This window comes from Heptranchias perlo, chromosome 13 (assembly GCF_035084215.1).
Source record: "Heptranchias perlo isolate sHepPer1 chromosome 13, sHepPer1.hap1, whole genome shotgun sequence".
Lineage (NCBI taxonomy): Eukaryota > Metazoa > Chordata > Chondrichthyes > Hexanchiformes > Hexanchidae > Heptranchias > Heptranchias perlo.
The window spans coordinates 3,893,506-3,965,594 of record NC_090337.1 but is presented as its reverse complement, the minus strand read 5'-3'; the positions used below and the strand labels follow the sequence as shown (position 1 = coordinate 3,965,594).

At 42.7% G+C, this 72,089-nt stretch overlaps 3 protein-coding genes across 3 annotated transcripts; 1 reads left to right on the top strand and 2 right to left on the bottom strand.

Annotated features, from left to right (window-relative positions):
* Positions 1-1,720: 1,720 nt before the first annotated feature.
* On the top strand, positions 1,721-14,026 carry LOC137331726 (extracellular calcium-sensing receptor-like). The gene is made up of 6 exons (XM_067995713.1): positions 1,721-1,863; positions 4,474-4,759; positions 8,967-9,773; positions 9,912-10,139; positions 12,552-12,675; positions 13,110-14,026. The coding sequence occupies exons 2-6, from the start codon at positions 4,508-4,510 to the stop codon at positions 14,024-14,026; spliced, it is 2,328 nt and encodes a 775-aa protein (XP_067851814.1). The 5' UTR covers positions 1,721-1,863; positions 4,474-4,507.
* An 18,681-nt stretch (positions 14,027-32,707) lies between these two features.
* On the bottom strand, positions 32,708-52,120 carry LOC137331725 (extracellular calcium-sensing receptor-like). The gene is made up of 6 exons (XM_067995712.1): positions 51,984-52,120; positions 48,179-48,470; positions 43,653-44,489; positions 43,015-43,242; positions 39,728-39,851; positions 32,708-33,624 (listed from the first exon to the last, which is right to left on the bottom strand). The coding sequence occupies exons 2-6, from the start codon at positions 48,434-48,436 to the stop codon at positions 32,708-32,710; spliced, it is 2,364 nt and encodes a 787-aa protein (XP_067851813.1). The 5' UTR covers positions 48,437-48,470; positions 51,984-52,120.
* A 4,023-nt stretch (positions 52,121-56,143) lies between these two features.
* Positions 56,144-68,452, bottom strand: LOC137330963 (extracellular calcium-sensing receptor-like). The gene is made up of 5 exons (XM_067994541.1): positions 68,159-68,452; positions 64,295-65,131; positions 63,502-63,729; positions 63,016-63,139; positions 56,144-57,051 (listed from the first exon to the last, which is right to left on the bottom strand). The coding sequence occupies exons 1-5, from the start codon at positions 68,414-68,416 to the stop codon at positions 56,144-56,146; spliced, it is 2,355 nt and encodes a 784-aa protein (XP_067850642.1). The 5' UTR covers positions 68,417-68,452.
* Between the last annotated feature and the right edge of the window lie 3,637 nt (positions 68,453-72,089).

Sequence of the window (72,089 nt, the reverse complement as noted above, 5' to 3'; positions counted from 1 at the left end):
AAGGCCATAACCGACTGGTTCAGCTGAATGGCCTGTTTCTGTTTTGTAATTTTTATGTAATTATTTGTAATTGGTATCTTAATGCTCCTTACATTTAAAGTTTAAATACACGGCTATTGTTTCATTCCATGGTGATATTCAGTTAAATTCATTTAGCAGAAGCTGAGTTATTTTACTCTTATTTTTAGAGTATTATATATTGACAAAATATTTTGATCATTTTGCCCAATAGTTGTAACAATCGTATGCTCCAAGAATCTGAACGGTTCATTATTTTATGTTAATCTGATAAGCTATTAAATTACAACTTTATATGTGTTTGTTTTGGGGATGTAAGCGTCACGGGCCAACTGTATTTATTACTCATTCCTAGTTGCCCTGAGGCCATTAACAGCCAAACACATAATATGTGACTGGAGTCACATTTAGACCAACGAGGTATGTCTGGTAGATTCCCTTCCCTGACGGACATTAGTGAACCAGTTGGGTTTTCACGACAAAATGGTCATTTTCTGGCACTGGCCTACAATTTCAATCTTTCCATGGTAGGATTATGAACTCGGAACCTATGAGTTTCTAGTCCTGTACCTTAAACTTTAGGGTACGGTTAGGTGTGCTAATTAGTTCTACCTCCAACAAAGAGATGTTTACAATAATTTGTGTAGGGTAACTGCGATTTCCTCACACTATTTAATGTAACATAATTGTAGTAGGTCAGTACATTAAGTAAGCAACAGTGTTGAGCTCCTGAGCAGTGGTCTGAGTGTCGTACCTACATCTGAAAACCGTAAGTGCTTGTTGATTAAATTAACAGTGATACAATTACAGATAATAGAATCATCTCTGTCTACAATCAAATATGTTACCTACATTACAAGACTGATTTAATTTCAACTCAATGGGGGTGAAATTTAATTTTGGCGGGAGTGCAAAACGGGCAGTAGCAGATCAGCAAACCATTAAACGTTCTTATCCATTTCCCTTCAGTGGAAATGTCTATCCGCTCCCGCACGTTTTGCCCCCCGCAGAAGTTTAATTTCACCTCCAATTACTTCTTTAAAACAAACCTCTCTCATAACTCCATTATATCCAACCGGATCATAATTACAAGTGAAAATCTAAAAGGACTTGTTCACGATTTCGCCGGGAGTAACAACGAATCTTCACAGTATTTAGATAGCTACCTTCGGAATTGGTCCCCCTTAGGGTATCTAAGCAATGAGGCATTTTTGCTGCCTCAACTCGTCCCTGTATCCAGATCTCTCCTGTTATTGCACCTCATTGTAATAATCTTTCATCTCTACGAATCACTTGACAAATTATTACAAACATCTCTCTCTTGTACATAAAGAACTCGTCCTAGAATCTATTTTATATTAACTTTTCCCTAATTAACATTTCTGTCCACTGATTCGACTTTTGGTCCTTGAGTACTGATATCTAATTAATTAATCTCCTCAGACTGATGTTCTCAGACCCGAGGAGAATTGTGTTCAATCACAACACCATCCGTTTGTAGTCAATTGAGAGTACGGTAGCGGCTTAATTAATTTCCTGAGAAAGTATTGGCCCTCCGCAACACGCCTGGTTTGTATATATGTTACAAAGGATCACCAGCGGATGGTCGAATAGACGTAGTTTCTAATTGTTCAAAATGCATTGCCGTTTCAGTCTTTTTTTCTTTTTGTGTATCTGCGTTCCAGGGAACGTTGACACAGTTTGCAAAGTTGAAGGGAAGTTTAATTTGCCCGGACTGATAAACGATAATTTAATAATAATTGGAGGACTGTTTCCCATTCATTTCAGGGTGGTGGAGCCAGATTTAACATTTAAAACCCAACCGGAATCGCCGCGCTGTGATGGGTATGTTATAATTTACCGCATACTATGGGAGGCGAGGATTCAGGGAGTTATCATATCAAAGCTAAGACTGCATTATTGAGTCGGCACACAAGTATCTGAACTAAATCTCAAGGGGAAATTTTATATTACCGTATTTGATAAATAAAATTGAAATCTAATCAATTTGATAATTGATCAAAATGATTCTCATTTGTCTGAATGCGGGGGGGGGGGGATAAAAATAAGTTCCAGGAATGTTGCTTTTTAACTAAAACCCCAGATGATGGACCAGGACACATACCGAAAGTGTTTGGAAAATATGAAAGGATCATGAATGGCTAGAAGATGGATCTGGGGGTTAGGTGAAGATAAAATTGGGGTTTAAAAGTCGGCAGATTATATACGGGGATAAGGAGATCAAACGTTCTGAGCGAGGAGGTGAATGAGCCTTTAGGACGCTGGAGATGGATGTTAGGAGGAACAAGGGAGGAAAGTTAAGTGGAGCACTGGGCCAAGTAGTATTAATGCGATCGATGTTAGCAGTAATATAAAGGACGCTTCTGTTTATATAATGGATGAAAAATCGTTCCGATGACGATAAATGCTGAAAACTAAAAGTCAAGTAATTCTACCACCGGAGAAATTTCTTCTCGTATCCTGTCCTACAGCTGCAGGGGGACACGAGATTAAATCGAGCAACGAGCCAAGAACTGCAGGTGCTCCAACATTGAAGCAAAACAGAACAAGCTGGATACATTCAGCGTTACAGGCGGCATTTGTGGAGAGAACAAGTGATCTAAGGTTTCGGTGCAGACTCTTCATCCGAGCTGCATTAAACTAAACTGTTTACTGTACGTGGATTACTTTGGAGGCTGTGCCAGCATTTCAACTTGTGCCCGTGCGTAAAACCGGCGTTGAGTATGGGGCGCTCGCTATAGAAACCGACCGATCAGGTGGTTTCTATAACGGGCGCCCGACCCACAATGCTAATTTATGCACAGGAGGCAAATTGAAAAATCTACCCCGTGTGTATTCACCGGAGTGGCCAACAATAAGCCTTATAGGGTGACATTGAACCCGAGAACAGGTTGCCTTAATTAAAGTCATAAACGGATTAGTGTCTTTTAACTGGAATGTTACTTACGTTGAAATATTAAAGGAGCAAAATATTGTCAACGTTTCTGTGTTAAAAACGGGGGAACAGGGATTATAGGAAAGAATTTAGAATGAATATTTTCAATCTGAAGAGCAGTCTGTTGGAGCCTACGGTTCTTGCAGCTTATGGCAATGCACTACCCAATTAATTGATTAATTAACAGATCACGCAGTAGGAGAAAGTGTTTAGTTGCCATGCTGTGCATATCATTGCTGATAACGCGTTGCTAATTACAGGGTTAAAGATATGAATATCAGTTAATGCATAGTCTTCTATTTATAGGTCTTAGAATATTGGCATAAATTGAACTTATGCTAAACATGGTCTTCTAACTAGATTCTGAACTAAACAGCAAAAAAATAGACTATACATTTTAAAAGATGTTCCTGTAATCGTGCATCACTATTATTACATCATGTTAGACAATTTAGGATAGATTTTCACCTTCATCGCCTGGCCGGTGTACAAGCGAAGCCGAGCGCCCATCCATTATAGCTCGATTATCCTATCCGTTAATATCAGTGCCGATTTGTTATCACTCAATTTTTGCCCAGCGATAAAAGTTAAAATTACCCTCCATCAGCCTGATACTCAATATGAAAATGACTCCCAATGCAGATGACAATTTGTTCAGGAGATTTCCGGCATTTTGAGGGAGTTCTTAGATTTTGGCACGAGCGAAAAATTGGCAGGTTGCCGATCGACCTCCTCTTATACAACCTACCAGATTTTTAATTCCATGAATTTCCCCCGCCCCTCGCCGCCTTAATTATATAGGTCATACCAATCGACAAAATTCAGGACTTATACCTAGGCACCAGCACAGCAATCAAATCGTGAAGAAAGTTGCAATAGATAATACAAGACACAAAATGGTAGATTTTCAACTCGCTGCCTGACTAAAACTGCTATCGCAGTTCACTCAACTTTCACAGAAACCGCCCGATTTTCAAAAGAAATGGACAGCCGAGCGGGAACGTCAATTTTCGGCCAGGTGGCAAGTTGAACATCCATCGCAAATGGAGTGGTAGTAAACGTTGGCCACACGTGTCTCATTCTTTTTGCATGTTCTGAATGCTCAGTCGTTAAATTCTTGTTCTATAAAAGAAGATTTGAAAGTCTAGCGTGAGAATAGGCTAATAAGCATATCATGCTTGCTCTATTATTCGATCTTGGACCCCCCCCCCCCCCCCACTCATTTCCCCACCCCAACCCACACTCTTGATCTCCTACTTTAAAGAAGACTAAATTCCTTCCCTTAATCCACAGAAAAATATCAAGCCGTGCTGGTAGTATCTCTAACTGGCTTTTCAACTAATATGGATGCAGCTTCTTTCAAAGGGTTCAATTGACTCTGAATATATGAACGTTTGTTGTAATTTGTTGTTCACAGAAGTTAGTGGACACCGGCCATATTCTATGCATGTGTTTCCTTACAAATCTCTACATGTACTCAGGTGGTTTGTGTCGGTTAGTTTCAATTTCAGAGCATTTCGTTGGGTGCAGACAATGATATTTACTATAGATGAAATAAACAGAGACCACAGTCTGCTTCCAAATGTAACACTTGGTTACCGGATCTTCGACTCCTGCGACACACACTTTCAGGCTCTTCGAGCTGCTGTTACACTTATCAATGGACAAGAGGAATCCGTGAGCGATTACGACTGTGCTCCTTCAACAATTGCCATCATTGGAGACTCTGGATCAACCCAGTCTATGGTAGTAACACGAATGCTTGGGCTTTTCAGAATTCCATTGGTACAGTATTTATAATTTATTTCCAATATACTAAGGGAATTATGTTCATCTCCCATCTAGCAAGATTATCTATTAGTGCTAGCTGCGTTTAATATTCCTTGGTTCAGTCACAATATGCATATCAAATTGCCTTTGAAAAAAGGACGTGAGGGCGCACATTTGGAGTACAGTAGTGTGGTTGCTACAGTTGGCCTCAGTATCTGTTGATTAAGGAGAGGAAAAGTCAGTAAAGTTGTTGTTCCTACTCACCATGTGGTTGAGTACGGAGATTGGATAAGAGCAGGAACAGAATCAGTTTTGATGCTCTTTGTGCCTAATTCCCTGCCCTGCTCTCTCTCTCTCCCTATCTAGCTTCACACGTGAAGAATAGCGCCTCCGGGTCAGGCCCCAGTGGATACTGAGGCCGTTGTAATTGTAGTCCAGTATTTACCAGTAACTTCAGAACAAGTGGGGGACAGTTTTGGAGGTTGGAAAAACTTTACCAAGCTCGCAGCTTTTCCGTGTCTAATTGATATTTCACCAGATTTTCAATTTATGGCCTGGGCTTAAAATTAGCATTCTGGATCGGCCGCCCATTGTAGAAACTATTCGATTTCCATGTCCATTGACTTCAATGGAAACAAAGGTCGGGCGCTTTCTATAACTGGCTGCCTTCCCGCAACGCCGTTTGTACCCGCCAGCAGTAAGTTGAAAATGACTCCCATTGATTAACTCACAGGAGGTAATTTTAGCTTTCTGCGATAGTGTAAAATGGGCAATATTGGATCCACCGCCCATTATACACCCTGCATGAATTTACTTTCCACTGAAGCCATAGATCCAGATGTAAGAGTGGCTCGGATAATATCTTTGGATTAATTGAAGAAATGTCGCACTTTTCTAATTTAACTATCAAGTGGAAAGGGAGAGTTGATGCCAAACCTTCGTTTAGTACTCCACTTTAATGAAAAAAAATCCTTTAAAAATCTATTGCTGGTGAACAGGCTGGAGCAAGAATGTCTGAACATCATGTTTGGGACGCTCATTTGATGAGTTCTGTCATTGCGATTCAACCGATGTTTCGTGAAAACGGAAACCCTTTCCACTAATCTCAAGCAGCCAGATTTTTTCTTTCAATAATCATCTTAATTCCACAAACTTCGTTTATAAACACACTTGTCAGTGTGGAGCTAAATGATGTAGATCAGGAAGTACTCAGGTTCAGTCTGTGGCCTGTGGTTGTCTACAGTCAGCTGGGGAAGCTGAAAGGTGGCTTCTAATTAGAATCAATGCGGTAGATGTTGAGTTGAAGTCAATGGAAATCAAATTCGGGAGAGATGTAAAACGAGCTGCCGACTCATTGGGCTCGATGATACCAGGCCTGCGGGTTTCCGGCGGGTTGGGTTTCGGGAGCGTGGTCAACACGCTCGGTGAAATTAGTGGGTTGCCCGCGCGATCGTAGCAGGCAACCCACTAATAGGAATCAATTACCTGCTCCTCCGGGGTCCACGCTGCTGGTCTGCGCGTCGGGCGGGCTGCGCATGCGCAGTACGATCTGTCAGCTGGAGGCTCTCTCGTTAAAGGGGCAGTCCTCCACTGACAGATGCTGCAACCAATGGAACAAATTTCAGCATGGAGCAGCCCAGGGGGAAGGCTGCTCCCAGTTTAATGATGCCTCACCCCAGGTATCATCAGATGGGGTGAGGAGGAGGGCGAAGACAGAGATCTTCCACCCAGCGGGCGGCAGGAAGCGGCCAGCCTCTGCCACCAAGAAGGCCTGGCTCGAGGTGGCAGAGGGGGTCACCTGCGCAACCAACATATCGCCCACCTGCATACAGTGCAGGAGGCGCTGCAATGACCTCAGTAGGTCAGCCACAGTGGGAACACGAAGTCTTTCCCCTACACTCCATCTGCCACAACACTGCCCCAACCCCACATCTCCTTCGGCACTGCCAACACTACTCTGTCACATCACCCCTCATACCCACTCAAACCCCATCCTCATCTTACCTCCAGCTACTCACCTCGCCAGTACTCATCCTGCCACTAACACGCGACCCAATCCTCATACAATCTCATGGCTCTATCCCATACTCACCCTCTCGTGCATCTCCCTCACGGCCAGCCTCACTCAACCTGCCACCACCTGTGCTGCAGCCACAGGGCATGCATCACATATGTGCAGTAGGCAGCGTAAGGCAAATGTTTCGTGAGCATGAAGGGGGTGCACAAGGGTGTCGGAGGGTTTGCCATCGGTGTTACCTATATTGAATTTCAGAGCAACAAACAGCACACATTATATTGGCATCACCACTGCCATGTCTCCACGAATCCTGTCTGTTGTGTCCAATAATGCCCGCTCCTGGGTATCACTATGAGTACCCACCACTGATGCCACCCATCGTGTTACTGCAGAGTAGGTGCAGGTGTATTTGCAGGGCTCTTCCGCGCAGACCACTGAGAGACATCGGCGGTGTCGCCGGCTGCACCCTGGAAGGATGCGGAGGAGAAGTTGTGGAGGGCAGTGGTGACGTTGGCAACGACAGGTAAGCACTTGGTGCTGGGGCCAGCCAGGAGCAGCTCGGCATGAAAGAGCCTGCAGATCTCCATGACTACATGTCGAGCGAATCTGCGCCTCCGTGTGCACTGCTGCTCGGAGAGGTCCGGGGAGCTTCGCCTTGGTCTGTGGACCATGTGGCGAGGGTAGTGCCCTCTGCGATGCGTCTCTCTCTGTGGTAGCCCTCCCTCCTGCTGTGCAGGTGGGCGTGCAACAACACCGTGTTGGGGGGCTCCACGTCTCTGCGGCGGACCGCGTGGACTGTGAGGCTGCTGGGGCTGGTCATGCTGTTCATCCTCCGAGGGTGTCCACGCACCACCCATCTGGCAGGTGTTGGTCTGAGGGGTTGTGCAGGGTAGTTGGGTGGTTCCTCGGACTGGGGCTGCGGTTTTGTGTCGGTCTGTCCTCTGGCTTGGCGGGGGGTGGTTGGGGGCAGGGGTTGCCCTATGTGACGCGGTGGCCTCCTGCGTGGGTGAGGGCTCTCCCCCGTGGAGTGCACCTTGGCAGCTGCCACAGGCTGCTGGCTGCAACACGCCTGGTTGGATAGAGACCGTTTCCCCCAGTGTGTGAAACAGTCTGCGATGCAGGTAAAATCCCACACTTCCTCTTTTGACAGCTGATTCAGCTCATTAACTGACCTCAACAAGCAAGGTAAGTGGAACCCCGCTGGCTTTAATTGCCTGCGGGATTCCCACCAGCGGGGGCCACGCACGCAGGCCCGCACGTCATGGGGAACCCGGAAGTGGTCGGGATGGCGGCGCGGTCCGGTCACGTGACCTCATATCGGGATTTTCGGGGCCCCCCGCTGGAAACCCGCATGAAACCCGACCCTAAAATCGAGCCCATTGTCGCCAGTTTTACAATATCGCACGTCAAGATCTACCCTAGGGATAATTTTAACTTTTGTTGCTGGACAAAAAATGGGTGATAGCAAATCGCCAGCCCGTTTTACAGTCCAACAGTGAAAAATGAAGCTCATTCAGTATCTTTTTTTTGTTACGTAATACAAGCCGTAGCCCATCCGTCACTCATTACACGGTGCACCCAACCGATTTTCCTTTCCACTGAAGGCTGCTACTGCGCGTTTAACGATCTTCCCCCTTCCCCTAGTTGAATTTTACATCCTCTGTTTATGTCAATACATCCGAAACCGTGTGCTCATCTGGAATAGTATTAACTTTTGGCGCTAGTGTAAACACGGCGATATCAGATCGGACGCCTGTTATCCATCTCTTCCCAGTTCTCGGGAGGCCGCACTGATCCCGTTCACACTATCACCAAAGTTCAAACTACCCTCATTATTATGTTAAAGTAGAGATTTCCTTAAGGCGGCGTGACATGGAAGAGAGGGTCAGTTGCTATTTCTGATAAGTTGTCAAACAGGCACAGTTGCATGGGTCTGGTTATTAGAGGGCTTAATTTTGGCGGCTGTTCATTCTTCCCAGAAAAAAGTCTGCCAAACACTTTTCATTACTATGGCGCGGCTTCAAATAGTCGTTAGAAATAGTGCAAACGAGCGGTTTCTGTACGTAGAGGTATATTTATAACAAAAGTGTTGAAAATTTTCATTTAAATTTTTCATTCTTTCTGTGTGTTGACGTTTCAACTGTGGCATAATCATAAATATCAAAAATCATAGAGAATAGTAGATTGTCACTTTGTCCCCTGCAGGTTAGCTACTTTTCTACGTGTGCCTGCCTGAGTGACAAGGCAGAATATCCGGCGTTTCTCCGAACAGTGCCAAGTGATTACTTTCAAGTCCGGGCTTTGGCGCAACTTGTGAGGCATTTTGGATGGTCCTGGGTGGGAACAATCGCGGGAGACGATGCGTACGGTCGGTATGGCATTCAGATGTTCAGTGAACAAGTTGAGGCTTTCGGAGTGTGCATCGCTTTCTCCCAAACTATTCCAAAAGTAAACACCAAGGAGAAGATTGAAGCGATCGTCAACATCATCCAAAAAAGCCGTGCCAAGGTGATTCTTGTCTTCGCTATTGAGCAAGACATGGAGACCGTGGTTCTGGAAGTAATGCGTCAGAACATTAGTGGAATTCAATGGATAGCGAGCGAGGCGTGGGTGACCTCGGGAATGCTTTCCCGCCAGGACAATTCAATTTTGATCGGTACGATGGGATTTGCACTGCGTAGGGCAGAGATACCAACTCTTCAGCGATTTCTTCAGAAAATCCACCCTTCCACAGATTCTCAAAATGCTTTTGTAATCGAGTTTTGGGAAACTTTATTTCACTGCTCATTACAAAATTCGGGAAATAACACAGACCAGTGTACGGGATCAGAGGACTTAGAAAACCGCGAAAATATGTATTCCGATGTATCGCAACTCAGAGTGTCATACAATGTGTACAAAGGAATCTATGCGATAGCTCACGCCCTTCACGAACTCTTCTCCTGTGAAAATGGGAATGGACCGTTTGTAAATAATAGTTGTGCCAACACCATGCATATTGAACCATGGCAGGTAAGAGTTCAGGATGGTCAAAATTACATTAAAAAAAACAAGGTATAGCAGCAAAACTTAAAGTAATCCTGGCGAGACTTTTTTTATTAAGAAGAGCCAACTTCTCCTCGTTAATATGTTTTCATTTCCTTCAAAAAGCTTTTTCACTACCTGAAACACGTTAAATTTACAAACAAATTTGGAGAGGAAGTGCTATTTGATCAAAATGGAGATCCCATCCCGTCCTATGATCTAATCAACTGGCAGAGAGGCGCCGATGGTTCTGTTCAGTACGTGACCGTGGGCCGGTTTGGTGGTTCTGTTGATTCAGATCAGAAGCTCCAAATAGAGGGAGGAAGAATTGTTTGGAATAACGGTAAGAATGAGGTAAGTCTTATTCTCTGAGTTCAATATGACCAGTCCGTCTGATTGTCTCATGGTTAACACAATGTTTGTACTCGTCGAGCATCGTTTTATTAATTTAACAAATGCTCAACGTGCCAATGTAATTCATACATCGACCCGTTAATACATTACAAAATGTGACTGCTTTGCTTGGCTTTATGCTATCACAATAAAAAGGAGGATTAAACGTTCCAACTCGCCCTCTACAAGTAAGCATCACAACTCCTTAAACAGGGTATATGTAAGGTAACGTATAGGTAAAAGAGAGGTGTAAGGCGAACTGACACTTTCTGGTGATCAGCTCCACCAAACCTAGATTTAATTTTGACAGAAAGACAATTCCACCTCCGTACCTCTATATTATAAAGAAGTCCTTGTCATTTTCCAATAAATAAGTAGAGGGACGGAGTGGTAGGTACTTAGATCAGAAGTTCCCTTGGTTATGCAGAAGCTGCAGTTTGAACTGGTTTCTACTGCATCACTATTTTATCATGCGATGAATGGACACACCTTCGTGGAGTACATATGTTTGATTTAGAAAGGGAGAAATAAATTGCGTTTATAATGTCTTTCACGACTTCCAGGCGTTCCAAACGCTTTACAGCCAATGAAGTAATTTTGAGGTGTACTCACTGTTGTAATGCAGGAATGTATTTGCGCTGTTCCAATAATTAATTTACATTTATCTATATTAAAGTCCACCTGACAATCAGTAGCCGATTTATTAAATTTCACCAGATCCATATGACTGGAATCCGTCTCCATTAAAGTGATCGCTTGACTACATAGCTGAATGTCTTCAACAAGTTGTATATTTAATATTCACAACAAGTGCCTTTTTCGTGTCGTGTTCATGATTACTGCGAACTGCAGGAGACCCAAAACCAACCCCTGTTGAACTCCACTAGTAAAAGTTGCCGAGGCACAGCTTTTTTTTCAAGGATCACCATTGCAGTTGTCACGCCACTTATCAATCCAGAGACAACATTTATCTTTAATCCTTGAGATGTAACCACATAGGAACATAGCAATTAATAGACAAAAAAGACCAAGGTTCATCTAGTTCTCCTTGTAACATTCAGGTAGTCGCATGATACAATGATAATGGGGGTAATTTTGATCTTGTGAGATCGTGTAAAATTGTTGATATCAAATTGCCAGCCCGTTTTACATCTCTCCCTATTTTTATTTCTATTAAAGTCAATAGAAATAAAAATCTGGAGCGATCTCAAAGGGACTGCCGATTTCCTATTACCAGTTTTACACTATGGCATCGTCAAAATTACCCCAATTGGTCGACAACAGCCCCAGACATGAGAAAACTCTCCAGTGGTGGAGAGCGTTGAGAGCCATAGATGCAAAGCTATTTGTTCCTCCTAAACATGCTAAACTTACCACATGTCAAGTCTCAAATTACTCATATAACGTATCCGAATATATCATATTCTGAAAGAAATCGATCTAATTTTCAATTGAATGAATCTGCACTGTCAGCTTCTACTGTATTCCCGGGGAGCCCGTTCCATAGATTTACGACTCGCTCAATGAAATAATGGCCTCCATTTTAATTCTGGCGGGACCCATGCATGGGTGAGGGCGGCAGGGCGAAAGACAAATTCGTATGCCACGGTCCGGTGCGATTTTAGCTCTCGGGCCTTCTTTCCATATTCCTGCCTGAACCCGATAGGAATTACTGCCGGGCCAGTGGGTGGGAGCGGAAATTCCGCAGGCAGGAGACTGCCAGCAGGGCGTCACTGGAACCCACCCCGTAATCAGTTAAGTCTCGGGAAGGGGAATCCCGATGATGATGTAAGGAAAGGATTAATCAGGCTGTCCTAAAGTCTACTAATGTTATGTTACTATTCATTTCTATTGTAGTATTGTTAACCTTTAGCCTTTGCCTGTAAAGCAGGGAAATATAAGTAAAACTAAAGTACCACTGGGCTGTTGGGACGGGGCTGACCCGTTGGCAATGATCAATTTCAAGATGAAGTGATAAGAGACTTTAACAAAACAGGTTCCATTGAATCATTTCAGTCAATGCAAATGAAACGAATTTGATACCAAGTTGAAGTCAAAGGAACGAAAATCGGGAGCGGTGTATAACGGGCGACGATCCAATATCACCAGTTTTACACTATCACGAAAAGTTAAAATCACCACCATTAGTTCTAAACTCAAGCGGCAAATTTAAAATGATCCTTTCTAAGGGTGAGAATTTCCAGTGGGGATTCCATCATTTGCTCTTAAGGGGGGGGGGGGGATCGGAAGAACTCCCAGAAGTTCCAGACGTAAGACTTTAGTTAGGTCACCTCTAATTCTCCACTTTTCCACAAAAACTCAAATTTCTGAGCCTTTTTGTATAATTTATTCGCTTTTATATTCCATTGACAGGTTCCTCAATCCACATGTAGTGCAGCCTGCCTACCAGGGACAAGGAAAGCCATTAGAGAAGGCCAGCCTGTTTGCTGCTTTGATTGCTTACCATGTGCAGACGGGGAGATTAGTAATCAAACAGGTGAGAAGGTAAACGTCATACCATCACACAAAATTATTTAATGCACTCAATATGAATTTGCTTTTTTTTTCTCTGATATTAAACTTAGTAAAGAGGTTTACATAAATAGAACATGCTCGATCTCCCGCCATAACTTCGATAGAAGATCGATGGAAAACCCTAATAAGTGACATTGCTATGGGGTTTGCACCGATTTTCCGCAGAAGTTACCACGAGAAACACTGCCGGAAATTCTACGCCAGAGTATTCACGAATAGGAACAATAAAGATCACCGAGCTTTACACGACATCCCAACATAAATCAGTGCTTTCAGGAGAGGACAGGGTTAAGTATATTGCTTGATGTGTATCCACTGAATCACTACACTTGCCAACGGTTCCATTGTTACTGAATATTTACTGAACACTTTATTTTGGCTTTTCCTCATTTACAGATTCAATAGAATGCATTCAATGTCATTTGGACTACTGGCCCAATTCGCTTAAAGATCAATGCATCATAAAAGAAGTCGAGTTCCTCTCGTTCGGGGACGCGATGGGAATCTCACTGGCAGCGATTGCATTTTTTGGGACTTCGCTCACGATTGGTGTTGCAGCAGTGTTCATATATTACAGGAACACCCCGATTGTCAAGGCTAACAATTCCGAATTAAGTTTCCTTATTCTGTTTTCCTTAGTGTGGTGCTTCCTGTGCTCCCTGACCTTTATTGGGGAACCGACAATCTGGTCCTGCATGTTCCGACACACTCTTTTTGGCATTAGCTTTGTCCTCTGTATTTCTTGCATTCTAGGGAAAACAATTGTGGTGTTAATGGCATTTAGAGCAACACTTCCAAACAGTGATAGAATGAAGTGGTTCGGGCCTGTACAACAAAGAACAGTTATATTATTGTGCACCTGTGTGCAAATTGTAATCTGTGTCCTCTGGTTAATTACATCGCCACCTTCCCCAGTAAAAAACACAAAATATCAGAATGCAAAGATTATCCTTGAATGTGATGTCGGCTCAATTAAGGCGTTTGCATTTGTTTTAGGTTATATCGGCATCTTATCATCATTGTGCCTCTTGCTGGCATTTTTTGCCCGTAAACTACCAGATAATTTCAATGAAGCTAAATTTATAACCTTCAGCATGCTCATCTTTTTTGCAGTTTGGGTAACTTTTATCCCCGCTTATGTGAGCACGCCCGGAAAATACACCGTCGCTGTGGAAATATTTGCGATTTTAGCGTCGAGCTTTGGTCTTCTATTCTGCATATTCACTCCCAAATGTTACATTATCTTACTCAAACCTGAAAAAAATACCAGAAAACATCTTATGTGCAGAATGGTGGCTGATAAAAAGCTTTAGACTATCCCCTCACCTATGCTTTATTTTGTTTCCTATTTTATATGAACTTCTTTTAACTCACTTCAGACAGAAATTCGTTTCGGGTGGTAATGCTAATCGGGCGGTATCGTATCGGCCGCCTGTTACACGCCCGCTTGATATTCCTTTCTATTTTAGTCAGTCGAACTGAATATGCGGTAGGGAGTGCAACGGGCGTCCGATTCGACACCGTCCCTTTTGCATTACCGCCCAAGACCAATTTCTAGTTTCACTGAAACAATAGATTTTTGAAAAGAGTGATAAGTGATAACAACAATTAATGTGAAACTGTTCAATGTTCATCAAGTGCTAAATACTTTGACTGTGTATTAATGCGAAATGAACAAATATGCACAATACAATTTCTCATATTAAAACTTGTTTACAGATTTTTTTTGTTGGAAAGTACGATACAATACTTACATTCTCATGCGATTGTTTGAATGGTCCGTAGAATGCCTTCATTGATAGGTCCTGTTGGGCTTTTGTTTCAAAAAGTAGTACGAAAATAATTAATCAGGTTAGAGAAACAACGAAAGATTTTCAGTTCTTTAGCAGCATAAAATCTTTCGTAAAAGTTCCCAAAAATGCTTCAAAAAGTCAATGGTCATTTTAATTTCTGCTTGGTGTTATTGATTTCTATTGCAGGCAATTGGGACTAGCTTAGTGGTATAAACTGGGCGACATGGACATGTTGGGCCGAAGGGCCTGTTTCCATGTTGTAACTTCTATGATTTTATGATTCTATGATTGAGGGAAGGACAGTGGCCAGGACTTTGGAACTCGCTACTTTTCTTGGAATTGTCCTAAGGGATCTTTAGAACTACCCGAATCACTAGATCTTGGGAACAGTTCAAATTATAAGCTGAAGGACATTTTCACTTCCTCTCCTGAAGTTCCCGATGGCACCTTTCCATGGCAACCAGCTATCCATCAGTGGCTCATGCCAGCGATCACTCCTCATGAGTAAGCCTGAGAGTGAGTTTCGCCACGCTATTTTACCATGGGAGAGATTGCAGCCAAGCGTGATCTGATTCTCAAACATATCCACAGAAACACACTTCCCAGGTTCACTGAATTTTGATCAGCAATGAAAACTATAATGGTTCAAGGAGAAAGCCCAACACAACAGCAGCACCGCCTTATCAGCATAACTAAGGATCTGCAATAAATGGGGCCATGAGAAAATCGCCAACATCCCGATAACGATTATTTTAAAACGCTGTTGGTATTTCCTGCTTCTTAACTCAAAGGTGCATAAATAAATTGTAACCTTCTTCTGCTGTCTCCCAGCTGTGACCAATTAACTCGGTCGAGATCGACACGTGATGTTTTGTGGTCTGTATCAATCAGTATCTGGCGGTGCATTAAAACAGAAACATGAGTCATCAGGCATTCATTGACGATGCCTCATGTTTCTGTTTTAATTTACATTTACTTCAGATAAGAAGGCACAACACAGTGACCTTTGTTGAATATTCAAAGTAAAGATTAAAATATTATCCAGTCCATTATTAGGGATTTTTGTCCAGTTAATTACATGATCTGATCAATAAAAACTAATTTTGACGGGATGAGAGTGGTATTAGGACAGGTAAACTGGAAAAAAAACTTTGACAGACAAAGAGATAGAACAGCAGTGGAAAATATTTAAAACGGTGATCTGCAGAGTTCAGGAGAAATGTACGACTTCAAAAAGTACGAACAAACTAGCCAATAATGAAACACCATGAATGAAGAAAGAGATAGGGGTAAAATTTAATCTAAAGAAAAAGGCATACTCTAAGTACATAGACAGTGAAAGAAAAGATGACAAAAGGGAATAGGAAGAGCTTAGGAAAGAACTAAAAATAACAATCAGGAAAGCAAAGAGGAACTACGAAATTAAATTATCAAGGACTATAAAAAGAAATAGTAAAGTTTTCTACAAACACATGAATAACAAAAGAAAATTCAAAATAGGGTTAGGCCCATTAAGAGGCACACATGATAAACTTACAGGTAATGACAGGGAAATGGCAGAGATATTAAAAACAATTACTTTGCCTCAGTACTTATCAGGGAGACTAACAAGGTGGGCATGACATTAGAAGAGTAGATCAAAAAAGACACAAAGACATTTAAGATAGAAAGGGGGGAGATAATTGATAAACTAATCAAATTTAGAGTGAATAACATCCCGGGTCCACATGGATTTCATTTACGAATATTATAAGACATTAGGGAGTAAATAGCAGAGGCACAATTACATATATATAATATATATATATGGGTACGGTAGCATAGTGGTTAAGTTACTGGGCTAGTAATCCAGAGGCCTGGACTAAAATCCAGAGTCATGAGTTCAAATCCCGCCACGGCAGCTGGCGAATTTAAATTCAATTAATTAATTAAATTCAATTAATTAAAATAAAATCTGGAATTAAAATACTAGTATCAGTAATGATAGCCATGAAACTACCGGATTGTCGTAAAAACCCATCTGGTTCACTAATGTCCTTTAGGGAAGGAAGCCTGCCGCCCTTACCCGGTCTGGCCTATATGTGACTCCAGACCCACAGCAATGTGGTTGATTCTTAATTGCCCTCTGAAATGGCCTAGCAAGCCACTCAGTTGTAAAATCTCGCTACGAAAAGTCACAATAAGAATAAAACCGGACGGACCACCCGGCATCGGACCACCAGGCACCGGACACGACAACGGCAAAAAAACACCAAGCCCAGTCGACCCTGCAAGGTCCTCCTCACTAACATCTGGGGACTTGTGCCAAAATTGGGAGAGCTGTCCCACAGACTAGTCGAGCAACAGACTGACATAGCCATACTCACAGAATCATATCTTTCAGCCAACGTCCCAGACTCTTCCATCACCATCCCTGGGTATGTCCTGTCCCACCAGCAGGACAGACCCACCAGAGGTGGCGGTACAGTGATATACAGTCAGGAGGGAGTGGCCCTGGGAGTCCTCAACATTGACTCTGGACCCCATGAAATCTCATGGCATCAGGTCAAACATGGGCAAGGAAACTTCCTGCTGATTACCACCTACCGTCCTCCCTCAGCTGATGAATCAGTCCTCCTCCATGTTGAACACCACTTGGAGGAAGCACTGAGGGCAGCAAGGGCACAAAATGTACTATGGGTGGGGGACTTCAATGTCCATCACCAAGAGTGGCTCGGTAGCACCACGACTGACCGAGCTGGCCGAGTCCTGAAGGACATAGCTGCTAGAACTGGGCATGCGGCAGGTGGTGAGCGAACCAACACGAGGGAAAAACTTACTTGACCTCGTCCTCACCAATCTACCTGTCGCAAATGCGTCTGTCCATGACAGTATTGGTAGGAGTGACCACCGCACAGTCCTCGTGGAGATGAAATCCCGTCTTCGCACTGAGGACACCATCCAACGTGTTGTGTGGCACTACCACCGTGCTAAATGGGATAGATTCAGAACAGATCAAGCAGCTCAAAACTGGGCATCCATGAGGCGCTGTGGGCCATCAGCAGCAGCAGAATTGTATTCCAGCACAATCTGTAACCTCATGGCCCGGCATATTCCTCACTCTACCATTACCAACAAGCCAGGGGATCAACCCTGGTTCAATGAGGAGTGTAGAAGAGCATGCCAGGAGCAGCACCAGGCGTACCTAAAAATGAGGTGCCAACCTGGTGAAGCTACAACTCAGGACTACATGCATGCTAAACAGCGGAAGCAACATGCTATGGACAGAGCTAAGCGATTCCACAACCAACGGATCAGATCAAAGCTCTGCAGTCCTGCCAAACCCAGTCGTGAATGGTTGTGGACAATTAAACAACTAACGGGAGGAGGAGGCTCTGCAAACATCCCCATTCTCAATGATGGCGGAGTCCAGCACGTGAGTGCAACAGACAAGGCTGAAGCGTTTGCAACCATCTTCAGCCAGAAGTGCCGAGTGGATAATCCATCTCAGCCTCCTCCCGATATCCCCACCATCACGGAAGCCAGTCTTCGGCCAATTCGATTCACTCCACGTGATATCAAGAAACGGCTGAGTGCACTGGATACAGCAAAGGCTATGGGCCCCGACAACATCCCAGCAGTAGAGCTGAAGACTTGTGCTCCAGAACTAGCTGCGCCTCTAGCCAAGCTGTTCCAGTACAGCTACAACACTGGCATCCACCCGACAATGTGGAAAATTGCCCAGGTATGTCCTGTCCACAAAAAGCAGGACAAATCCAATCCGGCCAATTACCGCCCCATCAGTCTACTCTCAATCATCAGCAAAGTGATGGAAGGTGTCGTCGACAGTGCTATCAAGCGGCACTTACTCACCAATAACCTGCTCACCGATGCTCAGTTTGGGTTCCGCCAGGACCACTCAGCTCCAGACCTCATTACAGCCTTGGTCCAAACATAGACAAAAGAGCTGAATTCCAGAGGTGAGGTGAGAGTGACTGCCCTTGACATCAAGGCAGCATTTGACCGAGTGTGCCACGAAGGAGCCCTAGTAAAATTGAAGTCAATGGGAATCAGGGGGAAAACTCTCCAGTGGCTGGAGTCATACCTAGCACAAAGGAAGATGGTAGTGGTTGTTGGAGGCCAATCATCTCAGCCCCAGGGCATTGCTACAGGAGTTCGTCAGGGCAGTGTCCTCGGCCCAACCATCTTCAGCTGCTTCATCAATGACCTTCCCTCCATCATAAGGTCAGAAATGGGGATGTTCGCTGATGACTGCACAGTGTTCAGTTCCATTCGCAACCCCTCAGATAATGAAGCAGTCCGAGCCCGCATGCAGCAAGACCTGGACAACATCCAGGCTTGGGCTCATAAGTGGCAAGTAACATTCGCGCCAGATAAGTGCCAGGCAATGACCATCTCCAACAAGAGAGAGTCTAACCACCTCCCCTTGACATTCAACGGCATTACCATCGCCGAATCCCCCACCATCAACATCCTGGGGGTCACCATTGACCAGAAACTTAACTGGACCAGCCATATAAATACTGTGGCTACGAGAGCAGGTCAGAGGCTGGGTATTCTGCGGCGAGTGACTCACCTCCTGACTCCCCAAAGCCTTTCCACCATCTACAAGGCACAAGTCAGGAGTGTGATGGAATAGTCTCCACTTGCCTGGATGAGTGCAGCTCCAACAACACTCAAGAAGCTCGACACCATCCAAGATAAAGCAGCCCGCTTGATTGGCACCCCATCCACCACCCTAAACATTCACTCCCTCCACCACCGGCGCACTGTGGCTGCAGTGTGCACCATCCACAGGATGCACTGCAGCAACTCGCCAAGGCTTCTTCGACAGCACCTCCCAAACCCGCGACCTCTACCACATAGAAGGACAAGGGCAGCAGGCGCATGGGAACAACACCACCTGCACGTTCCCCTCCAAGTCACACACCATCCCGACTTGGAAATATATCGCCCTTCCTTCATTGTCGCTGGGTCAAAATCCTGGAACTCCCTTCCTAACAGCACTGTGGGAGAACCGTCACCACACGGACTGCAGCGGTTCAAGAAGGCGGCTCACCACCACCTTCTCAAGGGCAATTAGGGATGGGCAATAAATGCCGGCCTTGCCAGCGACGCCCACATCCCGTGAACGAATAAAAAATATATATATATATATATATATATAAAATCATTAAAAACGGGAATAATGCCAGAGGACTGGCAGACAGCTAATGCGATCCCTATATTTAAAAAGGGCATTAGAACAAGACCAGGGAACAAAGACCAGTTAGCTAATATTGGTGATAGGACAAATAATGGAATCTATATCCAAAGATGTAATAGAAAAACATCTAGAGAACGAAAATATAATGAAGAATAGTCAGCACGGATTTCAGAAGGGAAAGTCATGCTTGACGAACATTATTAATATCATAGTATTATAGTAGGTATAAAACAGGAGCAGGCTATTCGGGCCATCATGCCTGTGCCAGCTCTTTGAAAGAGCTATCCAATTAGTCCCATGTCCCTGCTCTTTCCCCATAGCCTTGTAATTTTTTTCCCTTCAAGTATTTAAAAGTTACTATTGCACCTGCATCCACCACCCAGCAATTGCAGTTTTTTTTTCTTTTTATTGCACTGTTTGAATGACCGAAACTATGTAGGTACTGACCAATTAGTTGTCCATTTCCTGCATTTTCTGTTTTGTTTCATATTTTCAACATTTGCAGTTTTTCTTTATCTGTGCAGAACCTATTATTTGTTCCACCAAATACCCTTGTCAAATTTTCTCGCTTGGTACACAGTGGCTTTAGGAGAATGCACTGGATATAATTAAGTTGAGTAATGGTCATAAAGAATGGCTTACTGAATATTAATGTTAAAAAAACTCAACATAAAAGAAAAATTATACCCAAAATTTATTTTGAAAACTGCACACAAAACATGCAGTCTTTTTTGATACTTCTTGACATATTTGAAGAAGTAATAGAAAGAGTAGACAAGGCTAATGTAGTAGATGTAATACATTTGGATTGTCAAAAGGCCTTCGACAAGGGACCACATTGTCGACTCATGACTAAGGTCAGAGCACATGGAGTCAGGGGACAGGTAGCAGAATGGATAGCAAGATAGCAACAAAACAGAAAACAGAGAGTCGGGTTTAAGGGTACCTACTCTGACCGACAAAAGGTGGGAAGTGGCATTCCACAGGGATCAATGCAGGGACCACAGGTATTCACAATTTACATTAATGATTTGGATTCGGGCAGAAGTACAATTTCAAAATTTGTAGGCAATACCAATAACATCATAAAAATGCAAGAGGACATTAATAAACTTACTGAATGGGCGTGTCAATGGCAAATAAATTTGAATATAGATAAGTGTGAGGTAGTACATTTTGGTAGGAAGAATAAGAAGGCCACATACTACGTGGATAATAAGAGTCTAAATGGGATAGAGGAGCAAAGGGATCTATGGGTACAGATACGTTATTATGTCCATAAAAAGACAAATCAAACACTGGGGTTCATTTCTAGAGGGATAGAATTGAAAAGCAGAGAAGTTATGTTGAACTTATATAGAAATTTGGTTAGACCACTCTTGGAGTACTGTGCACAGTTCCAGTCTCCATAACATAGAAAGGATATAGATGCATTGGAGAGGATGCAAAAAAGATTCGCCATGATGCCATCAGAACTGAAGGGATATACTTATCAGGAAAGGCTGAACAAGCTGGGGCACTAGAAAAGAGAAGGTTGAGGGGTGATCTGATAGAGGTCTATAAGATAATGAAAGGATTTGATAGGGTAGACGTAGAGAAAATGTTTCCACTTCCAGGGGAGTCCAACAATACAGGTCATAAATATAAAATAGTCGCTAATAAATTCAATAGGGAATTCAGGAGAAACTTCTTTACCCAAAGGGCGGCACGAATAAGAAACGCGCTACCACGAGGATTAGTTGAGGCAAATAGCATAGATGCACTTAAGGGGATATTAGATAAGCACATGAACGAACATTGAATGGAAGGGTTAGATGAATTAGGGAGGGAGCAGGCTTGTTTGGAGCACAAATGATCTTCCCTCCATCATAAGGTCAGAAATAGGGATGTTCGCTGATAATCGCACAGTGTTCAGTTCCATTCGCGACCTCTCAGATAATGAAGCAGTCCGTGCCCGCATGCAGCAAGTCCTGGACAACATCCAGGCTTGGGCTGATAAGTGGCAAGTAACATTTGTGCCAGACAAGTGCCAGGCAATGACCATCTCCAACAAGCGAGAATCTAACCACCTCCCCTTGACATTCAACGGCATTACCATCGCCGAATCCCCCACCATCAACATCCTGGGGGTCACCATTGACCAGAAACTTAACTGGACCAGCCACATAAATACTGTGGCTACAAGAGCAGGTCAGAGGTTGTGCATTCTGCGGCAAGTGACTCACCTCCTGACTCCCCAAAGCCTTTCCACCATCTATAAAGCACGTCAAGAGTGTGATGGAATATTCTCCACTTGCTTGGATGAGTGCAGCTCCAACAACACTCAAGAGGCTCGACACCATCCAGGACAAAGCAGCCCGCTTGATTGGTACCCCATCCACCACCCTAAACATTCACTCCCTCCACCACCGGCTCACAGTGTCTGCAGTGTGTACGATCCACAGGATGCACTGCAGCAACTCGCCAAGGCTTCTTCGGCAGCACCTCCCAAATCCACGACCTCTACCACCTAGTTGGATAAGGGCAGCAGCTACATGGAAACACCACCTGCACGTTCCACCCCAAGTCACACACAATCCCGGCTTGGAAATATATCGCCGTTCCTTCTTTTTCGCTGGGTCAAAATACTAGAACTCCCTACCTAACAGCACTTTGGGGGAACCTTCACCGCAGCGGTTCAAGAAGTTGGCTCACCGCCACCTTCTCAAGGGTAATTAGGGATGGACAATAAATGTTGGCCTTGCCAGCGACGCCCACATCTCATGAACGAATTTTAAAAATGCTGGCATAGACCAGTTGGGCCGAATGACCTGATTCTGTGCTGTAGTTTCGATGTAATTCCATGTTGCATATATTTGTAAAATGATTTCATACTATTCCGTTCAACTTTTTTGACTGACAATGACATAAGATAGTAATCAACCCAAAGCAACATTCCAAATTTTACGGACCATGTTAGGCCAAAACGAATAATTGGCATTCTGAACAGGGCGGAAGGAAATTTTATCTGATAGACATCCACGTATCACCCTCAGCCTCCGTCCTTTCTCTCTCGTTCATAAGATTTTTTGTCCCCCATCATCCCATACTGATCAGTAGTAAGAAGCCTGGATAATTTTTACTCAAGTTCAAATGGGTGTGGGTTCAAGTCCTCCTGCATGATGTGAACACATTATCTAAATCAACACTTCAATGGAGTGTTGAGGGAGTGCTGACCTAACGGAGGTGCCGTCTTTTTGCATCAGACGTTCAAAATAGGTCCGTCTGCCTGCTCAGCTGGAAGTTAAAGTTACAATTGCATGACTGGCTATTGCATGATGGGCAAGGAGTTCTGCCAGTGTTCTTCCTCAAAGAAGTCCAATGAAACAAATCATCTTGTTATTCATTCTTTAGATTTTTTTGTGAGAACTTCTTGTACACGAATTGACTATTAACCTTGTCTACAAAGCAAGAGCAACTGCAATTAAAAAGGTACATCACTAGTTCAGCAAGGAAAGAAACATATCTTCATTTAACTTTTAGTCGTCAGGCAAGAGTAGAGGAACAATTAAGAATTAAGAACACAGATTCAATGTAAGAATAGAAAGGAAAATAGAGAGTCAAAGATAAAGATCCTAGATGGGAAAAGGCAAAGTTGAGCAAGGTAAAAGTGGAGTTGGGCCAAACTAACTGGGTAGAAAAGGTATTAAACGGGAGGAAGAATCTGTATGCTCAACGGTCAAACTCAAAATGGATAGGGTTCAAAATTTTATATTTTTATGAAGCGAAAAGGGTGTGAGTCAAAGAATAGAGTTTCGTGGGTAAATGGATTAAAAATAAAATGAATCTTAAATGGGAGGCATATGATTAAAATGAGGTCTCACATAATTAATCCTGATTATGAGGAATATAGGTAGTGAGGTGGGGAGGTGAGAAGGGAGGATAATATGGGCTAAAAGGAATATGAACAATTAAAGTAGCAGATAATATAATAGGAAACAGTAAAAGCTCGTATAAGCACATAAGAGTAAAAGGACAGTTACGCAGAGGATAGGATCAGCCAAGGATGAAGAAGGGCATCTAATTTTGACGGATTGGCAGAGATATTAAATAAATAGGTCGCATTTTCGTTGAATGATATGGTGGAAGTGAGAGTTTACTAGAATGCATTAAATATGCAAATTGTGCCATTGGACTGGATAGTATCCTTTCTAACACCTTTGTTCAAGAGGGTAAATTGGATCACTATGGCACAATTCGTCTAACTTCAGACTCTTAAAGCCTTGATTTTAACCTAACTTGTCCAACGGGAAAGGAGCGAGTTCAGGTTTGCATTTCATCAGATTTTACTTACCATTGACTTGCAACCTTCCTGGGAGATCGGCTACAATCTAAGAAATATTACGTAAAAATTGCGATAAATAATTTATATTAATTGAAGGTGAACCTTCATCCCCTTTCATCAATTGGGAACAATGGGCTGGGATTTGCTATTTATATCTAGAGTTCTATATCTGTACCCATATTTTTCTGCTCCTGTTTTGCCGACTTTCCAGTGTTACTCGGATGAGCTTGGATTGGACATACAATGGGAGCTGATCTTTTTGCATTCTGTTCCTCCCGCTGCTTCCAGGATTTACCATTATAAGTGACCGAGAATGTATAATACGTAGAGCCATAGAAAAGATACAGCACATAAGGGGGCCATTCGGCCCATCGTGTCTGCGCCGGCTCGAAGAACAACCAGGTGCCCATTCTAATCCCACCTCCCAGCACCTGGTCCCTAGCCCTGCAGCTTACTGTACTTTAGGTGCAGGTTCAGGTACTTTTTAAAAGAGTTGCAGGTCCTTGCCTCGACCACCAATTCGGGTAGCGACTTCCATACACCCACAACGCTCTGGGTAAAAAAGTTTTTCCTCATGTCCCCTCTAATCCTTCCGCCAATCAGCTTAAATCTATGCTCTTTAGTTCTTGAACTCTCTGCTAGGGGCAACAGGTACTTCCTGTCTACTCTATCTAGGCCACTCATAATTTTGTATACCTCAATCAAGTCTCCCCTCAGCTTCCTCTGCTCCAAGGAAAACCACCCCAACGTCTGCCTTTATATGTCGCCTGTATTATAATGATATGCAAACAAGAGGAATGGGTTATTCGATGTATTTCTGTTATGTGTTGCATAATGAAGCTGGGTGAATGAGTTCGTGCCTGATGTCCAGTATTGCTATGGGAGGTGCAGAGCCCATTTAAAATTAAAATTGCCTCTAAATAATATGGGATTGAATGCTAAACCCATAGGCTGAGGGAGCAAATTAAAAAATGTTTGGGATTTTATATGCCACGAGAAGCAGCAAGCTGAAGCAGGCTGCCGAGGTCAGCTGCACTCATTCTCCAAACCTACACCACGGAGACTCCCAAGGGAATGCCGACGAGCCCATCTAACTTATGCAAATATCCTCCGCAGGGTAAACTGTGCAGGGTCATGGAATCATAGAATGGTTACAGCAGGGTTGGAGGCGATTCGGCCCATTGAGTCCATGCCAGCTCTCCGCAAGAGCAATCCCGCGAATCCCACTCCCCAGCCCTATCCCCATAGCCCTGCTTTTTCTTCTTCCCTTCAAGTACTAACACAATTCCCTTTTGAATCTGCCTTCACTATTCCCTCAGGCAGTGCATTCCAGATCATAACCACTCCGGGTGTGAAAATGTTTTTCCTCATATCGCCTTTGGTTCTTTTGCCAATCACCTTAAATCTGTGTGCTCTGGTCCTTGACCCTTTCGTCATCGAGAACAGTTTCTCTGCATCTACTCTGTCTAGACCCTTCATGATTTTGATTACTTCTATTAAATCTCCTCTCAAACTTCCCTGCTCAAAGGAGAACAACCCCAGCTTCTCCAGTCCATCCACGTAACTGGAGTTCTTCATCCCTGGAATCATTCTGGTAAATCTCTTCAGCACCCTCTCTAAGGCATTGAAACATCCTTCCTAAAGTGTGGTGCCCTGAATTGGACACAATACTCCAGTTGTGGCTGAACCAGTGCTTTATAAAGATTCATCATAACTTCCTTTTGTACTCTATGGCTCTATTTATAAAGCCCAGGATTCTGTATGCTTCTTAACCGCTTTCTCAACCTGCCCTGCTACCTTCAACGATTTGTACACATATACCTCTCTGTTCCTGCACTACTTTTAAAATCGTACCCTTTAGTTTATATTGCCTTTCCTCGTTCTTCCTACCAAAATGTATTATTTCTCACTTCTCTGCGTTAAATTTCATCTGCCAAGTGTCCGTCCATTCCACCAGCCTGTCTATGTCCTCTTGAAGTCTATCACTATCTTCCTCACTGTAGGAGTTTTGCAATCATGCATAGTTTACAAGCCATCATGATCAGGTGGTGGCAAGCACCATGGATCTAGTAGAGATCCTTCTGGCCCAAAGAGAAAACTTGGGCCTCTTCGGAACTAGATATTCGCCGACCCCCCTCCCCCAATCGGCCACACTCCTCCTGCATGACTTACCTAGCCTGTCCCCCGTGGCACTTCCAGTTTTGTTTCATCAGCAAATTTTGAAATTGTGCCCTGTGCAACCAAGTCCAAGTCATTAATAAATATCAAGAAAAGCAGTGGTCCCAATACCGACCGCTGGCTAACACCATTGTATAACTCCATCCAGGAAAAATCAGAGAACAAGTTATTATCTTAATGGCGTGAAACTGGAAAGTACTGCAGTACAAAGGGATCTGGGGGTCCTAGTGCAAGAAAATCAATAAGTTAGTATGCAGGTGCAGCAGGTGATCAAGAAGGCCAACGGAATGTTGGCTTTTATTGCTCGGGGGATAGAATATAAAACAGGGGGGTATTGCTGCAGTTATATAAGGTATTGGTGAGACCGCACCTGGAATACTGCATACAGTTTTGGTGTCCATACTTAAGAAAAGACATACTTGCTCTCGAGGCAGTACAAAGAAGGTTCACTCGGTTAATCCCGGGGATGAGGGGGCGGACATATGCGGAGAGGTTGAGTAGATTGGGACTCTACTCATTGGAGTTCAGAAGAATGAGAGGCAATCTTATTGAAATATATAAGATTGTGAAGGGGCTTGATCGGGTGGATGTGGTAAGGATGTTCCCAAGGATGGGTGAAACTAGAACTAGGGGGCATAATCTTAGAATAAGGGGCTGCTCTTTCAAAACTGAGATGAGGAGAAACTTCTTCACTCAGAGGGTAGTAGGTCTGTGGAATTTGCTGCCCCAGGAAGGTGTGGAAGCTACATCATTGAATAAATTTAAAACAGAAATAGACAGTTTCCTAGAAGTAAAGGGAATTAGGGGTTACGGGGAGCGGGCAGGAAATTGGACATGAATTTAGATTTGAGGTTAGGATCAGATCAGCCATGATCTTATCGAATGGTGGAGCAGGCTCGAGGGGCCGATTGGCCTACTCCTGCTCCTATTTCATATGTTCTTATGTTCTTATGTTCAGTCTGAAAAACAACCGTTCACCATTACTCTCTGTTTCCTGTCACTTAGCCAATTTTGTATCCATCCATCCACTGCCCCTTTTATTCAATGGGCATCACCTTTGATGGCAAGCCTATTATGTGGTACTTTATCAAACGCCTTTTGGAAATCCATATACATATCAACCATATTGCCCTCATCAACCCTTTTCTGTTACCTCAACAAAAAACTCAATCAAGGGGTCAGGGGAGATTCTTTGCGTTGACTGAAGTCTGGTCACGGGGAAGATGAACGTTAATTCCATTAAAAGCGCAAATCATGGCTCTGATATTGACCTGTCCTTGCTTCCACTGTTCTGCATAACTTCCGAACCTAACTTAAATTTCGCAACGCTAATTCCCGCCGGAAGACGGTGGGGATAACATGGCGGGAATCAGAAAACGCGCTGCGGGCTGCCACGGGAAACAGGCAAGGTAAGTCATGCAGGTGGGGTGTGGTCGATTGTGGTGGGGGTGGTGGGATATCCAGTTCAGAAGAGGCCCAAAGTTTCCTCGTTGGGTCAGAAGGAGCTCTACTAGATCCATGGTGCTTGCCACCACCTTATCATGATGGCTTGAAAACTATGCATGATTGCAAAACTCCAACGAAATCACATCGGGACGCGACAGACGCCATCGGACTCTAATATTCAATATTTATGAACCCTCCCCCACCACACAACCACTGCTGGATGGCATTCACGCTCCTGAGAACCGTGGATGTAAAATGATGATGGATGAAACAGCCGCATGGCCATCTAAGCAACCCGGACCCCCACCCGCGCCCGAAGGTTTCCGCGGGCACACTAGGTTAGTTGAAATCTGGGCTGTCCAAATTCACATTCCCATTGATTTCAATGGAAATTAAAATTGGACGGTTTCTATAATGGCGGCCAATGCACAACGCCAGTTTTATACACTACAGCAAGTTGGAAATATAAGCTAACGAGTCAACGCTTTTAGGAGCAGAGGAGTGGCAAAAGGGGCAAAACTGTCAAAAAATGCAAAGGTGTCAGAACTACCACGGAGCAGTGTTTAACTCAACGACCTGTGTGGCAAACTGGTGGAAAATTCAAACAAGAGTAGGCCATTCAGCCCCCCAACCTGTTCCACCATTCATTTAGATCCTGGCTGATCTGTACCTTAACTCAATTTACATGATTTGCTTCCAGATCACTTAACAACCCTACCTAACAAAAATGTATCAATCTCAGCTCAAATTAACCCAAAGCCTCAAAAATCTTTTGGGGGACAGAGTTCCAGATTTACCTTAACCTTTGTGTGAACAAGTGCTTTTCGACATCAACTCTGAACGGTCTAGCTTTGATTTTAAGATTATGCCCACTTATTCTGGGCTCCCCCACCAGAGGAACTAATTGCTTTCTATTTACCGTATCAAATCATTCAATCATCTCAAACGCCACAATTAGATCATCCCTTAATATTCTATACTCAAGGGAATACAAGCCCAGTTTAAGAACATAAGAACATAAGAAATAGGAGCAGGAGTAGGCCAATCGGCCCCTCGAGCCTGCTCCGCCATTCATTAAGATCATGGCTGATCTGATCCTAACCTCAAATCTAAAGAACACAAGAAGTAGGAGCAGGACGCGTCCACTCAGCCCCTGGGCCAGCTCCGCCACCCACAGGGCCTTGACCGATCCGAACTCAGCGTCATGTCCAATTTCCTGCCCGCTCCCCGTAACCCCTAATTCCCTTTACTTCTAGGAAGCTGTCTATTTCTGTTTTAAATGTAATTAATGATGTAGCTTCCCCAGCTTCCTGGGGCAGCAAATTCCACAGCTTCCTGAGTGAAGAAGTTTCTCCTCATCTCAGTTTTGAAAGAGCAGCCCCTTATTCTAAGATTATGCCCTCTAGTTCCAGTTTCACCCATCCTTGGGAACATCCTTACCGCATCCACCCGATCAAGCCCCTTCACAATCTTGTATGTTTCAATAAGATCGCCTCTCATACTTCTGAACTCCAATGAGTAGAGTCCCAATCTACTCAACCTCTCCTCAAATGTCCACCCCCTCATCCCCGGGATTAACCGAGTGAACCTTCTTTGTACTGCCTCGAGAGCAAGTATGTCTTTTCTTAAGTATGGATACCAAAACTGTATGCAGTATTCCAGTTGCGGTCTCACCAATACCTTATATGACTGCAGCAATATCTCCCTGTTTTTATATTCTATCCCACTAGCAATAAAAGCCAATATTTTTCCCAACTCTCTGCTTCCTGTTAGATAACCAATCCTCCACCCATGCCATAATATCACCCCCAATCCAGTGATTCTTTATCTTGAGCAATAATCTTTTATGTGGCACCTTGTGGAATGCCTTCTGGAAGTCAAAATACACTACGTCCACTGGTTCCCCTTTATCCACCCTGTACGTTATGTCCTCAAAGAACTCAAGCAAATTTGTCAGACATGACTTCCCCTTCATAAAGCCATGCTGACTTTGTCCTATTAAATTATGTTTATCCAAATGTTCCACGACTGTCTCCATAATAATAGACTCCAAAATTTTACCCACCACAGATGTTAGGCTAACTGGTCGATAATTTCCAGCCTTCTGCCTACTACCCTTTTTAAATAAGGGTGTTACATTAGCAGTTTTCCAATCTGCCGGGACCTTTGCTGAGTCCAGAGAATTTTGGAAAATTACTACCAAAGCATCCACAATCACTACTGCCACTTCCCTCAAGACCCTAGGATGTAAGCCATCAGGTCCAGGGGATTTATCCGCCTTGAGTCCCATTATTTTACTGAGTACCAATTCCTTAGTGATTTTAATCGTATTTAGCTCCTCCCCGCCCCACCCACCTAGAGCCCCCTGTTTGTCCAGTGTTGGGATATTCTTAGTGTCCTCTACTGTAAAGACTGAAACAAAATATTTGTTCAGCATTTTTGCCACCTCCATGTTTCCCACCATTAATTTCCCGGTCTCATCCTCTAAGGGACCTACATTTGCCTTAGCCATCCTTTTTCTTTTTATATAACTGTAGAAACTCTTGCTATCTGTTTTTATATTTTTTGCTGATTTATTTTCATAATCTATCTTCCCATTCTTAATCGATCCTTTAGTTACTTTTTGCTGTCTTTTGAAGACTTCCCAATCTTCTATCCTCCCACTAAGTTTGGCTACCTTATATATCCTTGTTTTTAGTTGGATACTATCCTTAATTTCTTTACTTAGCCACGGATGGCTGTCATTTCTTTTACACCATTTTTTCCTCAGTGGAATATATTTTTTTGAAAGTAGTAAAATAACTCCTGAAATGAACACCACTGCTCATGTACCGTCTTACCCTTTAATCTATTTTCCCATTCCACTTTAATCAATTCCGCTCTCATACCATCATAAGTCTCCTTTATTCAAGCTCAGTACGCTTGTTTGAGAACCAACCATCTCACCCTCTAATTGGATATGGAATGTAACCATGTTATGGTCACTCATTCCAAGGGGATCCTTAATTAGGACGTTATTAATTAATCCTGGCTCATTACTGGTTTATTAAACCTGTCCTGGTAATTTAACCATTTTAACCCCTGTATCATTCTGGTTAATCTTTGTTGGACCCCCTCCAAGGCTATTATCCTTCCTGAGGTGAGGTGTCCAGCACTGAACGCAGTATTCCAGATACGGTCCAACCAGAGCTTTAGCTTATGTGGCCTAACTTCCACCCCTTTGTATTCTAAGTGGCGGATGAAAACCCTGCCCTTCATTGGACCTCCCCGATGTTCCTTGAATTGAAATCAACAGAAATGAATATCGGGAAGTTCCTTCAACAGGCGACAAATCCACAACATGGGTTTTATGCCTGGGCGGTAAGTTTAAAATCTAGGCCAATTATGTAGCAATGAGACCTGAGACTCAGAACTCCGTTTTAGTTATAGCCACTTAGGTGGTATTTATTGTAAGAAAACAAACATCATTATGTCACTTAGTAGCAAGAATTATTTAAATAAAAGCATTTAAGGTACATTGGAGTGTATTAGGTATATACAGTTTTGTACATGTACCCAAGTACACGATCCACATTCTATAAAAAAAACTGCACCTCCGTCACTTTTTATCCACTCATTACCGAGAGTTTTAACAACGTTTTTTGTTGCAACAGAATAAACCTCTCAATTAGCAGTGTATAACTTTTATCTGTTTCAATTAAATATATTGATTAATTTCTAAAACACAACAAAATAAAGGACTAAGTCCCGTAATGCAGGATATTGCAGAGGTTGAAAGGGGAAAGAAAGGTGAGGAAAATTGGGAAAACGTATTTAGGTTACAGCAACTTGAATACGTAGATTACAGAGAGAAAGGATATCCAGCTAAGATAACCTGAGAAAGAAAGGATTTAAAAAGAGGATGGAACAACGGGTCCTCTATCAGCAGAGCTAGGACGTATGGAGAGGAAATGTGTGGGACATTGTAATTGAAATTTAAGACTACAAAACCACCAACGAAACTAATCTCTGCGGATTTTGCTTAATTCTGAGTAGGTTACGTAATATCTACAGCACCGGTCTGTGACGGTGTTTTTGCTTCATTCGAGCCTCCTCCCACCCACGTCATCTAATCCTATCAGCATATTCTTCTATTCCGTTCTCACTCGTGTACTTATCGAGCTTCCCCTTAAATGTATTTAAGCTATTCACCTCAACTGCACCTTGTGCTTGCGTGTTCCACATGCTACCTGACTTAATTTAATTGTGATATAACAGTGTCTCAGAACTGTACTTAGATAGAGAACAAGTTAATTTCCCCGAAGATATAACATTGGCGATAAAACATGGAAAAAAGTCTTAGATGGCCAAAGCATTCTGAAGGTACCGACGCTGTTAACAGAGAATGGGTTTCTGGCAGGAAAGGCTTTGGTGAGTTCACTTCCCGCCTACGATTTAGGACGCCTTCCTTGATTTTATCCAACGGGCCTCAATTAAATGCCACCGTCTGCTTCCTGTCAGAAATAGCCAGAAACCCGCAGCCGGCTGGTGGGCAGGAAAGGAATTTCCGGTGGAGAGAGAGCTCCGACAAACACTAAAGGCAGGCTTGTTGACCAGCAGCTAAGTTGCGGAGAGTGGGTTTGGAATTTTCTCGTGCGAGGGAAGGGGCTTTCCGGCGCAGGGTACCAAAGGAGAATTCCAACTCCCGGTGGCCCTACAAAGGAAAGTTTTGCGCTTAACTTGGAGGTCATCTCTGTCCTACCTGACAGCTTCTACCCTGTATAACCTGGCAGGAAAAGCACAGCAAACTCGCTATTCAGCACCGGGTTAAAATGAAATCAGGATCCCATGACGTACAGTAGTAGGACCGAGATTTGTATTAAGTGGTGCAGCTCTACCTTCTCCAGGCAGGCATCTCATCAGGCTGCAGCACACTGCAACTTAAAATCGGCAATCTCGGGAAAGATCCGAGTTAGCCACAGGTTAGCAACGTCCTCGTCTTCAACTACCCATCCGCCCAGTTTACGCCGGGTGGGTAGGGTTAAAATTGACAGCCTATGTTTCTGCTTTAACTGATTCCATTTCTATCTGTTTTACCCATCAGCCGCTTTTTTGTGTTCTCTTCTGGTTTTAACAAGATAATGTAACATTTTGGAGCAAAGATACAGGTCAGCAGCCCAAAGCTCGATGCTAAAATTGCAAATATTTCCACAGCGACCGTGTATTTCCCGGGAGTGCTCACATAAGCGGGGATAAAAGTTACCCAAACTGCAAAAAAAATGAGCATACTGAAGGTGATACATTTAGCTTCATTGAACTTGTCCGGTAACGCTCGGGCCAAGAAAGCTAAAATTAAACACATACAAGCTAAGAACCCAATGTAACCTAACACACAGCAGAAAGCAACTGTGGAACCCACATCACACTCAAGGATAATCTTTGCACTTTGATACTTGGTGTTTTTTGCTGGGACTGGGGGAGATGTCACCAACCAGATCACACATATTATAATTTGGATCAATGTACAGAGAAAGACAATTGATCTTTGTTGTGTGGGTCCAAACCATTTCATCACATTACTGGCCGGCAACGTTGCTTTAAATGCCATCAGGACTACCAGAGTTTTACTAAGAATACAGGAAATGCACAGAACAAAGCTAACTCCGAACACAGTGTGACGCACCATACATGACCACGGTGATGGCTGACCAATGAATGCAATGGAGCACAGAAAGCACAGTATTAGCGAGATTAGTAGAAGGAAACTGAGTTCCGAATTGTTGGCCCTTACAATGGGAGTGTTTATGAAATACAAGAAAACAACTGCAACAGCTCCTGTGATACAAGCTCCAAACAGTGAAATTGAAGTCAGTGTTATTCCTATTTCATCCTGAAAAGAGAGATATTCAGTTTCTCTTGATATGCATTGATCTCTTTCATCATTTGACTGGTGATCTATTGAGCATCTCAAACATTCAATAGAATCTGTGGAGGGAGATAAAAATTTTAAATAATTTGGAAATGAATGTCCTTTATTGAATTATCCAAACACCGAGCTACATAGTTGTGTTTTGAACCAAAGTTGGGGGGGGTGGTGGTCAAAACATTAAGATAGCAGATTGGCCGCCTGTTCAATTTTCCTTTCGATCAACTTGAGTTGAAAGGAAAATTGAATAGGATGCCTAACAACAATAACTGCCCATATTGCGCCTTCGGCAAAGTTGAATTCTACCTCCAAGTGTAACTCACCAAAGACTTAGGTGGTAGATATTCAACATGCTACCAGAATGTTGGTGTTGCGGATTGGCTACCCATTTATGATCCACAATCCCAGTTTACGAATGGACGGTAAATTGAAAATATATCCAGGGGGCGATTTTGCTGGCCCATATTTCAGGCCTGCGGGATTTTAACACCGAGGCCTCATCTCCATGGCGTCTGTCATCTGTGTGCCCAAAACCAGTGGAAAATGGCAGCTGGCCTGCAAACAGGAATGGATTTTCCTGAGAGTCTTGCACCAGTGAAGGGGGCAGCGCAGCAGCGGAGGCCATGACTTTCCATGTGTGGCCCCAAGTAGTAGTTCTCACAAAGGAATGTTTTACACTTAACTTGGAGGGCCTCTTGCTTCTGCAGACGTGCTACAGCCTGGCAGGAGATCCACAACAGATTCTGCACTTGTGCCCCAGTTACAATGCAATCAGAGTCCAAGTGACCTTCCGTACTCCGATTTGCATAAATTAATGAGGGTCCCACCAGCTTCTGGTGGGCTCTTGGGCACCTAAATGCAGTGAGCAGATAAAATGGCGACCAGAGCGATTACAGCAGACACAAGGCTCCAACACACGATTTCATAACCCACTCCCACCCCGTTCCCGCAGGGTGATTCTGGTACAAACTAATTTAGCTGGTCTTAGCTGGCTTGGCAGCAGACGGGCTATAATTGACCCATGACCAGGGAAGGAAAAATCATCATGGCTTCCAGCTTATTAATGTCGTTCCCTGATGCCAAGTATGGATGGGTGGACTGCTAACAAAGCTGCTGTTGTTTGTCAGGTGTGAGAGGATTTTTGGGCCGACACAGTTACACAATTTTTTCTGACCCTTTCGCCGTGTGCTCTCAAATTCTGCTAGAAATCGGAATGGGGGCTACTTCCTGTCACCTCCTATGCAGATATCACTAAAAGAGGTGAAATTATTGGGGTGAAGATTTAATAAAAAACAACTTGCATTTCTACAGCTCCTTTCACATTTTCAGGATATCCCAAAGCACATCCTAGTCAATGAATCGCGTTTGAAGTGTAGTTATTGCTGTTATGACTGCCTGCATATATTGCTATTTGTTTCTTTATGAGCAGGCAGGCGGGCTTGGGTTTAATGTCTGATCTTAAAGTGGCGCCCTCAACAGTGCAACACTCCATCTCTGCGACACTGAAGTTTCATCTTAGATTATGGGCTCCAATCATGAAGAAGCTTGAACCGACAATCCTCGGACTCAGATCAAAGAGTCCTGTCACTGAGTCAAGGCTGACACTTAGATGACATCATCTGCCTGAATTCTCACAATTTCCGCTTCTTTCCACCCCAGTCTTAAGTACCTCCATAAAGTAGCAGGAACAGATCCTAGCTAAGATGGGCTCCAGAGGTTTGTTTAGGTTAGAACCTAGGGTGACATGTGGAAAAATATTTTTAAGCAGCGAGTGGTTAGGATCTGGAATGCACTCCTCGATGGGGTGGTGGAGGCAGATTCAATCATGGCTTTCAAAAAGGAACTGGATAAGTACTTGAAAGGGGAAAAAAATGCAGGGCTACGGGGATAGGGCGGGGGAGTGGGACTAGCTGGATTGCTCTTGCATAGAGCCGGCACGGACTCGATGGGCCGAATGGCCTCCTTCCATGCTGTAACCTTACTATGATTCAATGATTCTTGTGAAACTGTAACCTAAACACTAACCAATTTCCATCCAATTATGCTCTACGTGTGCTGTGAGCATTTCAGAAATGGAAACAAATTCACGCAAAACCGAAATGCTGCAGGAAAGTGCTCAATCGATAGTTTTACCCGTGGCGGGAAAATCAATAGCGTTATCTCAAACTTATAATTGCACACTTCTGTTACTACTAGGCCCCTTGTTGGAGGCTGTGTGTCTGATTACCATCTTGATTCTTGCTTCTTGCACATCCCCGATTTTAACGGCTCCACCATGGCCGGCGGCGCATTAAGCTGCCTTGGCCCTAAGCTCCGGAAATTCCTCTCCACTTGCCCGGATGAGTGCAACTCCAACAACACTCAGGAAGCTCAACACCATCCAGGACAAAGCAGCCCGCTTGATTAGAACCCCATCAACCATCCTGAACACTCTCTTCTCCACCGGTGCACCGTGGCTGCAGTGTGGACCATCCACAGGATGCACTGCAGCAACGCGCCAAGGTTTCTTCAACAGCACCTCCCAAATCCGCGAACTCTACCAATTAGAAGGATAAAAGCATCAGGTACATGGGAACAACACCACCTGCACATTCCCTTTTGAGTCACACACCATCCCGACTTGGAAATATATTGCTATTCCTTCATCGTCGCTGGGTCAAAATCCTGGAACTCCCTTCCTAACAGCACAGTGGGAAAACCTTCACCACACGGACTGCAGCAGTTGAAGAAGGCGGCTCAGTACCACCTTGTCAAGGGCAATTAGGGATGGGCAATAAATTTTTATTCGTTCACGAGATGTGGACGTCGCTGGCGAGGCCAGCATTTATTGCCAATCCCTAATTGGCCTTGAGAAGGTGGTGGTGAGCCGCCTTCTTGAACTGCTGCAATCCGTGTGGTGAAGGTTTTCCCATTGTGCTGTTAGGAAGGGAGTTCCAGGATTTTGACCCATCGACAATGAAGGAACAGCGACATATTTTCAAGTTGGGACTTGGAGGATAACGTGCAGGTGGTGTTGCTCCCATGTACCTGCTGCCCTTGTCCTTCTGGGTGGGAGAGGTCGCGGGTTTGGGAGGTGCTGTCGAAGAAGCCTTCGCAAGTTGCTGCAGTGCATCCTGTGGATGGTCCAAACTGCAGCCACAGTGCGCCGGTGGTGAATGGAGTGAATGTTTAGGATGGTGGATGGTGTCGAGCTTCTTGAGTGTTGTTGGAGCTGCACTCATCCAGGCAAGTGGAGATTATTCCAGCACACTCCTGACTTGTGCCTTGTAGATGGTGGAAAGGCTTTGGGTAGTCAGGAGGTGAGTCACTCGCCACAGAATACCCAACCTCTGACCTGCTCTCGTAGCCACAGTATTTATATGGTTCGTCCAGTTAAGTTTCTGGTCAATGGTGACCCCCAGGATGTTGATGGTGAGGGATTCGGCGATGGTAATGCCGTTGAATGTCAAGGGGAAGTGGTTAGACTCTCTCTTGTTGGAGATGGTCATTGCCTGGCACCCGTCTGGTGCGAATGTTACTTGACACTTATGAGCCCAAGCCTGAATGCTGTCCAGGTCTTGCTGCATGCGGGCACGCACTTCTTCATTATCTGAGGGGCTGTGAATGGAAATGAACACTGCTCAATCATCAGCGAACATCCCCATTTCTGACCTTATCATGGAGGGAAGGTCATTGATGAAGCAGCTGAAGATGGTTGGGCCTAGGACACTGCCCTGAGGAACGCCTGCAGCAGTGACCTGGGGCTGAGATGATTGACCTCCAACAACCACTACTATCGTCCTTTGTGCTAGGTATGACTCCAGCCACTGGAGAGGTTGACCCCTGATTCCCATTGACTTCAATTTTACTAGGGCTCCTTGGTGCCACACTCAGTCAAATGCTGCCTTGATATCAAGGGCAGTCCCTCTTACCTCACCTCTGGAATTCAGCTCTTTTGTCCATGTTTGGACCAAGGCTGTAATGAGGTCTGGAGCCGAGTGGTCTTGGCGGAACCCAAACTGAGCATCGGTGAGCAGGTTGTTGGTGAGCAAGTGCCGCTTGATAGGACTGTCGACAACACCTTCCATCACTTTGCTGATGATTGAGAGTAGGCTGATGGGGTGGTAATTGGCCAGATTTGATTTGTTCTGCTTTTTGTGGACAGGACATACCTGGGCAATTTTCCACATTGTCGGGTAGAAGCCAGTGTTGTAGCTGTATTGGAACAGTTTGGCTAGAGGCGCAGCTAGTTCTGGAGCACAAGACTTCAGCACTGCAACCGGGATGTTGTCGTGGCCCATAGCCTTTTCCGTATCCAGTGCACTCAGCCGTTTCTTGATATCACGTGGAATGAATCGAATTGGCTGAAGACTGGCTTCTGTGATGGTGGGATAATGGGAGGAGGCGAGATGGTTCATCCACTCGGCACTTCTGGCTGAAGATGTTTTCAAACGCTTCAGCCTTGTCTTTTGCACTCACGTGCTGGACTCCGCCATCATTGAGGATGGGGATGTTTACAGAGCCTCCTTCTCCCGTTAGTTGTTTAATTTTCCACCACCATTCACGACTGGACGTGGCAGGACTGCAGAGCTTTGATGTTATCCGTTGGTTGTGGAATCGCTTAGCTCTGTCTAAAGCATGTTGCTTCTGCTGTTTAGCATGCATGTAGTCCTGAGTTATAACTTCAGCAGGTTGGCGCCTCATTTTGAGGTATGCCTGGTGCTGCTCCTGTCATGCTCTTCTATATTGCTCATTGAACCAAGATTGATCACATGGCTTGTGGTAATTGTAGAGTGAGGAATATGCCGGGCCATGAGGTTACAGATTCTGGTAGAATACAATTTTGCTGCTGCTGATGGCCCAAAACACCACATGGATGCCCGGTGTTGAGCTGCTAGATCTGTTCTGTATCTATCCCATTTAACACAGTGATAGTGCCACCCAACACGTTGGATGGTGTCCTCAGTGCGAAGACGGAACTTCATCTCCACGAGGACTGTACGGTGGTCACTCCTACCAATACTGTCATGGACAGGTGCATCTGCGACAGGTAGATTGGTGAGGACGAGGTCAAGTAGATTTTTCCCTCGTTTTGGTTCGCTCACCACCTGCCACAGGCCCAGTCTGGCAGTTATGTCCTTCAGGACTCGGCCAGCTCGGTCAGTAGTGGTGCTACCGAGCTACTCTTGGTGATAGACATTGAAGTCCCCCACCCAGTGTACATTCTGTGCCCTTGCTACCCTCAGTGCTTCCTCCAAGTGGTGTTCAACGTGGAGGAGGACTGATTCATCAGCTGAGGGAGGGTGCTTGGTGGTAATCAGCAGGAGGTGGCCTTGCCCATGTTTGACCTGGCCTTGCCAGTGATGCCCACATCCCATGAACGAATAAAATAAATCCCTCTCTTAACCACTCCGCCTCGCTACCTCTCGCTCCTCCTTTAAGACACTCATTATAACTTAACTCTTTGACCAAGCTTTTCGTCACCTGCCTAACACCTGTCCTTATGTGGCTCGCTGTCAATATTTTTTTTATATAAGTCTCCTGCGAAACGCTCTTGGGAAGTTTTACGACGTTAAAGGCGCTATATAAATGAAAGTTGTTCTTGTTGATTGTAACTGATGAATGGTCCAAAGAGATAAGAGAACTGGAGAGAAGCCCGAGGAGCTTAACAATGTTACAAAAACGACGATTTCCCCACAAATTATGCATTTTCATCCAGGCACATTAGGGAACCTCCACTATTATTTGCACCGAACTGGCTTAGGTAACTTTATGATGCTGCGGAGCTGCCAGACCTGAGTTATATCGTTGGCTTTGTGCCACCCCTTGTCCATGGGAAATGGAGCTCAGAGCATGTATAACTGCTCACTGGTAGCTGATTAAATGTTATTCTTAGCAAAGTGACAACGGGACGGGCAGCTCTCTGGTAACATTAAAAATTATTCAAAAAGAATATTGAAAAGTTTGCTTTGTTTTGGTCACAGTTGTAAGTGGCCTGACACTGATTTTCCTAAATTCACTTTGGATATCTTAACGCCCTAGTGATACTACATGCTTTGCATACACTTGGCCTATTGCAGGACACTTCTGCCGCAAGTGTCTTCAAAGAGAGTTGCAATCCTAATCTTCCTTATAAACGCATTTAATACTATAACATAACGTAACTTGTTTAATATGGCACACCTGTTTTATTACTAATTTCCCCATCAGCACATGGTAAACAATCAAAGCAGCAAATAGGCTGCCCCCTCCGAACTGCTTTCCTTGTACCTGTTGGGCAGCTGTCACTGCAAACTGACAGTGGTACCTGTGAAGACAGAAAAACTGCATTTAATGTTATTTTACTCCGTTCATTTAACAATGGACACTATTGATGACGTTTTTAAAAATAATTTCTTCATGGTCTTCTGAACAAGTACTTTTCTATACTTTGTCGACAGATTGGACTTTGTTTCTTCCTCAATATGTTTTCAATAAAAAACTGTTAGTCCCCGGGCGAGAAAGAGAGAAAAAAAGTCAACTAAATTTTCTGTTTCTGAAACCTATTGGAAAGGATCGGATGAGGCTTAGACTCGGTCGATGGCTCAGACTTTAGCTTGGACTCAGATTTGGGGCTTGGCCTCGGGTTCAAGCTCCAGACTTGGGCTGTGCTTAGTTATGATGCTCTCCGCTGCCAAATAGTCTTCTGACGCTCATTTACTGGGGTCGATTTTAGCTCCCACCTCCTGGCAGAAATCAGGTGGGGTTCAGTTAAAATGGAGTGGGGGACTTACACACTTCATTCCTGGCCGACTGCAATTTTAAATTGCAGTGCGCAAGGACACCTGCCCCAAGCCAGAAGCTTCCTCTTCAAATATGCAGATAAGGTCAAATGAGGTCATCGGGACCAATTTGCTATTTTAACGTGAAGCCTGCGTTTGAGAACAATGGTGGCTTCACCTGCGAACCGGCCGGATACAGCAGCCGGCAAAGGCCAGATGAGGCTCAGCAAAATAAGTTTCTAAATTTCTTTTTTTAGTTTATTTATAGGCCAAGACGAGCGGGAGTGCGCCTCCGGACCCCACAAGGATATCGTGGGCCTCCCGAACTGTGCTACATCCCCCCAAATGTACATATCTTGTAACACGCACGTGAGTCTCGAGCTTCGGCCTCCTGCCGCCGGATTTTAATTTCAGAAATTCGCCAGGAATTTTCTCCAGGCTTCTCCGCCCTAACGTAAGCATCGGAGCGGATGAAGCCATAATGAAATTCTTGGCAGGTGACATCAGAACTTGTTTAAATGCAGGAACTTCAATGGTCCACTGCTTGTTACAATAGCTTCAAAAACATGTTGATAATATCAATTGTATATCATGGCATACTTAATAAGTGTCACATGTTGTACTCGTTATATTTGTGTTAACAATGAATCTGTTTGAATCATTTATAGAGTTTCAACCAAGTCAGTGATCACGCCTGGTCAATTCAGCAGTCTGGCACTCCCAGCAACCAACAGCACTCGTAGAGAGCGATCGCTATGAGTTTGCGACTACCCAGTGTTCGTTATTCCGTCTATTAATTTAAATAGATGGAAAATCAGGCACTGAATACCAAGAATTTCTTGGTCAGTGTTCACTGCCAGCGTCGTTTCACTCCGGAATATCTTGCCCTGAAATAGTTCCCTGTAGTTCCATTTTTTTGCAGAAAACTATTTCCGGAGGAACTCCCTCGGTCATCGCCCTTACATCGGTGGGAGGACCGTAGAAACTCCGGAAAAATGTTTTCTGCGGGATTTCTGCAGCTCTTGCGTCGAAGTTATGGTGGGAGATCGGGAGAACCCCGAGGAAATTCAACCCCGAAATTTGGTTAGAACCTTACAGTTGCTCGATGTAAGTTTGCTGAATACAATTTTCTATATTTTTATTTATTGAGAAGCCAAGATCGATAGCCAAGGCACTATCAATGCCCCAACGAGAAAGAAGGTAAATCCGCAAATGGTATTTAAGTTTTTTAAGAGCCTGAATATTGTAGGAGGCAGGTCGAGCGAAGTTGGTGCTGCAGATGAATGGGAGTGTAAGACATAGTGTAATACATTTTGATTTCATCACATTGCAGATGTATTTTGAAAGAGTATGTAGGATAGTGTATTTGAAGTTCGGAAGGAAGAGAAGAAAGTTGAGAAATATACTGACCATATCAGTCTTGATGAAACAAACGGAAGAAAAGGTGGGATGGACGGAAGTTAGAAGGTAGGGATGAGAGCAGGATCAGCTATGAATAGCAAGTTTTTCCGGTAACCTGTTCACAATTTCAAAGGAGGTGCAGCACTCCATTTTTTGACTTACTTTAGGTTGTAGACCATTACAAATTGCTGAGAAGATAAATGTTTGGTACGCAGGAAAGAACCGGGTGTCTTTGAGGCACCTTTAGCAATGCATTTAATAGCATGGGGAAGATCACGACGTGCTAACGCAACCACTGCACTGTAAGAGGAATGATGTTGATGCAAACAATTAAAAGGAGGTAAACTGTGTAGGGTGCTACGAAACTCCTAATAGATGGGGAAAGAGTCAGAGAATAAAGACGGCAATTATAGCACGCATAAAACAATTTGAGAGGAAACTAGAGAGCCATCAATTTCGCGGTTGATGGGTAATTTAACATTTAACAACAGTTTCCAGAACTTACGAAAATTACCAATATCGGGCAATAGGGCAGAACTTTGAAGGGTGAGAGGGGTTTCCTTTCTTAGGCGGTTAGGTGAGCATGAACAAATTTCCAAGGAGCAGGAAAGCTGGACCGGGAGTAAAGGAGATTAATGGGGGTTGGTACAGGAGAAAATTCATGAGGGTGTTGGGAGGGATACCGTCAAGGCCAGACGTTACACTATAGTCCAGATAATGCAGAATCCAACACAAATCGGTCAAAGCGACCGAAAGTAATGATTCTACATTGATAACCACAAGCAAATTCTGTTAAATTATATTCTATTAGATAAACACTGTCTTCTGAAATGACTGTACAATAATTATTGTGATGTGGAGATGCCGGTGATGGACTGGGGTGGACCTGACGAAGGAGGAAAGCTCCGAAAGCTTGTGATTCCAAATAAAGCTGTTGGAATATAACCTGGTGTTGTAAGACTCCTAATAATTATTGTAGATTCATGAATTAGCACGTAATTGATGCACTAGACGGCGCGTTTTGAGGTTGGCGCTGAGGTGCATTGCTGGGACAGAATAGAAGGAGTTTCACTCGTCGTCTAAAGATGTAATTACTCGCCTGCGAGTGCTTCTGGTTGACGCTGAGTGCCTGCGATGGAAGTTGCCCTATTCTCCAACACTAACTTCCCTCAGTTTAATGAGAGCGTTTACAAAAGGTGAAATGGAATACTCTGTAATCGCATTCATCCGGTATAATCAAGACGAAACATATTCCAGAAGATTAAAAAAGTAACAAAGGCCACACTTACATTTTGAAAATACACTTACCCTGTTTTGATGCCCATGCCAGAGGATGCTGCTTTCATCCAATACGAGTTCATTCCCTGCCGGTAGTGCTGCATCATAATAACCAACCTTCACAAACGCAACCGACCCATCAGCGCGCTTTTGCCAGTTTATAACATCATAGGAAGCGATGGGATCTCCGTTAATATCAAAGCTTATTTCTTCCCCAAGTTTATTCGTAAATTTCACTTCCGTCAGATAGTGCAAAAGCTTAATAAAGACAAAAAAAATCACATCTTTATGAATTCTGAAATTACACTAAATATTTAGATAAGTAGATATGGCGATAACAATTCCTCCATTCGCTATGTAGCCACATTGGATACTTTTTGATGAAGATTTTCTATTTGGTATTTATAGTGAAATTCTAAAAGAACGTTACAAATGAATGTGTTTTCAATTTGTACCAAACAAGTGAGTTCTTCAGCAACCAGTTGCCCATATAAGTGCAGGTAGACACTAGAGGGGTGAAGCACACAGGGAGCATGACATTTCTACTTCACAACTAGAACGTCTGGCGATTTGTTTATAATTTTGTTTTAAAGACCGGATAATTTTCTACGTTTTTGTTACATTCTATTTTATTTTTAGTGATGAAGAAACTACAAAATGTTTCTCACCTGCCATGGTACGATGTTTGATTTTTGACCACATGTTTTGTTGATAAACGGGCCTTTCCCATTTTCACATGATTGTAAATTATGAAGGGCGTGAGCTACAGCGTAAACTGCTTTGTACACGTTGTATGAAACTCTTAACTGCGACACATCAGTGTATATGTTCTTACTTGAATTCAGGCTCTCTGATCCTGTGCATGGCTTGTCAGAAGAAAGCCATGTGTTTTGCCCTGATGTTTGGTCGCGAGTCTTTACCTTGCAGCCAAAAACTTCCTGCCAGAATTCTTCTACAAACGGATTGCCTGGTGCTGTGGAAGGGTGGAGTTTGACTAGAAACTCTCTCAGTCCTGGAATTTCCGCTTTCCTGATTCCAAACCCGATTGTTCCAGACAATATTTTCTGACTTTCCTCTGTCCAAATCAGAGATGACGTGACCCAAGCTTCGCTTGCTATCAACTGGACGTCGGTAATGTTTCGGAGTCTCAATTCTTTAATCAATAGGAGCGTGTCGCTCTCTCCACAAAACAATATGATCACTTTTGCAGAGGATTTTCTGATCGTGTCTGCAATCTGTGGCGTTCTGTCTCGGGTTCGACCCGAAGGGATAAATTCGGTATAGGCGATGCAAACATTAGAGTTCCAGATTTCCTCAGCAAACGATTGAATTCCAAACCGACCATAGTCACTGTCAACCGCAACAATCCCAACCCAGCTCCACTTGAAATACTTTACGAGTCTGATCAAAGCTTTGATTTGAACAGCGTCACTGGGGACTGTTCTGAAAAATGTTGGGAACTCACGTTTGTCGCTCAGACAGGCACAGGAAGCAAAATAACTGATCTGCAATATAAGTAGGTACAAATGAACTATGATGGTATTGCCTATATTTGGTTCCAATTCACTAACGGAACAGATAATGAAACTGGGACCATGAGAAACAAACCAATCAAGGATGAAGATTTTGTCTGCTATTTATCTCAGCACTGTTTTACTAAACGGATAATCATTAACTATAAACGAGTTAACGTTTAGTGTCCGAAAAAAATACCAGTGTGAGAAATAAGGTTTAAGATAAAGATTGAGGACATAAGTAAGACAAAGACCAAAGAAATAAATTGGGGGGGGGGGGGGAAGCTGATTTTAATGGGATGAGAATGGAACATGGGAAAATAAACAGGGAAAAAATTACTGGAAAACAAAGAAATAGAACAGCAGTGGGAAACGTTTAAAACGGTGATCTATAGAGCCCAGGAGAAGTATATCCCACGAAAAAGCAAGAACAAATTAGCCAGTAATGACCCACCATGAATGAATAACGAAATAAGGCCACAGTTGAAACTAATGCAAAAAGCATACATTAAGTACATAGACAACAAAGGTGAGGATGACAAAAGGGAATAGGAAAATGTAAGGAAAGAAGTCAAAAACAGTTAGGAAAGCAAAGGGAAACTATGAAATTAAATTATCGAAGAATATAAAAAGAAATAGTAAAGTATTCTACTGACACGTAAATAACAAAAGAAACACTGGGATAGGGATAGGGCCACTAAGGGGTACGCATCATAAACTCACAGGTAATGACAACGAAATAGCAGAAATATTAAACAATTATTTTGCCTCAATATTTACCAGGGAGACTAATATGGTGGGCATGACATTAGAAGAAGAGATCAAAAAAGGTATAAAGACATTTAAGGTAGAAAGGAGGGAGATAATTGATAAGCTAATCAAACTTAGAAAGGATAAAACCCCTATACACGCATAATAAAAAAAATGTTCTGGAAGCGACAGCAGAGGCGCTGCGACATATATATATACATCATTAGAAAAGGGAATAGTACCAGACGACTGTCGGACAGCTAATGTGATTCCTATATTTAAAAAGGGAGATAGAATAAGTTCAGGAAACTATAGACCAATTAGCTTAATGTCCGTGGTGGACAGATCATGGAATCCTTACTCAAAGGGGTAATAGAAAAACACCTAGAAACCGAGGATATACGAAAGAATACTCAGCACGGATTTCAAAAGGGAGGTCATGCTTGACCAACCTTATTGAGTTCTTTGAAGAAGTAACAGAAAGGGTAGACAAGGGTAATGAGGGAGATGTAATATATTTGGAAATTTTCAAAAGGCCTTCGATAAGGTACCGCATAGTAGACTCATGACTAAATCAGAGCATGTGGTGTCAGAGGACAAGCTGCAGAATGGATAGCAAACTGGCTACAAAACAGAAAACAGAGAGTAGGGGTTAAAGGTAGTTACTCAAACTGGTAAAAGGTGGAAAGTGGTGTTCCACAAGATCGATGCTGGGGCCACTTTTATTCACCGTATACATAAAAGATTTGGAACTCGGGACTCAGAAGTACAATTTCAAAATTTACAGAAGACACCAAATTGGAGGGGTATAGCTAATTCTGAAAAGGTCTGCGACAAAATACAGGAAGACATTAATAAAGTTGAAGAATGTGCACGTAATTGGCAAATGAATTTCAATATAGATAAGTATGAGATATTACATTTTGGCAGGAAGAATAAGGGGGTCACATAACACTTGGAAAATAAGAGTCTAAATGGAGTAGAGGAGCAGACGGATCTGGGGGTACAGATGCATAAATCACTAAAAGTAGCGACACAGGTTAAGAATGCCATAAAAAGGCAAGCAAAGCACTGGGGTTCATTTCTGGAGGGATAGAATTGAAAGCAGGGAATTTTTTGAAAATTATTGGAAAGCCTCTTTTGCAGGACTAGCCTTCCACCTCTCCAGCCAGCGGTTGTTCCTTTACGTTCCCACTCACTCACTCACTCGCCGGGGAGACAGGGCGAACCACAGCCTCCCTTAATACTAATAATTCCTGGGTTGGAAGCCAATGGGGATCTAAGGGGAAGAGGTGGCATCTCAGCGGTCGGAAAAAGTGGTAGTATTCTAAACAAAGGGGGTAGAATTACATACTTCTTAAAGGTGGGAGTGCAGGTAAAAGATAAATAAGTAAATGACATGGATGAAGGCCCCGAATTTAACGTATCCAAGTTCGCTGACGATACAAAGCTAGGTGGGAAAGTAATCGGTGAGGAGGAAACAAAGAGTCTGCAAAGGGAAAAAGACAGGTTAAATGAGTGGGCAAGAAGTTGGCTGATGGAATATAATGTGGGGAAATGTGAGGTTATTCACTTTGGTAGGAAGAATAGAAAAGCAGGATATTTTTTAAATGGTGAGAAACTATTAAATGTTGGTGTCCAGAAAGACTTGGGTGTCCTCGTACAAGGAACACAAAAAAATAGCATGCAGGCACAGTCGGCAATTAGGAAAGCAAATGCCATGTTGGCCTTTATTGCAAGGGGGTTGGAGCACAAGAGTAAGAAAGTCTTAGTACAATTGTACAGGGTTTTGGTGGGACCTCACCTGGAGTACTGCATGCGGTTTTGGTCTCCTTATCTAAGGAAGGATATACTTGCCTTAGAGGCGGTGCAACGAAGGTTCACTAGATTGATTCCTGGAACGAGAGGGTTATCCTATGAGGTGTGGTGGAGTGGACTGGGCCGATACTCTCTGGAGTTATCTCATTGAAACACATAAGCTTCTGAGTGGGCTTGACGGGGTCGATATTGAGAGGTTGTTTCCCCTGGTTGGAGAGTCTAGAACTAGAGGACGTAATCACAGGATAAGGGGTTGGCGATTTAAGACTGAGATGAGGAGGAATTTCTTCACTCAGAAGGTTGCGAATCTTTGGAATTATCTGCACCAGAGGGCTGTCGATGCTGAGTCGTTGAATATGTTCAAGGCTGAGATAAATAGATTTTTGGATTCTAGGGGAATCAAGGGATATGGGGATCGGGCAGGAAAGTGGAGCTCAGGTTGATGATCAGCCATGGTCTGATTGAATGCTGGAGCAGGCTCGAGAGGCCGTATGGCGTACTCCTGCTCCTTATCCTTATTTCATATGTTATTTTGTAAATGGGGCAGTGAATATAAAAGCAAAGAAGTAATGGTGACTTTATACAAGAATAGGTTAGGCCACAGTATTGTGCGCGAGTCTGGACAAACCATTCGAGTAGGGATATCCGAGGTGTGTAAAAGTTACAGGGAAGATTCACTAAAATTATTCCAGGAATGACAGGTTATAACTATTTTAATTGAAACAGAGCAGGTTAAAAACGGATCATATAGAGGTTTTCTAATTGTGAAAGTATTTCAAAGGCTTAAATAGTCAAAGATTGACTCGGTTGGTTGACGGATTGGTAACAAAGGGCCTCAGACTGACGATTATCACAAGAAGAATGATGTTAAAAGAATTGTTTTTACACAGAGGTTTATTACTTTATTACAACATGGAATGTTTTATCAAGCAGCTATTGAGGCAGAAACTGTAACATCATTTAAAAGATAACTGGTTAAGTATTTGAAAAGGACGACTATAAAAGAATAGACGGAAAGGACATGTAATGGGATTAGAGTAGGTAGAACAGACAGCAGCTAAAGAGCCAGCATCGGCACAGGTCCAACGTGCTGAAATTTCTCCGATTCTTACCAAAGGAATTCCAAAAAGTCCCACAATTCTTGAAACCGCGGCAGAGCGCGAAGATCCCGCATCACCTATTATGAGAGGCACAGAAGAAAATCCACGGCAGTTCTCATGTGAAAGAGTCCCTTCATCTCCGTTAAGTATCTGGAGAGCTCCTTTAAGTGCTTCAGAGGATACGTCACAACTGTCCACAATCCTGTAACCTAAAGTTGTGTTGGGAAGGAGAGCCGGATCCCTGTTTATTTCTTCTATGGTGAAGATCATTGTTTGGACCCAGCGGAGGCCTCGGAGGTTGAACCTAAAATACAGATATACTTATCACAAGGTTGATGAATACATCAGAGTTGCATTTGTTCGCTTTGTTTCAAACCATATATATCCCATATAAGTTATAACTACATTAGATCCCTGTAACATATTGCGAATGATCACACCTGACAGATGGAGGTATGATTTTTAAAAATATTAATGAATCGTTTGTATCGTCGTTGTTTCCAGCAAAACTATATACAAGAGTGAGATCTCATATAGGGCTTCTTGCTATGCAGTTTTGTCTTATTTAATCTCAAATCCATCTTTTAAAAATCTGCCATTTAAGTTGTATATTAATCAGGCAATTTTACATCTAGAGTTTGTATGACATAAAAGACGGCCAACATGTAAATGCCTAGTCAAACTGCCCAGAGGCACGAAACCAATTAATGTCGGTCACCACATTTGGGAAAACTCACTTCATTTTGGAAAACCAGTGCAAGTTATGCGCCCATCAACTGCATCACCTTTTTTTTCAGCTTCTTTCCAAAAGACATACCTGGAACTAGCATGGAAGTTCTTCCAGTCATCTGCCGTAACTTTCACAGAAAATGGGCGGGAATGGCACAGGCCTTATGTTTGTTTATCAGGGGTTTCAGTGGAAGTTACGCCAACGATCAGGAAAAATCCCAAGGAAAATCAAATCCGGTAGACTCCTGGTTGATGTATAGTTCACTTGCACCAATCTCCCTCCAATACCTCATTAAAGTAATAATTCTTCATCTAAGAATTTACAGATTAAACAATTGCAGGAATAGGATGTAGGAATTCTAGCCCAGCCATTCTGTGCCCTCGTGCGATGTACACAGAGACACACATGGACTGCAAAGATTACTGGATAGCTGTCAGGAAATGGAATCCGTGCCAATTTTGTCCATTTGCAACCCGTTGACACTGAGGTCAATTGCAGCACCGCACCCATTGCCCGGCTGAGATCAGGTCACTCAATGAAGACCCGCAATGGAACCTTGGAATTCTCTGATCAGCATAGGCAGAATTTTGTTGGAGGCATAAAATGGGGGATATCAGATTGTCCGCCCCTTAAGCACCTGGCCTGGTTTTCCTGTCCATTGACTTCTGACAACTGCCTAAGTTGAAATTTCTGGTGTATAGATCAGGTATGCATTGGTTTAACTAACGTTTGGAGTATTTATGAATTTTTACAATTGCTACCAAAATGGGTATGGTTGCAAAAACATTGAGGGTGCAATTTAACTTCGGTGGAAAGGAAAGCCGGACAGGGTGAACTAGGGGTCGCCAATCTGATATTGCCCCACCAAAGTTGGCACCATAATGTAGTGGTTATGTTACAGGATTGAGGATTCGTTAACGGAGAGAAAACAGAGACTTGGAATAAATGGGTCATTTTCGGGTTGGCAGTTTGTAACTAGTGGGGTTCCGCAGGGATCGGTGCTTGGGCCTCATATATTTACAATCTATATTAATGACTTAGATGAAGGGACCGCATGTAATGCATCCAAGGTTGATGATGATACAAAGCTAAGTGGGAAAGTAAGCGGTGAGGAGGATGCAAAAACACAGGAAAGGGATATCGACAGGCTAAGTGAGTGGGCAAGAAGGTGGTAGATGGAGTATAATGTGGGGAAATGTGAGGTTATTCACTTTGGTAGGAAACATAGAAAAACGGAATATTTTTTAAATGGTGAGAAACCATTGAATGTTGTTGCTCAGGGGGATTGGCGTGTCCTTGGACACGAAACACAGAAAATTGATGTGCAGGTACAGCAAACAATTAGGAAGGCAAATGGTGAGTTGGCCTTTATTACAAGGGGTTTGGAGTACAAGAGTAAGGAAGTCTTGCTACAATTGTACAGGGGTTTGTTGAGACCATACCTGGAGTATTGTGTGCAGTTTTGGTCTCCTAACGAAAGGAGGACTATACTTGCCTTAGGGGCAGTGTAACGAAGGTGCACTAGATTGATTCCTGGAATGAAAGGGTTGTTCTATGAGGAAAGATTGTGTTGAATGAACCTATACACTATGGAGTTCAGAAGAAGGAGAGGTGATCTCATTGAAACATATAAGATTCTAAGAGGGCTTGACAGAGTTGATGCTTAGAGGATGTTTCCCCTGGCTGGGGAGTCTAGAACTAGGGGACTCAGTCTCAGGATAGGGGGTCGGACATTAAGGACTGAGATGAGAAGGAATTTATTCACTCAGGGGGTCGTGAATATTTGGAATTCTGTACCCCAGAGGGCTGTGAATACTCAGTCGTTGAGTATATTCAAGACTGAAATCGATAGATTTTTGGACTCTAAGTGAATCGATGGATATGGAGATCGTGCGGGTAAGTGGAGTTGAGGTCGAAGATCAGCCATAATCTTATTGAATGGCGAAGCACGCTCGAGGGGCCACATGGCCTACTCTTGTTCCTATTTATTATGTTCTTATGTAATTCATTGGCCTGGACTAATAATCCAGAGAACATGACTTCAACTCCCACCATGACAGTTTCAGAATTTGAATTCAGTTTAGCAAAAAAGCTAATATGAAGTTGTTAGATTATCGTAATACCCAACTAGTTCACTAATGTTCTTCAATGAAGGAAACCTGCCTTCTTTACCCTGTCTGGCCTATATGTGACTCCATTGCCACACCGACGTGGTTGACTTTAAATTACCACCTGCAGTGGCCTAGCAAGCTACACAGTTGTATCAAACCGCTGCAGTGGTTCAAGAAGAAAGCCCACCACCACTTTCAGAGGGCAACTAAAGAAAAGCAATAAATGCAGACTTTGCCAGTGACGTGCCCACATCGCGAGGATAAATTCAAAATAAACTTGCGCCCCCGCCAAAGTTCAATGTTACCCCTCTAGCTTAACTTACCAGAAACATGGAATGCAATATAATGTAATGCTTTAATTATTGTTAATATTGATACTTACACATGGTTAACAGTTACAGCTAGTGCACGCATGTTAGCACTAAAATAACATTTCTGCTGTATCGTTTCCAAAAAAATATTATGAAAATTTTAGCACATATACCTCTTGACAGCATGTTTTCAAAATCGCAATACAACAATCGACAAGATAATAATACTAATATTGTAAACATAATTGATTAAGTTGCACTGATATCTGTAAATGCATTCAGTCAGAAGATCACTATACAGCAATAATTTTGTTATCACATACTACGTATTATGTTTTTCCAACTTACGAGTGTTATCGTGTTATTACTCCCAGTAGGCAGCAACTCAACTTTATTACTGCCTAATATCAGAGCGTTATTATTCATTTCAGGCAGCACTTTTACTCACTCTAAACAGCACACACAGCATTATTAATCACTCTAGGTAGCACATACAAACTTATTATTCAGACTATCAACTATACACAGCGTTATTATTCACTCTCAGCAGCACGCACAAGTTTATTACTCAGTCGAGGCAGCACACACAGGGTTAATACTCCGTCGAAGCAGCACACACAGGGCTATTACTCAGTCGAGGCAGCACACATAGGGTTATTACTCACTCTCGACAGCTCACTTCTTCGGGTTTGGACTGTAATGAGTTATTTAACCGAACTGTTCTGAAATGGACAATGAATAACCCGCCCAGGATAACGTCCCCATTCTGAAACAATCCGCGAGTGATGAAATTGTCTTGCGGTCTGCACAACGGCTCAGCACCCGAACGCCTTTGTTCGAATAGAGTCAGCAACCAAAGGCCCCACATAGAAATAAATCGCATCATAAAAACAACACAAAATAATGAATGACAATCGCTCAAAATAATTATTCAGGTCCTTACTCCAAAAGTAAACTACATATATATAGACATGCTTGACCTGATAGATGCAGATATTTAATCGTTTTCACCCAAAGGAATACCACAGTTGATCTCTACTACTCTTGGAATATATTACATCAGGGACTTTTTTTCCCAACGCCCGGGGTTAGAGCAATTATATTGGGAGTACAGCCAATTAGTATTGATTACGTATGAGATTCATGACTGATATTTGGAAGGTCTGTACTCCATGACTTTAGGCGACTCTATGCAATGTGCTGAGCACGCTTCTTAAAATATTAAATGGAAAGCGATTTGCTGAAGCTAAGCCGCTTCCCCATTTTTCCACGTGTGATTCAGATAAGATTTGTCATTATAACGTCCGCTTTTAATCACCTTGATTTTCTTTCATAGAATCATACAGCGCAAAAGAAACCCATCGTGCCTGTGCCAGCTCTCTGAAACAGCTATCTGATTAATCCCACCCCTCTGCTCTTTCTCCATAACCCTGCAAATGTTTTCTTTTAAGTATATATCCAAATCCCTTTTGAGAATCACTATTGAATCTGCTTCCACCATTTCAGGCAGTGCAATCGAGATTATAACAACTCGCTAAGTAAAACAAAATTCTCCTCTTTCCCCCCTAGCTTTTTTTGCCAATTATTTTAAATCTTTATCCTCCGCTTACCGACGCTCATGCCAGTGGAAAAAGATTCTCGCTCTCTGCTCCATCAAAACATCTTATAATTCTGAACACCTCCATTAAATTTCCCCTTAACCATCTTTGCTCTCAACAGAACAATCCAAGCTTCTCTCGACTATCAACGTAATTGAATTCCTTCATCACTGGTAAATGCACTCTGCACCTCACCAAGGTCTTGGCATCCTTTCTAAAATGTGGTGCATAGAATTGGACACAATACTCTAGCTGAGGTCTGATCAGTGCTATATAAATGTTTACCACAGCTTCCTTGCTTTTGTCCACTATGCCTCTATTTATAAAGCCAAGGATTCCATTTGCTTTTTAAAAGCTTTATCAACTTCCCTGCCACTATAGAAGATTTGTGTATGTGGAATCCCCAGGTCTCTCTTTTCCTGATGTGGAGATGCCGGTGATGGACTGGGGTTGACAATTGTAAACAATTTTACAACACCAAGTTATAGTCCAGCAATTTTATTTTAAATTCGCAAGCTTTCGGAGGCTACCTCCTTCCTCAGGTGAACGATGTGGAAATGAAATCCTCGAAATGAAGTCGCATTTATAATTCACAGAACAATGCTTGGTGATAACAGACAGTTTTTTCAACTGCCCGTTGCCAAGGCAATCAGTGTGCAGACAGACAGGTGTTACCTGCCAGGTCTCAGAATATACAAATCACCAAAAAAAACAACAAACAAAAAAAAAACAGAGATAGAGAGGTAGAAACATAGAAAAGACAGCAACTGACCCGTTATATTAAAAACAGATAACATTTGTTCGCTGGTGGGGTAACGTGTAGCGTGACATGAACCGTGTCACGCTACATTTTCGGCCGGAACGGACACAATGGGCCGAAGGCCTCCTTCTGTGCCGTATTTTTTTTCTGATTCTATTCGCAAAGCACTAAAAGTTGCGACACAGGTTATTAAGGCCATAAAAAACAAACAATGTACTCGTGTTCATTTCTAATGGAATAGAATTCAAAAGCAGAGACGTTATGTTAAACTTATGCAATAACTTGGTTAGACCACACTTGGAGTGCTGTGAACTGTTTTGGCCTCCATACTATAAAAATGATATAGAGGCACTGGAAAAGTGCTAAAAAGATTTACAAGGATGAAACCAGAACTCGGAGGATATATTTATCAGGAAAGATTGAACAGGCTGGAGCTCTTATCTCTAGAAAAAAAAGGCTTAGGGGTAACCTGATGGAGGTAGTTAAGTTTATCAAAGGTTTTGATAGGTTAGACGTAAGAAAAATGCTTCCACTTGTGGGGAGACCAAAACTAGGAGCCATAAATATAAGATAGTCACTCATAAATCCCATAGGGACTTCGGGAGAAACTTCTTTACCCAAATAGTGGTAAGAATGTGGAACACGCTACTACATGGAGTAGTTGAGACGAATAGTACAGATGCATTTAAGGGGAAGCGAGATAAACACATGAGGGAGAAAGGAATACAAAGATATGCTGACAGGGTTAGTTAAAGAGGTGGGGAGAAGGCTCGTGTAACATAAACACCAGCATAGATCAGTTATGCCGAACGGCCTGTTTCTGAGCTGTAGATTCTATGTATTTCTATGTAATAATAAAATTAATGTTCTGGGAGATTTTAATTATCTACTTAACGATTGTGTGTGTGAGGGGACGGGGGATAAAAGCAAACATGTGAATGAAATTCCTAAAATATGTACAGGATTCCTTTCTAGAAAACATGAGGGGAGAGGAATGAAGTGGTGTGGGAGCAGGGTGGATAAAGTTAATTAGAGTGGTCGGAGGAGTGCATGTAGTATGAACAAATGTTGGGCCAAATGTTCTGTTTCTGTACCGTAGTCTATATGATTCTTAAGCAATATATTAGTAGGGCTACAAGGATAGAAGTGTTGGTAGATCTGGTGAATAAGCTAAATGTGTCTCAGCACCTTGAGAGGTGACCATAACATGATAAGATCCAACTGGAAAGGGAAAAAGTCAAGGCAAAAGATAGAAAATCGTATTGGATTAGAACAGATTTCAGAAAAATGTGGAGTGATCTAGCTGAGGTCAGGTAAAACGGAAACTTGAAACACAGGCTTGTAGAGAAACAGGGGCATGTTTTCGAAGAAAGAGATTGCAAAACTACAGAATAAGTACATTCTATGAAAAAAGAAGGAAACGACTATTAGTTTTAGAATGCCGTGGATAAATAAAAAGGTTTAGAAAGAAATTAAAATGAAATAAGGTGACCTATGAAAGCTATAAAACTAATAATAATAATTAAACAAAATAAAGAACAATATGAGAAACTAAGAGAAGAGATTAAAAGCAGTATAAGGAGAGCTAATGGGGGCATGAGGAACAATTAAACAAAAAGTCAAAAGGAATAGTAAGATATTTTACAAGTATAAAGATAATTGTTAATGACAATTTTAGGATCCCTGCGAGAAGAGGATTGTAAATTTGTCGATGATGATCAGAAAATGATGATGGTATTTAATAAACACTTTCAATCACCCTTTACTAAGGAGACGGGTATCGGAGATGAAGTGAATCCTGAAGTGATTGGCAGTAATTTTCACTTTGTACGATAGTGTAAAACGGGTGATAGCGAATCGGCAGCCTGTTTTTGATCTCTGAATATTTATTTCCACTGACTTCAATGGAAAGAAATTTAAATTAATACAGAGAAGTGTGAAGTGGTTCATTTTGGAAGGAAGAATGAGAGGACACATGGACTTCGATGGAAATAAAAATTGGGAGAGACGTGAAACGGGCTACCGATTCACTGTCATCCGTTTTACACCATCGAATAAAGTTAAAATCTGCACCAAACACTATGCCACAGATACCGTGCGTAACTTGCACCTTCGCCACCTGGGAGCAGATCCCATTATGGAACCTGTCATAATTTCATGTCCAAAAGGACTGAAAGTCGAACGACTTCGAAAACAAGCGTATGATCCGCTCCACCACACTGCCACCTGCCGGTGAAGAGCAAAATTATACCCGAAGATTGGGATCAGAATTAGATGGAAGCTGGTCTTCAGAATTATATTCCAGAAAAATTATGTGCCTTGTTACGACGTGAGGAGAAAACTGGAGCACAGCGCTTTTTCTTCAAGAAATACTATAACAATAACAGTAGTAAATTAATATAAACTGTAGTACTAACGTAAAGAACAGCAACTTTTATTGGGAATTGACTATTGTTATTTAAATGATTCAGTTTGCATTGGGTTTATTCATCAGGTGTTTTTTGGTGTTCTCTTCTGGTAATAACAAGATAATGTAACATTTTGGAGCAAATATACAGCAAAATAGCCCAAAGCTCGATGCTAAAATTGCAAATATTTCCACAGCGACCGTGTATTTGCCGGGAGTGCTCACATAAGCGGGGATAAAAGTTACCCAAACTGCAAAAAATATGAGCATGCTGAAAGTGATAAATTTAGCTTCATTGAACTTGTCCGGTAACGCTCGGGCCAAGAAAGCTAAAATTAAACACATACAAGCTAAGAGCCCGATGTAACCTAACACACAGCTGAAAGCAACCGTGGAACCCACATCACACTCAAGGATAATCTTTGCACTTTGATACTTGGTATTCTTTGCTGGGAGTGGGGGAGATGTCACCAACCAGATCACACATATTACAATTTGGATCAAGGTACAGAGGAAGACAATTGTTCTTTGTTGTGTGGGTCCAAACCATTTCATCACACTACTGGCCGGCAGCGTTGCTTTAAATGCCATCAGGACTACCAGAGTTTTACTAAGAATACAGGAAATGCACAGAACAAAGCTAACTCCGAACACAGTATGACGCACCATACATGACCATGGTGATGGCTGACCAATGAATGCAATGGAGCACAGAAAGCACAGTATTAATGAGATTAGCAGAAGGAAACTGAGTTCCGAATTGTTGGCCCTTACAATGGGAGTGTTTATGAAATATAAGAAAACAATTGCAACAGCTCCTGTGATACAAGCTCCAAACAGTGAAATCGCCGTGAGTGTTTTCCCCATGCTGTCTTGAAAAGAGAGGAACTCAATTTCTTTTGGAATGCACCGATCTCTTCGGTCATTGGACCATTGTTCTAAAGGACAGATGAAACATTCTATCGAATCTGCAGAGGAAATGAAACATATTATTTACTGTATTTTTAGATGAACATCAGAAATGTTACATGAGTGCCTTCACAAGATAATTTACGGATGACGAAGGCGGTTTGTTTTACTTTATCCATCCAGAAAATAACTGTAATAAAATCTTAGAATCATACAGCACAGAAGCAGGCCATTCGACCCATCGTGTCTGTGCCGGCTTTTTGAAAATGCTATCGAATTAATCCCATTCTTCTGCTCTTTCCCCATAGCACTGAAATTTTTCCCCTTCAAGTATTTATCCAATTCGTTTTTGAACGTTAGTAATGAAATTGCTCCCCCCACTACCTTTTCAGGCAGTGCATTCCAGATCATAACAACTCGCTGCGTAAAAGAGAAATTCTCCTCATCTCCCCTCTTGTACTTTTGCCAATTACCTTAAATTTGTGTACTCCGGTTACGGAAACTTATTTATTCATTTTAATGGTCTCTTAAATGATAGCATTGTTTTTGCTTAGCTACTCTATCTGAATTTCAATTCAAAGTGCTGATCATTGATTATTTGAAGAGGTACTTCCTGCTGTCGCTCGTAAATTTAACTTTTACTAGCTTGATCCTGTGTGCCTTGATCTTACACTCGCAATTTGATTTAAAGTAATATTCCAGATTTATATTTGAATTAGATTATCAGTCTTATCTTCTTCTATAAGGTCACATCCTAGACACCTTCTTTCTAGGCTGAAAAGTTTACAAACCGTCCAATTTTCATTTCGACAACGGAAGTTAAAATTAGGCAGCTTCTATAACAGGTGACCGAACTACAACGTCAATTGTACCTGAGGCAGCAAGTTGAACGTTAATCCCAAGTTTCTCCACTTATTTCTCGTAACTCGGACCTCTGAATTTGTGTAGAATTTCTGTAAGGATTCTCACGCTCGTCCGCCCCAACTTCAGCAGAACAACCGTGGGAGCCCCAGAAAAATGGTGTGAATGGTGTTTGTGCTGTTTCTCCGAGGCTGTCATGGCTCTTCCGCCGAAGTTACACTGGACAGGTGAGAGAACCCCCGGTGAAATTCACCACTTGCACTCAATCTGGTTGCTCTTCTCTCTGCACTACTTCAGTTCCTGGATTCTTGGGGACCAGACTGAATAGAGTTCACAAGGTATAGCCTGAACAGAACACTGGGGTAGAAATTCACCTTGAGCGGTAGGGCAAAGCGGGCGATGGCGAATCAGCAGCCTGAATTGCACTCCGCCTGATTTCCTTCTCCATTGGCATCTATGAGAAACAAAATTGGGGGAAGTGCAAAACTGGCTGCCGATTCGCTATCCCCCATTTTACATAACTGCTCAAAACGAATTTATACCCGAGTGTATGCTTTGATTAGGATTTCCCCTGATTTATATTCTATTCTTTAGCCTATGAAGTTCGGAATTAAGAACATAAGAACATAAGAAATTGGAGCAGGAGTAGGCCAATCGGCCCCTCGAGCCTGCTCCGCCATTCAATAAGATCATGGCTGATCTGATCCCAACCACAAATCTAAAGAACACAAGAAGTCGGAGCAGGACCCGGCCACATAGCCCCTGGGCCCTCTGCGCCACCCACAGGGCATTGACCGATCCGAACTCAGCTTCATGTCCAATTTCCTGCCCGCTCCCCATAACCCCTAATTCCCTTTACTTCTAGGAAACTGTCTATTTCTGTTTTAAATTTATCTAATGATGTAGCTTCCACAGCTTCCTGGGGCAGCAAATTCCACAGACCTACCACCCTCTGAGTGAAGAAGTTTCTCCTCATCTCAGTTTTGAAAGAGCAGCCCCTTATTCTAAGATTATGCCCCCTAGTTCTAGTTTCACCCATCTTTGGGAACATCCTTACCGCATCCACCCGATCAAGACCCTTCACAATCTTATATGTTTCAATAAGATCGCCTCTCATTCTTCTGAACTCCAATGAGTAGAGTCCCAATCTACTCAACCTCTCCTCATATGTCCGCCCCCTCATCCCCGGGATTAACCGAGTGAACCTTCTTTGTACTGCCTCGAGAGCAAGTATGTGTTTTCTTAAGTATGGAGACCAAAACTGTATGCAGTATTCCAGGTGCGGTCTCACCAATACCTTATATAACTGCAGCAATACCTCCTTGTTTTTATATTCTATCCCCCTAGCAATAAAAGCCAACATTCCGTTGGCTTTCTTGATCACCTGCTGCACCTGCATACCAACTTTTTGATTTTCTTGCACTAGGACCCCCAGATCCCTTTGTACTGCAGTACTTTCCAGTCTCTCGCCATTAAGAAAATAACTTGCTCTCTGATTTTTCCTGCCAAAGTGCATAACCTCACATTTTCCAATATTATATTGCATCTGCCAAATCTCCGCCCACTCACCCAGCCTGTCTATATCCCCTTGCAGGTTTTTTATGTCCTCCTCACTCTCTACTTTCCCTCCCATCTTTGTATCATCTGCAAATTTTGATATGTTGCACACGGTCCCCTCCTCCAAATCGTTAATATAGATTGTAAAGAGTTGGGGACCCAGCACCGACCCCTGTGGAACACCACTGGTTACTGGTTGCCAGTCCGAAAATGAACCATTTATCCCAACTCTCTGCTTCCTGTTCGATAACCAATCCTCCACCCATGCCAGAATATTACCCCCAATCCCGTGATTTTTTATCTTAAGTAATAATCTTTTATGTGGCACCTTGTCGAATGCCTTCTGGAAGTCTAAATACACTACGTCCACTGGTTCCCCTTTATCCACCCTATACGTTATATCCTCGAAGAACTCAAGCAAATTTGTCAGACATGACTTCCCCTTCATAAAGCCATGCTGACTTTGTCCTATTAAATTATGCTTATCTAAATGTTCCGTTACTGTCTCCTTAATAATAGACTCCAAAATTTTACCCACCACAGATGTTAAGCTAACTGGCCTATAATTTCCAGCCTTCTGCCTACTACCCTTTTTAAATAACGGTGTTACATTAGCAGTTTTCCAATCTGCCGGGACCTCTCCTGAGTCCAGGGAATTTTGGAAAACTATCACCAAAGCATCCACAATCCCTACTGCCACTTCCCTCAAGACCCTAGGATGGAAGCCATCAGGTCCAGGGGATTTATCCGCCTTGAGTCCCATTATTTTACTGAGTACCATCTCTTGAGTGATTTTAATCGTATTTAGCTCCTCCCCCCCGAGAGTCCCCTGTTTGTCCAGTGTTGGGATATTCTTAGTGTCCTCTACTGTAAAGACTGAAACAAAATATTTGTTCAGCATTTTTGCCATCTCCATGTTTCCCACCATTAATTTCCCGGTCTCATCCTCTAAGGGACCTATGTTTGCCTTAGCCACCCTTTTTCTTTTTATATAACTATAGAAACTCTTGCTATCTGTTTTTATATTTTTTGCTAATTTCTTTTCATAATCTAACTTCCCTTTCTTAATCAATCCTTTAGTTACTTTTTGCTGTCTTTTGAAGAATTCCCAATCTTCTATCCTCCCACTAAGTTTGGCTACCTTATATGTCCTTGTTTTTAGTCGGATACTATCCTTGATTTCTTTACTTAGCCACGGGTGGCTGTCATTCCTTTTACAGCCTTTTTTCCTCAGTGGAATATATTTATTTTGAAAGTTGTAAAATAACTCCCTAAATGAACACCACTGCTCATGTACCGTCTTACCCTTTAATCTATTTTCCCAGTCCACTTTAATCAATTCCGCTCTCATACCATCATAGTCTCCTTTATTCAAGCTCAGTACGCTTGTTTGAGAATCAACCTTCTCACCCTCTAATTGGATATGGAATTCAACCATGTTGTGGTCGCTCGTTCCAAGGGGATCCTTAACTAGGACATTATTAATTAATCCTGACTCATTACACAGGACCAGGTCCAAGGTTGCCTGCCCCCTTGTAGGATCAGTTACATACTGCTCAAGAAATCCATCCCTGATGCACTCAATGAACTCGTCCTCAAGGCTGCTCTGCCCAATTTGATTTGTCCAGTTAATATGATAATTAAAATCCCCCATAATTATGGCTGTTCCCTTATTACATGCCCCGACTATCTCCTGATTAATACTTCTTCCAGCAGAGTTGCAACTATTAGGAGGCCTATATACTACGCCCACTAATGTTTTTTTTCCCTTATTATTCCTTATCTCCACCCAAACTGTTTCATTATCTTGATGCTTTGTCCCAATATCATTTCTCTGTATTACAGTGATTCCTTCCTTTATTAACATAGCCACCCCACCTCCCCTTCCTTCCTGCCTGTCCTTCCTGATTGTTAAATACCCTGGCATATTTAATTCCCAGTCGTTGTCACCCTGCAGCCATGTTTCTGTAATGGCCACAAGATCATACCCATACGTAGTTATTTGTGCCGTTAACTCGTCCATTTTATTACGAATGCTACGTGCATTCAGATAAAGAACTTTCAAATCTGTTTTGTGACGCTTAGTTCCTGCTTTATCCTTTTTTAACACTTTACCTATTGGCATTGGTGATTGTTGCTCCAGCTTAATATGAGTTGTTAAGTGCTGAGGCTAATAAAGTTCTCGGAGTAGATTTTCAACTTGCCACCAGAGGTAAAGTTGTATTGTAAATCCGGTGTCTATTATGGGCCCACCTCATTTTCTTTTCCGTTGAAGTCAATGGAAAGGAAAATCGGTTAGTTTCTATAATGGGAAGTCGATTTGCAGCACCAGCATTGTGTCCGGGTGTCAAGTTGAAAATAAACCTCTAGGTCTTTTTCAAGCTCGTAGCTATTTAAATATCATTCATCGAATACGTGTGTTGCCCATTTTTCCTTTCCAAGTGCAACACTTTACATGTATCAGCATGAATTACTTCTCCTATTGTTCTGCCAAAATAAATACTTTGCCCTACTTATTCTGTACCTCCTTGGCACCATCTCCAAATTTGACTAATTTGCATAGGATTTCTCTATCTAGGTTATTTGAGTCAACTAGAACAGGTTGTGGTCCCAACACTGAGTTATTAGGGATCTCTATAGAAACCTCCTCCCCCCTGATATTGTTTCTCTAACAGTGAACTATTGTTTTCTGCCGATCAGCCTGTTTCGTGTCCTTTTTCAAAATTTACCCTGAACCGGTACAGATTTGAGCTGAACCAGTAGCATTTCTTTTACAACTATGACTCAATGCATTTTTCGAAAATCTAGGTAGACCACGTGTTAAGATCTCCCACGGTGCACCAGGGTTGTCACTTCCCCAAAAAAGTCTACAAGATTGGTGAAGCTGTATCTTCCTCTTCAAATGCCAAGTTCAATGCTATTTATTATGTTTTTGCATACATCTAATTCTGGAGCTCACTCCTGATAATCAATTCAAAAACTTACACGGAAATAAAGTAAGATTAATGGGGGCTGAAATTGAACTTTAGTGGTAGCATGAAACGAGCGCAGTGTAAAACGGACTGCCCATTTGCTATTGCCCGTTTCATGTTACTGCTGGACACCAATATCATCCAATGGGTCTACAGTGGCCTGTTTGGTTGGATTTTTAAAATATGCATACCAGATTTTCTAAGTTTTCAATATACTGTTACTTCCCCAGTGTCCAGTGAATCCCTCGTGATTGCCACTATCGCACGAATCTCATCCTATGTATCTCTCAACATTCTGTAATAAATAACGTGTGTCCCTGCAGACTTCTTTAATCACAACTCTTTAAGCCTGAGTATGACTTTCATCTTACATGAATTTCATTAATTCAGCCTGGCTAACGCTAGGGAGAGCATTTTGAACATATCTTCCACTGTGATGCTGATTCTCAAAATCCATTCCTTTTGCATCTTCTCACCTCTGACTTTTTTCTTACTACTTTTAACGTTATGTTATGCTTTGACTCCGCAACTATGCATAATTACTGCACAATTTACTTTGGACTCAAATATAGCGCTTGTTACATGCTTGGTACTGTAACGTGAATTTACAAAGATCAATGTTGCATACTGTACCTGTTTGATTACTAATCTCTCCTTCGGAACATGGTACACAATCAAAGCAGCAAATAGGTTGGCCTTTTAGAGAGGCTTTTCTTGTCCCTGCAGGGCAGCTTTCACTACACACTGAGATTGGTGCCTGCAGAAAGAGTAAATCTACCATTAAAAGTAAGCATGAAGCTGTCGGATTGTAGTAAAAACCCAACTGGGTCACTAATATCCTTCAGGGAAGGAAACCTGCGGTCCTTACTCGTTCTGGCCTATATGTGACTCCAGCCCCACACCAAGGTGGTTGACTCTTAACTTCTGAAGTCATTCAGTTCACATCAGTTGAAGAAGAAGGCCCATCACCACCTTCTTCTCAGGGCAACTAGAGATGGGCAATAAATGCCGGTCTTGCCCGCATTCAATTGAAAAAATGGGGCCGTTTATTCAGAAAAAAATAGGCATAAATGTCTGAAGGTAAAGTTCAAAGTTGTGATATATAGAAAAAATCCTTACTATGTTGCCTCCTCGATGCCAAACGATTCCACTTTCATCCAACGTGAGTTCCTTTCCGGCCGGTAACGCTGCATCATAATAACCAACTTCAACAAACTGAACAGACCCATCGGTCCCCTTCTGCCAGTTTATCAGATCGTAGGAAGCGACGGGATCTCCGTTCTTATCAAAGCTTATTTCTTCCCCAAAGTTGTTGATAAATTTCACTTCTTTTATGTAGTGCAGAAGCTTTGAAAGAAGGTGGAATTGCATTAATAAATTGTACAAATAGCTCACATAGGAACAGGAATAGGCCATTCAGCCCCTTTAGCCTACTCCACCATTGGATCAGATCACAGTTGATCTGTAAAAATCTCACAAAGTTGGGAGCAGGTTTGTTCACCGATAATATTTGTAATTACGTAGAATCCTTCAGATTCGATTTATAATTGGCGGCAGATGCGATACCGCCCATTTTGCGTCCCTGCCCAATTTCGCCCCCCCCCCCCCCCCTCCCCCGAATCCAGTCTTGAAACCCACCTTGCTTTTACCACAAGTGCGATGTTCTTTTATTTGTGTATATTTCTGACAAAGAACATGTACTGAAATTGGACAGGGGTGGAGACGCAAAACAAGTGGAATCGGATTTGTCGCCCATTGTATGACACACCTGATATTCAGTACTATTGAAATCAGTGGAACTGAGTATTGGGTCGATCGTATAACAGGCCATACAGTATGTTTCGCATCCCCGCCCATGTCCCATTTCAAGTTGTCTATTTAACATGAAGAATAATTATCAGCATTGTCCTACCTGCCATGGCACAATATTCGACTTTTCTCCACAGGTTTCGTTGGCAAACGGGCCCTTCCCGTTTTCACAGGATTGTAGATTATGAAGAGCATGAGCTACAGCGTATACCGCTTTGTAAACATTGTAGGAACCTCTTAACTCTGACACATCGGTAAATGTAGTCTCGGTTGTCTCCAAACTCTCTGAACCTGTGCACTGTTTGTAAGGAGACGGTGATGAGTTTTCTGCCAGCGTCTGACTTGGGGCATTTATGCTACAGCCAAAAACTTCCCGCCAGAGTTCTTCCACAAACGGATTGTCTGGTGCTGTGGAAGGGTGGAGTTGGACCAGAAACTCTCTCAGTCCTGGAATTTCCACTTTTCTAATTCCAAGCCCGATTGTTCCAGACAATATTTCCCGAGTTTCCTCTTTCCACAGTTGGAATGATGTGACCCAGGCTTCACTCGCTACCAGCTGTATGTCAGTAATGTTCTGTATGATAAGTTCCTTCACCAAAGTAATTGTGAACCTTTCTGCACAGAACACGATGATCACCTTAGCAGAAGATATTTTAATGGTCTCTACGACTTGTGGAAATCTTTCTTCAGTATGAACAGGGGGGATGAATTCAATAAAAGCAAGACAGGTTTCAAACTTGGCAATCTCTTCAATAAATGCCATCATTCCAAATCGGCCATAATCATTGTCTTGTGCCACGACTCCAACCCAAGTCCATTTAAAATACTGCACAAGCCTGACGAGAGCTTTGATTTGAACGGCGTCGCTGGGAATTGTTCTGAAAAAAGTTGGGAACTCGCGCTTGTCACTCAGACAGGTACAGGAAGAATAGTAACTTATCTATAAAGGAAATCGATATACCAACATGCAAGTTAGAAAAAAACGCAAAAGTGCCAGAGTTATAAAAGATCAATATGTAAAGTCACCCGAATGGCTTTTGTTTAATACATCGGCTGTATTTGTTTCTATAGGGTGAAACCTCCTTAGCTGACTAGGACCTATTGCTTCCCCTTTTTAGAAATGTGTGATGGCTTCCTTGTGTTTAAAGTTCCTGATTAGAACAGATCTGTTTCTGTTCTACACTGTTACTACTGTCGTATTGACCTTTAAGTTTCAAATATTTACAAGGTTTCAATAAATGTAACTTAGACAGCAACGACATCACATACATTGTTTTTAAAAGAAATTCACACACCAGATAATTCCACCAAAGGGGTCATAATGTTTCCAGGTGCATAAATTAACATTCGGAATCGCCGGATAGTCTTTGCTCCACTTATATGAAAGAATTTCTTATTTTTACATTACATTGGAAAATTTGAAACATTTCAAATAAATTATAAAGACACATTGCCATCTCCATAGTCAGGGCTGTTTCAGAAATGTTAAACTATTCTTTTTTCTTTACAGATTGCTGACTAACCTACGCACTTGCAGCATTTTCTGTTTTAGATGTCTTCATCATTTGTAATTGTTTTTGTAAGCCAATAGCTATGGATGCCACTTCCAAAATGGTGAGCAAAATCGCCGCAGCTTTTGAAGTGTGATGATAAAAATAATCATTTCCGAACTTTGCCTTCCTATAAGCCTATAGCTCCTCTGAGAGTAAACATTTTTTTAATGTACACAAACTACATAACACACTAGAGTACCGTAGCGACATAGTAAATACTTTGGTGAAGAATTCTTTTGCTCGGCGTTTCTAGCGAAATCGCGTAAAAGGGCATGGGGGAGGGGGTTGAAATTCAACTTCATCAGGGGCACAAATCGAGCGGTAGTGAATCGGCTGCCCCATGTTACAACCGGCTTGATTTGCTTTCATAGAGTCATAGAGGAGTCATAGAGTTATACAGCACGGATAGAGGCACTTCGGCCCATCGTGTCCGCACCGGCCATCAAGCCCTGTCTACTCGAATCCCATATTCCAGCATTTGGTCCGTAGCCTTGTATGCTATGGCATTTCAAGTGCTCATCCAAATGCTTCTTGAATGTTGTGAGGGTTCCTGCCTCCACAACCCTTTCAGGCAGTGAGTTCCAGACTCCAACCACCCTCTGGGTGAAAAAGTTCTTTCTCAAATCCCCTCTAAACCTCCCGCCTTTTACCTTGAATCTATGTCCCCTTGTTATAGAACTCTCAACGAAGGGAAAAAGCTCCTTAGTATCCATCCTATCTGTGCCCCTCATAATTTTGTACACCTCAATCATGTCCCCCCTCAGCCTCCTCTGCTCCAAGGAAAACAAACCCAATCTTCCCAGTCTCTCTTCATAGCTGAAGCGCTCCAGCCCTGGTAACATCCTGGTGAATCTCCTCTGCACCCTCTCCAAAGCGATCACATCCTTCCTGTAGTGTGGCGACCAGAACTGCACACAGTACTCCAGCTGTAGCCTAACCAGTGTTTTATACAGCTCCATCATAACCTCCTTGCTCTTATATTCTATGCCTCAGCTAATAAAGGCAAGTATCCCATATGCCTTCTTTACCACCTTATCTACCTGTTCCGCCGCCTTCAGGGATCTGTGAACTTGCACACCAAGATCCCTCTGACCCTCTGTCTTGCCCAGGGTCCTCCCATTCATTGTGTATTCCCTTTCCTTGTTAGTCCCTCCAAAGTGCATCACCTCGCACTTTTCCGGGTTAAATTCCATTTGCCACTGTTTCGCCCATCTGACCAACCCATCTATATCGTCCTGCAGACTGAGGCTATCCTCCTCGCTATTTACCACCCTACCAATTTTTGTATCATCAGCGAACTTACTGATCATACCTTTTACATTCATATCCAAGTCATTAATGTAGACCACAAACAGCAAGGGACCCAGCACCGATCCCTGTGGTACCCCACTGGCCACAGGCTTCCAGTCACAAAAACAACATTCGACCATCATCCTCTGCCTTCTACCACTAAGCCAGTTTTGTATCCAAAGTGCCAAGGCACCCTGGATTCCATGGGCTCATACCTTCTTGACCAGTCTCCTGTGGGGGACTTTATCGAAGGCCTTACTGAAATCCATGTATACCACATCCACTGCGTTACCCTCATCCACACGCCTAGTTACCCCCTCAAAAAATTCAATCAAATTAGTCAGACATGATCTTCCCTTGACAAAGCCAAGTTGACTATCCCTGATTAATCCTTGCTTCTCCAAGTGGAGACTAATTTTGTCCTTCAGAATTTTTTCCAATAATTTTCCTACCACTGACGTTATGCTCACTGGCCTGTAGTTCCCCGGTTTTTCCCTACTCCCCTTCTTGAATAATGGTACTACATTAGCGGTTCTCCAGTCCTTTGGCACATCCCCTGTGGCCAGATGTGCCAGAGGACTGGAGAACCGCTAAGTTTCCTAGAGACTTCAAATGAAAAGAAAATCGGGCAGGGTGTATAACAGGCCGTTGATCGCCTCAGCCCTTTTTGCTCCGTGCAGAAGCTGAATTTCGTGCCCACAATTCCTATGGTCGCTTTGATATGGTTTACAAGGTCCGTAGAAACATGGAGGTGAAATTCGACTTCAAAGATAGCCCAAAACGGGGGATAATTAATCGCAACCCGATTTTCTTTTCCAATGAGTTGAATGGAAATTGAAATGGGGCAGGATGTAAAATGGACGGTAAAATTGGTTGTTGACCATTTTGCGCTACCGCCCAAGATGGATTTCACTCCAACCAAGCCCAGAAAAGCTTTATGAGTGTATTTGCCATATGTCTACGCATAGTGATCAAGGCATATTTTCCCTCTATGTTCTAAAAACAGGTTCACCTGTTGGATAGAAATATCCAATCGAAGAGAGCTGCATGAGAGGTTTTAGGATATCATTTCCATACCCAACAGAAGAATTCTTAGCCCTACATCAAAATAATTGTCGTCTTACCATGCCAATGCTGAAAGGGGCCACCACTCTTGAAACTGCAACAGATTGCGATGATCCTCCATCGCCAACAATGACCGGTACGGATGGAAATCCAACACAAGCGTAATTGGAAGCAGTTCCATCCTGCTCGTTGAGTAATTTGAGGGCTCCTTTAAGCCCCTGAGAAGGTGCACCACAACTGTCTAAGATCTTGTAACCAAGAGTTGTGTTTGGAAGCAGCTCTTCATTCCTGTTTATCTCTTCTATGGAAAAGACCATCGTCTGGGCCAAGCGTAGCCCCCTTTGGCTGAAACTATCACATACTCGAAGGATTAGTTCCCAATTTCTTGTGTTGCTGGTTATAAACATTTCAATAAATCTTTTTGAAAATGTCACAACTTTCTAGTCCTAGCCTGCTTATTTTCAGTCATGTTTGCCTCAATCCTTCATGTCCTTAGAGTCACAGCATTATAGTATTTACAGCACAATGCTAAATCTATAACTGAAACTGTCCACTTAAACCACACAAACATAAAGGAAGGAAGGACAGTAAAATACCATCCGATTCTTCGAGTCTTGCCCATCCTGGCACGCTATAACTTACACCCACCATCACCAACCGCCCCCCCCCCCCCACCACCCCCCTTCACCCCTTACAGGCATGAAATAAGGGGAAAACCTTAGGCCAATTTAAGAAAGAAAAACACACAGAAAAATTTGTCTCGGACCACCAAAGCTGCTCAAGGAAGCTTCAGGAGATAACCACGAGTGAGTGACACAACCTTCGATGACCTACTTATTTTCCATATGTAGAAATCTTTGACACTTCTGCTGACGCTTCTAGCTCCATTTAAAATACTTTCAGTCTATTGCATTTTACACCCCGCCCCTTATTCCAGAGTTCGATGACTCTCTGCGAAAAAGTACCCCCTGACATCTAACAAAGTACTATTACTTACATAACTTATAGCACCTCGAGCTCTCCGAACTACCTAGCTCAAATAGCCTACATTTGTATCGAGTCTAATTTTTTTCTCATAATTTTAAAGATCTCACTCATATTTCCTTGAAATCTAGGTTTTTCCAAATTAAAAAAAATCCGATTCTCTTAGCCTGTCGTGGTAACTGAGAGTCGTATTTCTCTTTTTATGCCCTGTATCCGTTTCTATCTTTCCGTTTCAAAAACATACACAGTTCTTCTTTTAATGATGTTGTTGCCCCTGGGTCAATGGTAAAGAGTTTCATGTTATAATAACTATTATACAAGTATTGTGGCTGTAAGACAATCACATCAAAGTATGTGAAAATGGTTTCTTTTTTTTATAATGTCATTTATGCAAAATTATTGGCTGGATCATAGAGTAGAAAAACGATATTAATATATCATTATTAATCCATTTCGGAAGGAGGCAGGTTTAAAGATGGATGAATCTTCTGCAAAATTAAATGATTCAGTTTTATCCATATTCACTATTCTGAACACATAGGGGTAGATGTTGACTTCGTGCGATAGTGTAAAATCTGTGATATCAAGCCAACAGCCCGTTTGACATCTCTTCCCAATTTTATTTCCATTATCATTTATTTCCGTTGAATTCAATGGAAATAAAAAGCGGAAGAGATGTGAAACGGGCTGCCGATTCGCTATCACCCGTTTTACAGTATCGCACCATGTCAAAATTACTACCCCTCCCCCCCCCCCACCCCCACACCACTACACACACACACACATACAAACACAAACTGAAATTCTTTTCGATTGTTCCAATCTAAAACAGGGAGCCAATTCGATTACGGCCGAATTTCAGCCTCTAAATCTCTAAACTTTGTATTTTTGAAACATTGGTGTGAGAATTCCTCTAGTCCCAATATGCGGGGATATCGAACATTTCCGGATGAAGACTCTTCTCTCCCTATTTCTAGTGAAATCAACAACACGTCATTTTAGAGCAAGTTACCTGGTTCTCTTCAAATACTGAATGGAAGAAATCTTCGGAGTATGTCGACCAGAGGAATTCTTACCCCATTTAGGATAATAAATAGTGTGGAGGCATTCAGCATGACCCAACTTAGATAGTTGTTCACGTATTTTAGTAAACAAATTCTGTTTCTCCCCATATTAACAAAATAATTGACATTTTATCACGAACCGCAAAATTTCTAAACTGACAACTGAACATTAATAACTGTTACTCACTCCAGGCAGCGTACTGGCGGAGGTTTGGTGTGGAATGTATTATATTCCGGAGCTGTTCTTAGATGTAAGGAGAATAAACCGCCCAGGACAATGTCTCCATCTTTAAAAGCTTCAGGACTGAACTTCTCCCGAAGTTTACACAAACGTTCAACTGTCGAAATCAAAGTTTCGATCGAGTTGAGTAACAAAATAACCCAAAAGGGATGAAGTTGCATCATGAACATGGAAACACGTTCTACAGATCAGAAATGATCCATGTCTTTGAGTGAAAGGCTATATATCCGCAGTCAGGAAAACACACAGTGACTTCGGGAATAATTAGCACACGTTGGTCCCACCTGAATACTGCAAGATGTGGAGTTTCCGGCTCAAAGCCATCTGTTATTCACTTGAGATGTCAGCGTGACACCAAGTCATTGTGTTTTCCAACGCTCGAGGCGATCTCTCATTAAACAGGCAGTATTGAATTTAATTAGATTAAGTGTATATTTACAGGCTCCTTGGAAATGTTTAACTGTTTTCAAACTGACATGTCATTTGCACGTACGAGGCAAGTATCATTCCCTTTGACTCCCAATGGTGATAGCCTGCTCGTGGAAACTCACTGCAAATGCCGCCCGCATAATCGAAAGCAAAATACTGCGGATGCTGGAAATCTGAAATAAAAACAGAAAATGCTGGAAATACTCAGCAAGTCAGGCAGCATCTGTGGAGAAAGGAACAGAGTTAAAGTTTCAGGTCGATGATGACCCTTCGTCAGAACTGGAAGAAATTGAAGATTGAACAGTTTTTAAGCAAATACAGAGCCAGGGAAAGGGGGGAGGCGGAACGAACAAAAGGGAAGGACTCTGATAGGGTGGAGGGGAGGAGTGATTACATGACAAAAGGGATGATGGTGCAAGGCAAGGAAGTGGTAATGGGACAAGTAAAGAGACAAAAGATGGGTCTAGAGGAGCTGTAAATGGCAACATCAGAACCATTACCAGCACTTGCTGACCGAAAAAATGGGAGCAGTGGTAATGATCTGAAGTTATTTAAATCAATGTTGAGTCCAGAAGGTTGTAAAGTGTCTAATCGAAAGATGAGGTGCTGTTCCTCGAGATTCCGTTAAGCTTCATTGGAACAGTATCATCCGCATAATATTCGGCTAGGCTTGAAAATCGATTTAGGTGGCAGTAACATTTAGTGGAATTTCGTACCATTGGTTCCAATTTCCCAATTAAATGTTGAATAGTCTTGTATTTTATGCACTAACTTAGACAGTTTATCTTAGTCATTCTTTAGAAAAGGGCATCGCTAGCAAGGCCGGCATTTATTGCCTACCTCTAGTTGCCCCTCGAATGGTTTGCTAGGCCACCTTTGAGGGTGGTTAAGAGTGAAGCACGTTGATGTGGGACCAGAGTCACATATAGGCCCTATGAGGTAAGAAGGGCAGGTTTCCTTCCCACAAATAACGTTAGTTATGTAAGTGATTGGTGTAACTTATTTTTGCTAAGGCTTGACTGCTATTATCGATAATTCATGTATTCGAATAAACACACGCACTGGCATAATGACTCAAATAGCTTCCCATTTGGCTGTGATTTCTGCAGTTCTATGATTCATCTGAAGCTATGAGTCATGCTTCCAACAAATCTCCATTTAACGAAAGGATTGGGAAGCTAATATTAAGCATAATTCAGATGACCTCAGCAAAAAAAAGAACTAACCATACTGATAGCATCTCGAACCCAAACAGGGCTATCAGTGAATAAA

Excerpts from the sequence above, each read along its gene's own strand:
- LOC137330963 (XM_067994541.1), bottom strand. The coding sequence starts at position 68,416 with ATGGTCTTTTCCATAGAAGAGATAAACAGGAATGAAGAGCTGCTTCCA. Across the intron at positions 65,132-68,158 it reads CCCCTTTCAGCATTGGCATG|ATAAGTTACTATTCTTCCTG; the intron begins GTAAGACGACAA and ends TTTCCTTTATAG. Across the intron at positions 63,730-64,294 it reads CGAATATTGTGCCATGGCAG|CTTCTGCACTACATAAAAGA; the intron begins GTAGGACAATGC and ends CTTCTTTCAAAG.
- LOC137331725 (XM_067995712.1), bottom strand. The coding sequence starts at position 48,436 with ATGATCTTCACCATAGAAGAAATAAACAGGGATCCGGCTCTCCTTCCC. Across the intron at positions 43,243-43,652 it reads CAAACATCGTACCATGGCAG|CTTTTGCACTATCTGACGGA; the intron begins GTGAGAAACATT and ends GTCTTTATTAAG. Across the intron at positions 33,625-39,727 it reads GGAAATTAGTAATAAAACAG|ATTCTATTGAATGTTTGAGA; the intron begins GTGTGCCATATT and ends CTCCCTCCACAG.
- LOC137331726 (XM_067995713.1), top strand. The coding sequence starts at position 4,508 with ATGATATTTACTATAGATGAAATAAACAGAGACCACAGTCTGCTTCCA. Across the intron at positions 10,140-12,551 it reads GGAATAACGGTAAGAATGAG|GTTCCTCAATCCACATGTAG; the intron begins GTAAGTCTTATT and ends TTCCATTGACAG. Across the intron at positions 12,676-13,109 it reads GGAGATTAGTAATCAAACAG|ATTCAATAGAATGCATTCAA; the intron begins GTGAGAAGGTAA and ends CCTCATTTACAG.